The following is a 72,089-nucleotide window of genomic DNA, read 5'->3' as shown; positions in this document are numbered from 1 at the left end:
TTTTCAATAAATTAATCCAAATGGTAGTTAAAATTTAATATTTATAAGTTTTCTTGTTTGAATGACAATTATATGTCAAACAACCAATAAAACTAGGAATATGATTGCGACATTACTAGTGCATGCGATGAGACGAATGTGATTTTCCTCAGTTGATTATGATGGCATATGCTTCATGTAGCTATGTTTAAAGTATTTCTTACAATGTTGATACTATAATTGCCTTATACAAAAAAAAAAATTAAGATAATTAACCATACTTTTGATAGAATTTAGTAACGGAATCTAAGTTGTAAGTGCTATTTAGCAAGTTGTTAATGTTTATATCATAAGAATGAAAAGGGAAAAAAAAGGAAAGTTGTTATGAAAATTCGAATTGAATTTAACTATATATGTGATATAGTTTAATGAATTTTTATATTATTATTTTGACATATTAATAGGTTATTTTTTCAGTTACATATTTATTATAGATGTTTTTCTGTAATTTTCTAAAATTGCATTTATAATAGTGAGTGTTTACAAGTTACATGGGTCCACTGTCTCCATCAAACCCCTATATATATACTCAGATACTTCATAATCATAAAACCACAAAGAAGAATAAAATAATCAGAGAGATTTTGAGTTTCTTTATTTTTCAAGGTATGTTCAAATCTCAGTTTTATTTTCTAATTCTTTTTATTTGTTTGTTTCTGTTTTCTTATATGTTTTAACGTTTCTTAAGTAATCTATGTGTGGCACATACACTAAAAAGTGATCGTCAAATTCTAAGTTGTTCCATTTTCACTCAAACTTAGTTTTACTTCTGTTATTTATCTAGATGGATCCCTATCTTTATCTTTGTCCATAGAGATACCTATGTATATGGAGAGAGATTTATCTATGAATCAGCCTAAATTAAACTATCATCTATCCAGATAAATATGTCCCTATAAGCGACTTATAAAATATTAAAAAAATTAACTGGTGGTTTTTTTCACTTTGATGTAATTTAAAGTAATAATAAAACCCACAATCCTATCCTAATATTATAAATTTATTTGTATCCATTGACGAAGGCTTAAGGTGTTTGAATTTGGTTTTGACAATTCAAAATTCAAGATCTTCTATTTCAATGTTATCTGAGAACTGCACTATTTGTTATTATGAATTATTCATATTTTTCCCTAGCGTACATGAAAAAATGGCATCCCTATATAAAAATTAAAGTTTTTTACATTAATTAAGATGGTCAGAATTTTATAACAGTAAAAGTAAAATGCAAGGAGATGAAAAAAAAGAAGTAAAATGCAAGGAAAAGTCATAAACGTTTTTTGTTAGTTCACTTAAATTTTAAAATAATTGTAATATTCAACTCAAAGTCACATGTTTAACTTTGATTTAGTATGTTAAACATAGGTATACATAAACTTCATTATTTAGAGACATCATATATAGGTAACATATAAATCAAAGTTAAACATAGGACTTTGAGTTGGAAATTGCAATTATTTTAAAAGAACTAACATTTAAAAAAAATAGTTATGACTTTGTTTTGCATTCAACAACGAACCTTTAGTACTGTTATGAAATTTTAACCATCTTAATTAATTAAAAAATATGCGGACACTATTTTTTACTCTAGCCGAAAAATGTGAATAATTGTAATTACCATCTAAATGTTACACGTTTAACTTTGATTTAATATGTTACCCATGATTTCTAAATAATGACGTTTTTGTATTAAATAATGTTGTTTATGTAAACATCCTAAAATAGGAGGGGAAAAGGATTTCTAAACTTAAAAGGAGGAAGAAACACTAAATATTAGAGAAATAATTAAATTTTTATTCATAAACATTAGAAAATAATAAAATAACTATTCCTAGATATTAAAATAATAATTAAATAATTATTTTGTCTAGCTAGAAATTAAATTCTAATAAAGGATAAAAGCACGAAGTTCATTAGTGAAACATTGTTCACCATTTTTTCCTTTAAAATTAAATTTCATACTAGATAAAATAATTATTTAATATTTTAGGAATAATTATTTAATTATTTTCTTAATATTTAGGAATAAATATTTAATTATTTGCCTAATATTTAGGATTTTTTAATTATTTTAGGTTTAAGAGTCCTTTTCCCCCCTAATATTTTGACATTTTTACTTAAACAAAATTATTTAATAGGGAAACTTCATTATTTATACATCTTGCACAGGTAACATATAGATTAAAGTTAAATGTATGACTTTGAGTTGGAGATAATGATTACTTTAAAAAAAATTAACATTTTTAAAAAATGGTTATGACTTTGTTTTGCATTCAACAACGAAATTTTATTAATGTAGTGGAATTTTAACCATCTTAATTAATTAAAAGAACCTCATTTCTGTATATACGGATACTATTTTCCATGTAATCTACCGGAAAAATATGGAAAATTCTAATATCCAACTCAAAGCCACACGTTTAACTTTGATTTAGTATGTTTTCTATGCATGATTTCTAAATAATGAACTTTCTGTATTAAATAATGTTGTTTATGTAAACATGCTAAAATAAGAGGGGGAAAAAGACTTCTAAACCTAAAAGGAAGAAGAAACACTAGATATTAGGGAATAATTAAATGTTTATTATTAAATATTAAAAATAATTAAATAATTATTTCTGAATATTAGAAAAAATAATAAAATAATTATTTTGTCTAGATAGAAATTAAATTTTAATAAAGGGTAAAAGTATGAAGCCCATTAGCGAAATATCGTTCGCCACTTTTACCCTTTAAAATTTAATTTTACACAAGATAAAATAGTCATTTAATTATTTATTTTAGTATTTTAGGAATAATTATTTAATAATTTTTAATATTTAGAAACAAACATTTAATTATTTACCCAATATTTAAGAGTTCTTATTCTTTTAGGTTTATGAGTCTTTTTCACCCTAATATACTTGGCATTTTTACATAAAAACATTATTTAAGAGGAAAACTTCATTATTTAGACATCATGCATACGTAACATATTAATCAAAGTTAAACGTATGACTTTGAGTTGAATATTACAATTATTTTACAAAAGCTAACACTTTAAAAAAATAGTTATGACTTTGTTTTACATTCAACAAATAAATTTTATTACTGTTATGGAATTTTAACCATCTTAATTTATTAAAAAAATTTATTTTCTTATATATGGACGCTATTTTACCATGTACTCTAGACGAAAAATATGAATAATCTGTAATAACAAGTAATGTAATACTGAACTAACATTCAAATAGAACATATTGAGCTTTCTAGCAAATTCAAACACCTTAAGCCTTCATACGTGGACTAAAATAAATTTATAAAATTAAGATAAATTCTGGGCTTTGTCATTTATTTTAAATTATATTAAAGTGAAGAAAATCACCAAATTATTTTTTTAAATATTTTATAATAAAAGAAGTAGCACTAGCCACTAAGTTTGAGTAGAAATAGAAGAGCTTGAACTTTGAGGTTCACTTTTTCGGTGATCCGCTTGCTTAAAAATTATTATTATATAGTACAAATTATGATATGCGTTAAAATTTAGAGTCTAAAAAGACAGAATTTCTACAAAATTGAATTTTATTTATATAAATCGAGTAAGTTAATTTTCACAAGAATTTATGATTTTAGAAATAATTATTTCATCCAAAACAACAATAATCTAGGTGATATTATAAGTCTTCCACTTCAAAATACCAAGAGACTCTTAAATTAATCCTTATTTTCTTTCTTCAGAGTGCAATCAATTGCTAGAAGAAGAGACAAAATTGTAAAGCAAATTGCATAAGAAATCAAATTCATGAGCTTACAATTATTTTTGGATTGCTAAAATATGAGATTTTTAGGTTGCTTATATTAAGAATATTAACAATTATTGCCAGCTTGAGAGGTTTTATTTTTTAATAAACTGTTAATAAAATACTCTTTAAAAGTATTATAGTAAAGTTTTGTAATTTTTTGGGTGTTGATAAATCTATCTAACCGATAGTTATTTCATGTCATCGCCCAAACAAATATTAAATAAACAATATATGGCTGACCGATATTATCCATCACTATCGAGCTAATGGAAGTAAAAGTATTTATACTTTGATAGGCCAAGATCTTTTTTATTGATTTAAATAAATAAAATCAAAACGTTTATCATTATTACGAGTTTGATTCTTTTAAAATTTTACTTAATAATTTATACATTTTAAAAAAATATATTTATATAATTGTTATAAAATTTGTATTTATTGATACGAGATAACCCTAGGACTAGTAACTAAATAATAGTGTCAAAATTGTATGCCCTGCCAGCTAAATAAAATAAGAGAACACGTGGTGGGCTTTGGCCCATTTAACAGAAAAATATAAGTATATATTTTAAAAAAGAATTGGATAAAATCAAAGTCTAAATCTCCCAAATTAGAATCGTCATTGACGAAGCTCCGTATAAAACCCTTGAGCGCTCTTTCTTCTTCCAAAAAATTAACACTGAAATTCTCAAAGGAAAATACGAAAACAGCCCACCAAAAAACATTAAATGGAGGCGTTTTCTTCAATGGAGGTTTGCTCTCTGTTCATTAGATATAATTTGATTTGTTTTCAGTTGATAAATGTGTGTGTGTGTGTATAATGAAATACTGAGTAAGATTACGGAATTGTTGTTATATGGTGAAACCCTAACTATGAAGGATTGAGTAAGAATTGAGATAGCCGCCTGTGGTTGGGGTACCAAAAGAAATTGATGGCATAAATCAATTGGGTAATTCCTAGTAGAGGCTAAAAAATGATAGGTGATTTCTTCTCATCTGCCTAAGCCCTTGTGGGTGGAGCTACCTGGTACTTGTGCTGGTAGGAGGTAGCAGATACATGATGGAGTAGTCGAGGTGCAGAGAGCTGACCCTCGACACTATTGTCATGAAAAAAAGATCAATTGGGTATTAGGAAAAGAGTAATTGGTAATCAAATCGAATCACCCACGCCATGGGTGATCCTATTTTGGACGAAGAGAGGTGGATTAATTGCGGGAAATTGGTTACAATATGATAGTTATGTTGTAAATGCAAAATAATTGATACGTGGATTGGCTTTGTGACGCGATAGATAGTTAAAGAAGTCAAGCTGTTGGTTTACAAGCATCACGTTAGGATAAAGGAAGCTTGTCGTAGTGGTGGCTATTCATTAGCTTGTTCTTTTAGCTATGGCATGCTTTGAAATAATTGTTTTCTTGCATTAAAGTGGTTTGTTGCATTGGTACAAGATGTAATATCAATTATATGTTGACGAAGGAATTATTTTGGTAATATAAGTTTTGTTATGATGTATAAAGGTTTGAATATTCACATGAGATATGATTTACAGTCGTTTTGTGTTATCATGATATGCCATAATGTTTTTTGAAAAGAGTAACGTATATTGGTTAATATACATGTATGCATGATGTAAGTACATTGAGATACTTTTAATGGATAGTAAACCTTTCCATAATACCTTTATGTGATGGCGGGAATAGTTAGGCTCGGTGCACCTTGTATAGTGTTGATATAATGTTGTGCCTTTGCTAGTAGGAAGAGAAGAACTAGCAGTAAGTGTGGTTTGCGCTAAAACTTCACTAGATGGCTATAGTGACGACCATAGTGACAGTTTATTATTGGTTCTGCCTTTGAAAACTTCCTGTAATTTGAGATGGAAAACTATTTTGATTAAACTGCACGTTATTGGTTTATATTGCTCAATTATTATGAAATGTTTGCTCTTACTTCACGTTTGATTGAAGTGTACATGTTTTCATAATGTAGATGCAAGTATATACTTGTCCTAAATAAAATGGCTATATTTGCTTTATTCACTCACCGGTCACTATGACTGACCCCCTCCCCTTATCTTTTACAGATTCACTAGCTAAGGTGGGGACTACTCCTCCAGACGTATGACTGTTAGTAGAGAGTTGATTCAAAGTAAGCCCCGCATTTGCTACGCGTGGGTAGTAACTTATACTATTTTTTAAGACTAGTTTGTATGTTTTTTTGGATATAATTCTAGAGTTTGCTTCACTAGTCGGTGTTAGGATTGTAGAACTAGTTTTGTAAGTCTAGTGTTGTGCTATTTTTGGATGTTTGGGCGTTTTAGTGTCCTTGGTTTGTGATTTGGTGACACTTGCGAATGTTATTTGTGCTGGGATTATTGGTTGGCTAATTCGGAGATTATTGGAATGCTACAGAGGAGATTCTTTCGGATTTTCATTATGAAAATGGTCTTGCTAGGTGAGCCAAGTTTCACTTGGCGTCGATCATGGCCCTAAATTGGGTTGTGACAAATATAGTTCAAGAAAAAACCCGTAAATGTGTTTGTACCATTGTTGTAAACATGCGTCCTCCCTGATTGGGGAAACATGATTATTTTTATTATATTTTGTTTCCTTTTCGTCCATATGATATCGGATTCTTGGAGTCTGCAGTTTCCTTTATGTTTGTTTGTTCTCTTTTATTTATGTTTCCTTCTAGAAGCTTATGAAGGGTTAGGGTATGATCACTTAATAAAACATTCATTACAATTCCATATGAAAATAAAGAAAGAATTTCTGATCATAAATGATGTTGATGCATGTCTGATCTAATGTACTTTTTGTGCTTTGTTATTCTCTCTTCATGAAGCCATGGCTTCCCAGGAAAAGTATCAGAAAAAAGAGGCAGTTGAAAAACCTCCAGAAATTGATGTAGTCGAAAAATCTAATAATCAGGTTGGAGAAAGTTCTGGTGCCCTGCCGCATCTTGTACGGATTCACGTAACTGACCGTGACGCCACAGACTCATCTAGTGACGAGGAGGAGAAGGCTGGAGGAGCGAAGACAGAGCAACATGGAAAGACGTGTGTAAAGGAAATCATCATTGAGAATGGAAAGACTGAGGTCATTCCGAAGAAGAAATCCAAAGAGAAGAAAGATATAACGGTGCTGCAAGGAGATGTGAAGAAGTACCGAGGGGTTAGACAGCGAAAGTGGGGCAAGTGGGCAGCAGAGATTCGTGATGCGAGGAGGAAAACTCGGCTTTGGTTGGGAACTTTTGACACTGCTGAAGAAGCTGCTTTGGCTTATGACAAGGCGGCCATTGAAATAAGAGGTGCTAATACTTTTACAAACATCCTCAAGCCACCACCAAGGGAGATGCTTCAAACAGATGATGCTAGGGTTTGATAAATGCTTCACAATTTTTTCTGTACCTTTTCTGAATTGGTAAACTTGGCTAGTTCCCAACTAATTGGAATGTTCTGTTTCTTTAGCGTGTGATATCATAACATGTTTGCCAATTATAAGACCTTTTTTCTTTATCAATCTAGCCTCCTTTAATTTTGTGAACATGGGTTTGGTAATGCTTTTTAAATTCACAACATGTTTTGGATGTTGAAGAAACTGCAGTTTGCATTGTTAGCTGGCTTTATAATTTTTCTATTTTGGAAGTTTCTCTTTTGTACATTTTATTAGGATATTTTTATTTGTCAATGTCTTTCAATGTTTATTTCTTTTTATGTCTTCTGAATTGATTTTAGCCTAACTTAAACTTCATTTATTCAAGCATCTCTATGATGAGTAATACTAGTGTGTCAAAGGAAATAACTAATTACCATAGTTGTTACATGTCGATAATAAAAGCCATGCATGAAAACATGTGACAAGTAACGTGTATATGTAAGTTAAGCCATTCAAGTTTAGTTGTTTCTGCTTATGTTACTACATTTTGATATTTGACATGATTTCATCTGTCTTGACGCACATTTGTGAATCAAGCAACGTTGTTATAAGATCCTTCAGGATGCTCCCAAGTTTATGTAATGTAAGTACTACATGAACTGAGAAAAGAAAATACTAGGTACAATTACGTGCTTTTACTCTTCTAAATAAACTAGCACTCTTAAAAGTTAAAACAGTCATGATTTTTGTTTCTGTACTCCATAGAGTTTAGTTGATCTTCCACTTTTATAGTCCTATCTTACTGGCTAGGACATGTGACAATCCATATATATTAAGTTCGTTTAATTTTTCTTTTTCCATATGGTTTTTGCATATTTTCAAATGGTTATGCATCTGGATTAAGGGAGATGTTTTAGTTATGTTTTATAGGAGTTTTTTTGTGAAAAGGTAGTAGAATGAATGATGCTCTTCCTGGGAAGTGGTGGCTTAATTCGTTTTTGTTTGTTTGTTCTCTTTTATTTATATTTCCTTCTAGAAGCTTATGAAGCGTTAGGGTACGATCACCTCATATTAATAAGATGCTCATTAAACAATTCCATAAAAAAATTAACAAAGAAGGTGTGATCATAAATGAAGTTTGATGCATGTCTGATCTGATGTACATTTCATGCTTTGTTTTTTCATGAAGCCATGGCTTCCCAGGAAGAGCATCAGAAAAATGAGGCAGTCGAGAAGCCCTCAGAAATTGATGTAGTTGAAAAACCCTCAGAAGTTGATGTAGTTGAAAAACCCTCAAAAATTGATCTAGTTGAAAAATCCATCAATCAGGTCGGAGAAAGTTCTGTGGTCCTGCCGCGTGTTGTGCGGATTCACTTACCGGACTCATCTAGTGACGATGAGGAGAAGGTTGAAGGAGATAAGTCCAAGCGACATGTAAGGACGTGTGTAAAGGAAATAATCATCGAGAATGGAAAGACCACGGTCATCTCAAAGAAGAAGTCCAGAGAGAAGAAAGATATAAAGCTGCTGCAAGAAAATGCGAAGAAACGGATTCACGTACCAGAGTCCGACGCCACAGACTCATCTAGTGACAATGAGGAGAAGGTTGAAGGAGAGAAGTCCAAGCGACATGAACGGATGTGTTTAAACGAAACCATCATCGAGAATGGAAAGACCCACGTCATCTCAAAGAAGAAGTCCAATGAGAAAAAAGATGTAAAGCTGCTGCAAGAAAATGCGAAGAAACGGATTTGCGTACCGGACTGCGACGCCACAGACTCATCCAGTGGGGATGAGGAGAATGTTGAAGGAGAAAAGTCCAAGCGACATGAACTGACGGGTGCCAAGGAAATCGTCATTGAGAATGGAAAGACCCAGGTCATTTCAAAGAAGAAATCCAAAGAGAAGAAACATAAAAAGCTGCTGCAAGAAAATGTGAAGAAACGGACTCACGTGCTGGACCATGACACAACAGACTCATCTAGTGACGATGAGGTGAAGGCTGAAGGAAAGAAGTCACAGCAGCAGGAAAAGACGTGTGCAAAGGAAATCACCTTTGAAAATGGAAAGACCGAGGTCATTTCAAAGAAGAAATCCAAAGAGAAGAAAGATATAATGCTGCTGCAAGGAAATGTAAATAAATACCGAGGGGTTAGACAGCGGAAATGGGGCAAGTGGGCGGCAGAGATTCGAGACACAAGAAAGAGAACTCGAACTTGGTTGGGAACTTTTGACACTGCTTATGAAGCTGCTTTGGCTTATGACAAGGCGGCCATTGAAATAAGAGGTGCTAATGCTTTGACAAACATCATCAAGCCGCCACCACGAAAGGAGATCAACATCATCTTCAAGATACCATCTTTACCCGCGGATGATGCTAGGGTTTGATAATGCTTCCCAACTTTACTGTACCTTTTTTCGATTGGTAAACTTGGAAGTTCCCAACTAATTGGTATGTTCTTTTTCTTAAAGCATGTGATGTGACCATGACATGTTTTCCGGAACATTATGAACAAAGAAGCTTCTGTATTTATCAATCTCTTCTTCTACTCCTTCCTTCAAGTTTGTGGAACAGGGGATTGATAATGCTTTTTATATTTGCTGCATGTTTTTTATGTATAGGTAACTGTTGCTTGCATTGTTAACTGGTTTATACTTCATTTTGGTTGTCTCTCTTTTCTATAGTTCAGTCGGATAAGTGTGTCAAAGGAAATAACTAATTACCATAGTTGTGACATGTCAATAATAAAAGCCATGCATGAAAGCATGTAAAGATTGACGTGTATATTTTAGTGCCTTGGACGTGAATTCAAGTTTAGTTGTATCTGCTTATGTTACTATATATGACATTTTTGACGTGATTTCATCTGTATTACGCACTCTTGTGAATCAAACAAGGTTATTGTGATCCTTCAGGATACTCCCAAGTTCATGAAATGTAACATGAACTGAGAAAAAGATACTAGGCACAATTGTTTGCTTTTACTCTTCTAAATAGACTATCACTCTTTAAACAGTCATTATTTTGGTTCTTGTACATAATAGAGTTTAGTTGTTCTTCCACTTCTATAGCCCTATCTTACTGAAAAGGACATGCGACAATCTATATGTATTAAGTTAGTTTAGTTTTCCCATTTCCATATAGTTTTTGCATATTTCCAGATTGTTATGTATCTGGATGAAAGGAAGATCTTTTACTTATGTTTTATAAGATTTTTAATGGAATGTAGCAGAATGAGTGGTGCTTTTTGCACTCAGTTGGTGTCTCACCCACTGAGAATTTTTGATCCAATTCTTTGTGCTTGAGAAAACCAACGTTGTGATCTGGACTAGGTCTTTGGTGGAGAAATGGGGTGTCCTTTTCTTTTTCTCTCTCCCTATGTTATACATTATCCACCGAGGGTCTATCGGAAACTGATTCTCTACCTTCGGGAGGTAGGGGTAAGATCTGCGTACAAATAATGAGAATATATTGGGTATGTTATTGTTATACAATATCCAATTCATTAGATAAATCGCTCTGTGGCAATGTGGCACCTTTATTGTTTTAAGTGATCTTTTGGTTTATACGCTAGTAGAAAATATAGATAACTGTTATCACTTTTATTTTTCTTTCATTGTTTAAATAATATTAAAATGAGATGAGCTTAATTTAAGCGTCACGAATAATGAGAATTCATATAATTTGCCCAATTTTTTTGGTTTTGAGGTGTATTTGTTGTAGTATTCCCAGTTAAGATTTACAGCAACAGTAGCTAAAAAAAAAAATACTCTACTTAAGCGAAATAGGCCTTAGTTTATAAGAAAAAAAAGTTAAGACTGTATATTTCTAGTTTAGTGGAATTTTACTACAGTACTGAAGCAAGTTATACATTCCACAAGGAGCTTCTTTCTCCCTTGCAATACTCTGAGGAACATAACAGTAAAACACGATTAAACTAAAGGCAAAGATCACTTTTAGTTTGCGGCAGAAACTATTTACATTTAGTAATTGCAAATTTTATATGTATATATATATACACACACCTGTAATGTTACTCAAATCAATATATTTCTTCATCAAAATGAATTACTTGCAAGTTCTGGCCAATTTTGCACAGTTCTCAGTTCTCACAGAATCTGAGTGCCTTGCAAATCTTACATAAAAATGAATTTAAGGGATATATGCAGATTTTATTTTTTTAACTGTTGGAAGAAAAACATAAAACTAAAAGAAAATCAATAAATATTTCTTACCTAAAAAAACAGTAACTGACAAGATCAGTGTTTCAACCCTATAAGATTTGCAAAAAAGAGCAGTTTCTGTGGGGTGCCACATGCAGATCATGCAAGTTTTAGCATTACAAATGTAGCCACACAGAGACAATAATCAACCAGCTGCCACCTTCATATATACTCTGATATATCATAACTGAAACCACACAGAAAGAAGAATCAGAAATCAGAAATCAGAGAGAGAGAGAGAGAGAGAGAGAGAGAGAGAGAGAGAGAGAGAGAGAGTGTTTCTTGATTTTTCAAGCTAGGTATGTTCTATAAATTCTCTCAGATTTTGTGCTGTTTAGTTGAGTTTTTGATGTGTGATTTTAATTCTGTGTGCTTCTACACGCAGAAAAACACACATTTAAACTTATATGTCTAAATTTCAGTGATGGATTTATGACTTTTTTTTATGTATGTACTGAATTTTTCTGTTTGAAACTCTAGAGGAAGATGGACATCCTTTCCTTTCTTTCTTAATGAAATTAATATAGATGTTTCTGACTGCCGAATTGTTAACCTGCAAACAACTCGATTTTGTTGATTTACTGTCTATTTTTCCTCTAGGGTTTTAACTTTTAAGTGAATCTAAAAGTTTTAAGTGAGTGTTTTGCGTCAATGGATGCAAAACTTGACATAAATAATACTATATGTTTTTAAAGAATTTAAAGTATATATAGTTCGAGTTGAAGATAATAGATGCTTATGGTAAAGGTGAATCCGGGCGCTTTGAAGATAGAAATTTATTAGTTATTATTATTTTTTTCATTTTCTTTTCGATAGGGTACGAGTTTCTTAAAGTAATTGGCGGTTGCCTTTTTGTTTGTTTGTGCTTTTTTTATTTACATTCCTTCGAGAAGCTTATGAATAGTTAGGGTACGTTCACCTCATATTGATATACATTGGTTAAACAATTACATAGAAAAAATAAAGAAAGAATTTTTGATCATAAATTGAAGTTAATGCTTTATCTTTCTTTCATTTCATAAAGCCATGGCCTCCAAAGAAGAGCATCAAGAAAATGAGGCAATCGAAAAACCCTCAAAACCCGATGAAATCGAAAAATCAACCAATCAAGTCAGGGAAAGTTCCGCTATCCTTCCGCCTCTTGTACGGATTCACGACTCCCCTAATGACAAGGAAGAGAAGGATGAAGGAGAGAAGTCGGAGCAACATGAAAAGACGCGTGAAAAGACAATCATCATCGAGAATGAAAAGACTGAGGTCATTTCAAAGGAAAAGACGAAAGGAAATGCGAAAAAGTACCGGGGAGTTAGACAACGAAAATGGGGCAAGTGGGTGGCAGAGGTACGCGATACAAGGAAAAAAAATCGGATTTGGTTGGGAACTTTTGACACCGCTGAAGAAGCCGCTTTGGCTTATGACAAAGCGGTCATTGAAATGAGAGGTGTTGATGCTTTTACCAACATCCTCAAGCCACCGCCAAGGGAACCACCACCAAAGGAAATCAACTTCATTAATCCACCACCATCTTCATCCAAAGATGATGCTAGGGTCTGAGAAATTGATGCTTTACTGTTTTAATGTACTTTATATGAACTAGTTGTAAATCTGGTTAACTCCCAACTTTCTTTTTTCTTAAAGTATGTAATGTGACAAGTTTCCTGGACAATAGTGGAAAATAAACTTCTATCTTTATCAATCAATCTTTTTTTTTTTTTTGGTTAATAAAGATATTTATTTAACTAAGCTAAGTAGCATTACAAGTTTACAACTATCTCACAAGGACGTCCCGTAGAGATCAGAATTCAGATCCATGTGTAAAAGGGTAGTTCGGTGTACTAAACTCCCATTATATCCAGGGTTCGCGAAAGCCGGACCAAAAAGGTCTATCGTACGCAACCTTACCCTGCATTTCTGCAAGAGGTTGTTTTCACAGTTCGAACCCATGACCTCCTGGTCACATGACAACAACTTTACCAGTTACACCAAGGACCCCCATCATCGAATTCATGTGTAGTAGGAGATAAAACACTATTCCCTCTGTCTCAAATTATTTGTCATATTTTTTTTTACACGTCCCTTAAGAAAATATTAGTTAAAAGGAGTTTTGGACTATTTTACCCTTATTTATGTCTTAAGATATAACATCTCTTCATTGAATATTTACTCTATGTATATGCTATCTCCATCTTCAAGAACAATTACTATTAAGGGTAAAATGAAAAAAAATAATTAAATTTGTTTTGAACTTCTAAAATAACAAATAATTTGAGATAACTATTTCCAGAAATCACGACAGTCGACAGATAATTTAAGACGGATGAAGTACAAAACTAGCCAAGTTATTACCCGAGCTTTCTGTAATAGTCTTATTTTCTTGCGAAAAAGGAATTAAATTAAAGCGGATTTCGTTAAGAATTTAATGCAAAGTAACTGAATTACTTGGAAATATCAATATATAAGTATATTGATACTACAGCTATATATTTTATTTCCTTCTCACTAATTATCCATTGTCCTTGCCTTATTTGTCCTTTAATTAAGGGTCTTAATTAGGAAACACTAGACTTCTGAATTACCATTAGTACCAAACCTCGGAGTAAAAGTTTGGTACTAATGCTTTTAATTTGCTGCATGTTTTTGATGTAGAGGAAACTGTAGCTAGCTTGGATTGTTAAAATGGCTTGATTTAGATTTGGCCTCGAACAATTCATTCGAGGATATGAATATGCCTTTTAAATTTTATTTTAGATTTGCTTTTTTTTTAGTCCGCTACTCGCATTAGAGCCGACTAAAGCGCTCCATATTGGGGAGTAAAACGCTCCCTAACAAATGTGACTCCATATTCAAGGCTCGAATCTGAGACATCTCCTCTGATTAAGGATGAAGGCAGAGGCGGAGCCACAATGTCGGCTATGAGTTCGGTCGAAACCAGTAGTTTTGGTTCAAATCATGTATTTATCTTAAATTTTTTATTAAATATGTACAATTTATTAATTTAGAATCCAGTAACTTAAAATGATTAGAATTTCGAACCCATACACTTGAAATCCTGACTCCGCCTCTAGATGAAAGAGTACTTACCACTCTACCTGATGTTTGGCTATAATTTTATATTTTTAGTGCATTACTTACCTTACGTTTTAGGTGCTTTAATGCTAAATTATATTATATTTATGCTTAATTGAATTTATTTTATATGTAGGTACGTTGAAAACGAATTTGGGAGCAAAATAGAGATTTTATGTGTATTTTATACACTACAAGAATGGAGTTATGATATTTGATTATTGAATATATAAGAAATAAAGTTTAACATTACAAAGGAAATCAAAACAAAGAAAGGAGAACAACCGAAAAGAACCAAAAGCAAGAAACGAGAATGAGAAAAGAGTTTGAAAAGTTAGGCAGTAAAAATTGAATTGAAGCTAAGTAGTTGGGCAACGTGAGAATATTTGCTCGCTATAGAGCATGCGACACAAGGATTAAAGCTCGCTATGGAGCTGGCGACGCGCAGGCTAAAGCGAGGAGGAGCTCGCGTCAGAGGTTGCATCGCAGTGTGTAGCGAGGTGAAGCTCGCATTTTGTCTCGCGAGGCGAGGCCCGTGGCAAGCGTGTTCCGAATTTTTAAAGCCTACTTTGTCTCCTATTTGGTTTTGGACTTGGTTATTTCGTCTAGGTCTCTCCCCTACACATATAAATAGTCATTAAACACTATTTTTCAGGGAGGAGTTTTGCGACCGGAGGCAAGAACATCAGGCTTGGAGGAGGCTTCTAACTAGTTTTTCTTTTCTTCTTTTCTTTTAATCTCATAGTTTATTAGTTCTAGAGTTTTGTGTGATGCATGAACGTTGTAGTTTGAAACTTGAATGGTTCTTATTAATTTATCATATTGGTTTATTTATTCAATCTTGCGCTTAATTATTTGATTGCTTGATCACCAATTAAATACTATCTACGAATCTAGGATTGAACTCGGGAGAGGGAATTCTAGATTGCATATAAGATTGAGTAGAGCAAGATCTTAACTCTGAGGTGGAGCGGATTTGCGATTAGGATATGAATATACCTAATCGCCTTGCTTGGTTACTATACAGGAATTATAAATGCGTTCTTGTTAATTCTAATTCCATAGGAATATAGGCGTTAGATTAGCTTGAATATGCGAGTTATACTTCGGGAGCGGGCTACGGGCAATATTAACCCTGTCAACCAATTAACCAGATAAATTAATTAGACGATTTAAGTGAAAAACTCAACGGGATTGTTAGCCAACCCATAGCTCTAGAATATTCACTCACATTGAATTCGTCTTTAAGCTTGTCGTTGTTTTCTTTAATCTCTTAATTTGTTACTCTAGATTAATTTTAGTTAAATATTCATACGTTAAGATTCATTTGAATAAATTAATTATTTGGTTTAGTTTAGTTGATAGGTAATCATAAGTACCTGTGAGTATAATATCTGGACTTACAATCCTATATTATTTGTACGACCACGTATAATTGCGTGTGCGTTTGGGAGCAATTATTTGTCCAATTTAAATATGTCAATGCCTTCGATATATAGGTCCTTTTTACTCTTCTTGCAAATCTTACAGGGTTGAAACACTGATCTTTGTCAGTTACTGTTTTTTAAGGTAAGAAACATTTATTGATCTTCCTTTACTTTTATGCTTTTCTTCCAATAGTAAAAAATCTAATAAGAAGAGCAGTGGATATTATTTGCAACTTCTATAACGCTACAAAGTCTATACACAAAATCTGCACAATTCAAAAGTCAAAAAGATAGTTCACCCCCAATTTGAATTACATACATTGCAACACACCGGTATATGGTGTTGGAGACATAATTAAATAAATAAAAATATATTATTTCTAAAAGCTTAAGCTTTTAGATTTTGGTCATACACTTCAATATAGTAGTAGAACAGACAGAGATCTCAGGTTCGAGTCCCACCGCCACCCAATATCAAAAAGAGTTTTCACGTGTTTGGCTCATAAAAACAAAATCAAGTCTGCACGTGAGGGGTTGATGTTTGGCATATTTCGATATGTGTTGATGTTACTTTACCCATATTTTAACCGCTTTTTGATGTTATTTGATCTTTAAAATGCCCAACATGGTTTAATTATTGGTTTTATGACTAATTGAGTTGTGTGTGGTGAATTAGGGTGTTTGGAGTGCAAAAATATGAAGAAAATGTGCTCTAGGTAGAGGAAGAGAGATTGGATGCGTCCAATCTAGAAAAAAAAATCAGATTTCGTGCACCCTTAACAGTGAAGTCGGCCCATAGCATCCGCACCTAGGCAAAGCTGAGATGGAGGAACAAGGGTTGGATGCGTCGCATCCACCCTCGCATGCAAAGCTGAGAAATAGAGGACGAGATGGATGCGACGCATCCACCCTAGCATGCGAAGCTGAGAAGTGGAGGACGAGGTGGATGCGACGCATCCACCCCGACATCAATCCCTGTAACCAAGTCGGATTAGGAATATGAGAACTTTGGCCCACGACTTTTGTACGCAATATATAAGCTAAAAATGCCTCTTTTATGGTATCTAACATATTGGGAAGAGGGAAAAAGCCACGACAAAGTTGTGGAGGCCGGAATTCATCAAGTTTCATCTTTCTCCCACCAAACTTAGTAATCTTTATGTTTCTTTGTATGATTTGTTGTTTGACTACCATGTCTATATGGAGCTAACTTCACGTTCTAGGGTTGTGGTTCTTTCATGACTATTGTTATTCAGATATTGATTTTGACTTCTTGATTTATCATATTAGGAGTCGTGTTGGAGAAATAATTAAATAAATAAAAATGTGTTCTCTCTAACAACTTAAACTTTTAGGTGAAATGGTCTCACTCTTTAAACATATTGGAGCAAGAAAACATCTTAAGGAGGCTAATAATATGAAAAAGCCAATTTAGATTGGAAGATTTATATGACCAGACAATTGCAGAGAAAAGAAAAGAATAACAACAAAATGGAAAGACAACAAATTAAAGCAATTAATAGTGGTGATAAATTTAATCCTCTACGCTGAAATCTAAAAGAAATTGCTAACGTTTCATTATCAAAATCAAGGCACAAAATCTCAGTAGCCTGAGCTATCTAGCAATGATACATTAGTAAACATATTGATGTCTTTAAATAAAAAAGAAAAGAATATTACATGTATTAATTCTAGTGCGAAGAAGAGCAAAGCTAATTCCCTTTAGAGTAAATTGGCGCATAAAAAGAAAATTGCAACCATGTTTGTTTTCCTACTTTTTTTTGTTTTGTAACGAAGGATCGATAGAACGGGGTTTTCCAAGAAATTCAAACAAAGCAATAAAAATTGCAAATAATTTTTACTTGAATTTATGTCTTAAGATATAATATCTCTTCATTGAATATTTACTCTATGTATATGCTATCTCCTTCTTCAAGAACAATTACTATTAAGGGTAAAATAAAAAATAATAATTAATTTTATTTTGAACTTCTAAAATGACAAATAATTTGAGATAACTATTTTAAAAATCACGACAGTCGATAGATAATTTAAGACGGGCGAAGTACAAAACTAGCCAAGTTAATACAAACTAACTGAAATATCTTATTTTCTTGCGAAAAAGGAATTAAATTACAGCGGATTTCGTTAAGAATTTAATACAAACTAACTGAAATATCAGTAATATATTGATACTCCAGCGATATATTTTATTTCCTTCTCACTAATTATCCATTGTCCTTGCCGTATTTGTCCTTCAATTAAGGGTCTTAATTAGGAAACACTAGACTTCTGAATTACCTTTAGTACCAAACCTCGGAGTAAAAGTTTGGTACTAATGCTTTTAGTTTGCTGTATGTTTTTGATGTACAGGAAGTTTGTAGCCAGCTTGAATTGTTAAAATGGCTTGATTTAGATTTGGCTTCGAACAATTCATTCGAGGATTTGAATATGCATTTTTTATTTTAGATTTGCTTTTTTTTTTAGTTCGCTACTCACATTAGAGCCGACTAAAGCGCTCCATATTTGGGAGTAAAGCGCTCCCTAACAAAAGTAATTCCATATCTTGGGCTCGAATCTGAGACCTCTCCTCTGATTAAGGATGAAGGCAGAGGCGGAGCCACAATGTCGGCTACAGGTTCAGTCGAAACCAGTAGCTTTGGTTCAAATAATGTATTTATCTTAAATTTTTTATTAAATATGTACAGTTTATTAATTTAGAATCCAGTAACTTAAAATGATTATAATTCCAAACTCATAAGCTTGAAATCCTGACTACCTCTAGATGAAAGAGTACTTACTACTCTACCACAATACTTATTTGTCCAATTTGAATATGTCAATGTCTTCGATATATAGGTCCTTTTTACTCTTGTTGCAAATCTTACAGGGTTGAAACACTGATCTTTGTCGGTTACTGTTTTTAAGGTAAGAAACATTTATTGATCTGCTTTTCTTCCAATAGTAAAAAATCTAAAATAAGAGCAGTGGATATTATTTGCAACTTCTATAATGCTACAAAGTCTATACACAAAATCTACACATTATATGCACATAATCTGCACATTTCAAAAGTTAAAATGATAGTTCACCTCAATTTGAGTTACATACATTGCAACACACCATACAATCTATGGTGTTGGAGACATAATTAAATAAATAAAAATATATTATTTCTAAAAGCTTAAGCTTTTAGATTTTGGTCACACACTTCAATATGATAGCAGAACAGACAGAGATCTCAGGTTCGAGTCCCATCGCCACCCAATATCAAAAAGAATTTTCACGTGTTTGACTCATAAAAAAGAATCAAGTCCGCACGTGAGTGATCATGTTGAAAAACTAATTAAGTAAATAAAAGTATTTTCTCTCTGACAACTTAAATTTTTAGATTAGATGATCACGCCCTTCAACGTATTGGAACAAGAAAACATCTTAAGGGAGGCTAATAATATGAAGAAGCCAATTGAGGTTTATATGACCAGACAATTACAGAGAGAAGGAAAAGAATAAGAAGAAAATGGAAAGACAAAAAATTAAAGCAATTAATAGTGGTGATATAATTATTTTATTCATCTGAGCTGAAATCTAAAAGAAATTGCTAACGTTTCAATATCAAAATCAAGGCACAAAATCTCAGTAGCCTGAGCTATCTAGCAATGGTAGATTAGTAAACGTATTGATGTCTTTAAATAAAAAAGAAAAGAATATTACATATATTAATTCTAGTGCGAAGAAGAGCAAATCTAATTCGCTTTAGAGTAAATTGGCGCATAAAAAGAAAATTGCAACCATTTTTGTTTGTAACGAAGGATCGATAGAATGTAGTTTTTCACGAAATTCAAACAAAGCATTAAAAATTGCAATCATTTTCTGTTATGAAAATTTGGTTAGGTTTTCTCACAATGTTTGTTTTTCCTATCATTCTCCCATTTTTCACTATGTTTGTTTTTCCTATCATTCTCCCATATTTGACTAGTCCATTTTCTTGTAGTAAAATATTTGAATTTCTATAAATTGAGGATCCTTTCTTCTCATTCAGTAGCATTCACAATGTAGCAATAAGAGGTTTGAGACTTTTCGGGACAAGTGTTAGTGTGCAACTTGTGAGGTTGTTCTCTCGATATTTTGTACTCTCTTTTATATAGTGGATTGCTCATCTCCGCCGTGGACGTAGATCAATTGACCGAACCACGTTAAATGTTTGTGTCTCTTTTGGTATATTTCTCTTATGTTGTTTGATTTATCGTCGTTCAAGTGTTGCTTTACTAGCTTCCGCATGACACCTGATTATTTCGGTCCGAACAAATTTATCATAAACTAACTAGCTTTATGCTATAAATAAAAGAAAAGGAATGGATATCACATACTGGGTCCCTAATTATTTTCGTCAAACCTAATAAAGATCTAACAAACAGGGCAAAATATAACGGAATGATTATTAAGCCTAGTTAGTTTGGAAATGAGGGTAACAAATTAACGTTTTGAGCAAAAATCACATTTAGCCACCCGATGAAAATTAATAACAATCGGTAGGCATAAAAAAATCCATACAATTCATAGCCCAAAACCAATTATAACGACCAACAACTGAAACCTAGCGGGAGACTATGGCTCCTCAATGCAAACTGTAACAGTCGCTAGCTCAACCTCTGACAGCTGCCTAATCTTCTTTTTCCATATAATTAGTAATTAGAGAATTTCAAACCCCGCAAAATACCCCAAAATTCTTCAAACCTAGCATCGAAATCCACCCTTTTAGTCCCAAAAATCCATCATCCAACCATCTTCTCTGCAACCACCAAGCTACTTCCTATTACTACAAATTATAATTCCTTTTTTATCTTTTACAAAAAAATTGAAATTTTTATTGATTTAATCTTTAAAATTATATGATATTGCATGAGCAAATTAAAAATACCCATGATAGAAGAAGAAGAAGAAGGAGGAGGAGGAGGTGACAAACACGTTGTATGTGTAGTATACACATTATACACTAGTATAAAGTATATATATACATTTTATACATCATAAAATAATATTATACACTTTTTACACATCGTAGAGCAATATATACACTTTGAATACACGAAAATTCTGGGGATACACTAATAATACATTAGAAATACACTAAAAACACATGATACATTGTATACATAAATTTTATACATTGTATTTACTGTATATATAATTTTCATATACTATATAACAATCTATATACAATTTTTATAAGCATATTATACAAAATGCAATATATATATATATACATATAACAGTATATATAACTTTATACATTGTGTATATAAAACTTTTATATGAAATTACGCTTGTATCTTACTGTTTTAAAATCTCAACCCATTAGTTACAAAAGATCTTTAGTTACAAAATTTCATTATGACCTAAAAAAGAAGAAGAAAAAGAAGATGATAAAGAAAAAGTAGTCACATGCACAAAAATAAGAAGAAGAAGCAAACATTTGTATAGAAAAAAAATAAAAATCTACTGAAAAAGAACTCTTTGTCTGAGTTAAGTGCTGCTGAAGTTGCTGACCATCGCCTTTGGTGATGAAAAACGGCTATAGATGCGGAAGATAGAGGTCGACAAAACAATGGTGGAGTGGCTGAGTGAAGAAGATGGAGGAAAAGAGAATATGAAATGAGAAAAATATCTATATATTTTTTGATAAATTGAAGGAAAAAGAAAGAGAACAGGAATGAAAGTGGTATTGGGAAGGAATTGGATAGGAGAAAAGAAAGAAAAAGAGAGTGAGAATAAAGATGGTTTTGGCAAGAAAGTGCATTAGGAACGGTGGCTACAACTTATTAATAAATTTGACCTAAAAGCTATTACGAGTCCGTGGAATAAAACTTGGGCTAATAATTTATTTTGGATGCCACACAATGTCATTTTTTCTTTAAATTTTGTACAACAACGATGTAAGAATTTTTACATTATTTAAAGCTCATGATCTTCTTCCACTATAAAAGCAATCAACAAACCCAAAAAGCTCAACACTCTTATATCAAGATAATTCCACAATTTATATACATACTAAAAATATTTTAAACCTATATTCATTCTTACATTGTATGCAAAACAAAAATCAAGGGTCACCTTGTGGGACTTGGAAGACACATGGTGAAGCAAAATATTGTCAATATTGTAAGTTAGCTTGTCCTAACTCCTAACACTCTATTTCTCACATCATCTTGACTACTTTTTAGTCTTGTTTTTTATGCAAGTGTTTATGTAGCTACTCGACTTCTCCACCCTTTGTTTTCTTTTAAAATTTTTGTGTCCTTTCTTTGTCACCATTTTTTTTGCGGTGTTTTGTTTTGCGGTCAGTATTAGAGCCAGAATTTTTATTAAGGGGTATTACATTTTAAAGAAGTTAATATACAAATAAGTCAATACGCAATATGTATACATATAAAAAAAATATTTTTTTGGTGAACGACACCCCTTGGAGCTATGTAGCTTTGCCACTGCTTGCGGTGTGACCCGATTAAATTCGAATTCGTAGAGGAAAATTCTACATTGAAAGTAAAGCACTCCCTAACAAAGACGATTTTATGTTCAAGGCTCAAATTCAAGACATTTGATTAAGAATGAAAAAAAAAGGAGTACTATTAGATATATGGACCAGCTTTCAAATTGGTCACCTTCTTCTCTCTTTGCTCATGTTTTTACGTTTTTTCTTCTTTAACTTTCTTTTTTATTATTTCTTCTTTGTTGTAAACAATGTAAATAGGATCAGAATTGCCTGTTTCATCTGTATCTTATAAGCAGATAAAGAATCCCAAGAAACTAATTAAGGGTCATTAAAAGGTAATCAATTAATGCTAGCATTTAACAATTGATAGAAAAAAAATCCTTTCCTCTCTTTCTTAATGAAATAGATATAGATGTTTCTGACTGCTGAATCCTCATCCTACAAACAACTCAATTCTGTTGATTCATCGTCCATTTGTGAGTTCGTGTTTTGTGACAATTGATACAAACCTTAACATAAATAGTACTATATGTTATATAAGAATTCACAAGTATATATAGTTCGAGTTGATGAAAATAGATGCTTATGGTAAAGGTGTATCCGCCCACTTTGAAGATAGAAATTTTTATTCGTTATTATTTTTTCATTTTCCATAGGGTACGAGTTTCTTGGAGTTGGCGGTTGCCTTTTTGTTTGTTTGTGCCTTTTTTATTTACATACCTTCGAGAAGCATATGAAGAGTTAGGGTACGATCATCTCATATTGATAAAACATTGATTAAACAATTATATAGAAAAAATAAAGAAAGAATTTCTGATCATAAATTGAAGTTAATGCTTTATCTTTCTTTCATTTCATAAAACCATGGCCTCCAAAGAAGAGCATCAAGAAAATGAGGCAATCGAAAAACCCTCAAAAAACGATGAAATCGAAAAATCAACCAATCAAGTCGGGGAAAGTTCCGCTATCCTTCCGCCTCTTGTACGGATTCGCGACTCCCCTAATGACAAGGAAGAGAAGGATGAAAGAGAGAAGTCAGAGTGACATAAAAAGACGCGTGAAAATGCAATCATCACCGAGAATGAAAGGACTGAGGTCATTTCAAAGGAAAAGACGAAAGAAAAGAAGCTGCTGCAAGGAAATGCAAAGAAGTACCATGGAGTTAGACAACGAAAATGGGGCAAGTGGATGGCAGAGGTACGCGATACAAGAAAAAAAATCGGATTTGGTTAGGAACTTTTGACACTGCTGAAAAAGCCGTTTTGGCTTATCACAAAGCGGTCATTGAAATGAAAGGTGTTGATGCTTTGACCAACATCCTCAGGCCACCACCAAAGGAAATCAACTTCGTCAATCCACAACCATCTTCATCAAAAGATGATGCTAGGGTTTGAGAAATATAATACTAGGGTTTGAGAAATTTATGCTTTACTGTTTTAATGTAGTACTTTGTATGAACTAGTAAATGTGGCTAACTCCCAACTTTCTTTTATCTTAAAGTATGTGTTTCCTGGACAATAATGGAAAAATAAACTTCTATCTTTACCAATCTCTCTCTCTCTCTTGGTTAATAAAGATGTTTATTTAACTAAAGCTAAGTAGCATTACAACAGTCTCACAAGGTCGTCTCATAGGGATCGGATCCATGAGTAGTAGGTGATAAAGCATTGCAAAACAGCAAATATCACTTTTAGTTTGCGCCCGAAATTATATATATATATATATATATATATATATATATATATATATATATATATATATATATATATATATATATATTAAATATCAAAAACATTTACAAAACTTACATTTATCATTAGAAAATGAGTAATAAACTTTTAAACTGCATTTTTGTAACGACCCGATCGGTCGTTTTGAGCTCTAGCGTGTGTTCGGCGGTTTGAGGCCTTGAGTAGTTTCATTTCAGGTATTATGACTTGTACGTGTGGTCGGAATTGAATTTCGGGAAGTTCAGAATTTATTTGGAAAGAAACTTCTAATTCCGAAAGATTTAAGTTGGAAGAATTGACTAAGGTTTGATTTTTGAGTAAACAACCTCAGAATCGTAATTTGAAGGGTCCAATAGGTTCGTATGATAAATTTCGGACTTAGGCGTATGTTCGGGTTGAGTATCGGATCACCTGGGAGCATTTCGGTGCTTATTATGGAAGGTTGGTATTTTAAAAGTTTAAGAAATTCTTAAGTTTAACTTGAAGTAGATTTTAATATTATCGATGTCCGTTTGGGATTTCGAGCCTTGGAATAGGTTCATATTGTGATTTATGACTTGCGCGCAAGTTTGGCGTCATTCCGGAATGTTTTGATAAGAATCGAACACATTCTTCGAAGTTTAAAGGTTGGAAAGTTGAAAGAAAGGTTTTGGCAGTCAATTTGTAATTTTGATGTTGTTTGATGTGGTTTAAGGTTTCGACTAAGTTCGTACTATACTTTGGGATGTATTGGTATGTTTGGGGGTGCGAATCGGATTGAGAACGGATCGAGTTTGGACTTGGGAGGAAGGCTGAAGCAGCTGCCATCTGGTGTAACTGCACCTGCGAGGTTTTGGCCGCAGGTGCAGAGCCGCAGAAATGACATTGTGGCCGCAGAAGCGACTTTTGGACTAAGCTAGGATGGCTACATATGCGAGTGTATTTCCGCATCTGCGAGCCCGCAGATGCGAAGGGTGCTCCGCAAAAGAGGAAAATGAAATGGGCAACTGGGGTCGCAAAAGCGGAAGATCTCCGCACGTGCGGGGGCGCAAGGGCGCGTGTGGACCGCAGACGCGGTCGCACAAAAGTGAAAAATGGTCCGCAGAAGCGGATTTCGCCTGGCTTGGAGAGAACCACACCTGCGATGAATTTTTCGCAGGTGCGGCTGGTGTTACGCAGGTACGGAAGGTCGGCTGGGCAGATTATTTTAAAATCGGGGTTTTGCTCATTTTCCTCATTTTCTCACATGGTTTGGGCGATTGTTGGGGAGTTTTAAGAAGAGATTTTCATCATCTATGTCAAGGTAAGTAATTACCACATATTGTGAGTTAAATACATGGTTTATATGTGGATCTAAGCATGAGAAATTGTAGAAATTATGGGATTTTTGGTAGAAAATCTAAAATTTGGTATTTTTGGAGTTGGACCATGAAATTGGATGTGGAATTGAGAATAAATTATATATTTGAGTTCGTAAGATTATGGGTAATATTTATCTTCAAAAATTTTCGGATCGAGTTTTCACAGAGGATTTTAAATCTGTTGTGTGGTTAAGGATCGTGTTTTCACAGAGGATTACGGATGGGACTTGGAAGGTTCTATGTTATCATCGGCTATTTAGTGCAGTATTGGAGGAAAGGAATAAATAGCTTCGGATGCGCGGAAGGTCTTATAGAATAGGTGTACCAGTTGGAGATGCTATTGTGCGCATAAAGAGGGTATGAAATGGTTCATGAGTGTTGAGATGATGTGGTCTCATGATGCGGGTCATTCGGGATGAGTGCGGATTGATTTCGTTATGTTGTGAATGGAGCTATTATTATTTCTAAGACAGGTCAACATTAAATTGAAAGGAGTTGGTCGGTTAGTAATGGTTGAATCGGCATGATTGTGGCAATGATCAGTCCCTTCGGTGTGTGAAGTTATACATGTGGTTTGGGGACGAACGTGCGGCTTGACAACCACCATAACTTGATTGATTTAGGAGGTATTTGATTCCAATGGCCTTGTTATGTAAATAGATTCCGGAAGAGTCATGGCAGTTTAGGTCATGACTTGAGGTTTGTATTTTTTGCGGTTTGGGCATTTTGTTGCGTGTTGCATCGGTTCTTCCAAAATGAGTTAAGTTAAAGGTTTCTAGCCAATGAAGTGTCTATTCTACTGGTAATTCAGGGGTTATGATGAATTCTTATATTGTCTCATAGCGACGTGATGGGTGCAGTGAGCGACATGGGAATTAGAAGTTGAGGATTAAGGTTGCGGTTCAGTGTTGATAAGAATATCACGAGCTCGGATGAGCAGGGAAGAATTCAGATGTTTAGAGTGAGATGGCGTTATCTTAGTGTTGCTTGAGAATGGTGTTATGTGGAAGAGGCATTATGTATTGATTGGCGGATTGTGATTTGCCTTGCAGAATTTGTATGGTTGGTGGTATGGATGTGCGGACTCTGCTACCTGAGCGGGAGGTCGTGAGAGTGTACCCCACGAGAAGATTTGTATAAGTGTGTCATGTTAGTCACTTGATTGTTAAAGATTAAGACTAGGTATGAAGGTTATGGTAATATCGCAAATACGAGAGCTTAGGCCTGAGAGGCGCCGTATTCCTTTGGTTGTGGTTCGTGTGAGTTTATTTCAGATTTGACGGTTGTTCTTATGTGTCATGAATAGGGCCATTTGGATCTTTGGAAAGTTATTGGCTCAGTATGGTATGATCAGAATCGGTGTGAGGTCCGTTGGTGGGACTAATGTGAGTGCGTGCCCTGCGTCAGGTCAGATGTGTTCGTTCGTCATAGCATTGCTTACGGAGGAGTCATTGGGCATTGGATGTTATTCTCGTCATCAGCTATTCCATGTAAATCTCTATTGTGCCATTTGGGTTGTGAGGCGGCTTGATTATTCGCACACGTATTGAGGTCCCGTGTAGCTTGTGGTGTTATGTGAGCAGGATGACTCTCGAGATGCAGGTCATTTATTGCACCTTAGTTGTGCTTGGGGTTCATAACGTATGGCGCTATCCGTATCCCCAGGATTTGGTATTATGCACTTGGCGGGCTTGTGGTCGACATTCGGGCATTTCGTAAGTATAAGCATTGCGACTTGATATGTGTGATTTCTTCATGGTTGTTATGTGTGGATCGGGTTGCACGCCGCAACAGTGTCATGTCAGATCGGGTTGCACACCGCAACAATGAGATTTTGAGCATAACTCCTTACACTTATTTTGTGTGTCTTGTTATCCACCCCTGAGGTGGGTTCACAACATCTATTCGGCCATTTTATTCGTTACGCATGCTGGGTAGTCCTTCTCCAGAGTTCGTTCTTCATTATGTATCATATTCGAGTTGTAGCTTGTTGGCATGTTATGGGCGGCATATAAGATTTTTGCCAGTGTCTGAGATGATTTATTGCCTGAGAAGCTTGTACTGGGTGAGACGAGATTATTGGACCTGAAATTAGTGCAACCAGATTTATATAAGGTACATTAAAGAGAATATTGTTATTCAGTTCAGAATGAGGTAATGGTTCTTGTCAGGCGGAGAGACTCCGTAAATTATTGATTCGGTAGGTGGTTATGAGTTTCTACACGTCCTTTTTGTCGTGGTAGTATCGTGAGATTTGGAACAGGATTTACATGTGTCATGAGATGTATTGCACGCATCGAATTCATAAAATTCCAGCTATTGTAGTCGAAGGATGTTATTATGGGCAACCGACATACGTGGTGCATGGTGCGATTTCAGCATAGATGCATGATCATGTTTTGGTACAGTGTGTGGTGATTTGTACGGTGTTCGCGTGTTAGGATCAGGCCTTGTAAAGAAATTCGGAAGTTGGAACTTGGTTCTCAAGCTTGTTATCTAAGGTTATGGGGAGGATTTTTAGTCAGGCTCGAGCTAATGTGTTCAACTGGAATGTGGTGGCACAGTTAGATGCACGAGGTGTTAAACAATGATTTTGAATAAATCCAGAGCAGTCCCTAGCATGATCGAGGAAAACGTATGTTTAAGTGGGGGAGAATGTAATGACCCGACAGGTCGTTTTGAGCTCTAGCGCGTCGTTCGGCGGTTTGAGTCCTTGAGTAGTTTCACTTAAGGTATTATTACTTCTACGTATGGTCGGAAATGAATTTTGGGAAGTTCAGAGTTTATTTGGAAAGAAAATTCTAATTTTGGAAGCTTTAAGTTGAAAGAATTAACTAAGGTTTGACTTTTGAGTAAATGACCTCAGAATCATAATTTGAAGGGTCCAATAGGTATGTATGATATTTTCGGACTTGGGCGTATGTTCGGGTTGAGTATCTGACCATCTGGGAGCATTTCAGCGCTTATTATGGAAGGTTGGTATTTTAAAAGTTTAAGAAATTCTTAAATTTGACTTGAAGTAAATGTTAATGTTATCGATGTCCGTTTGGGATTCCAAGTCTTGGAATAGGTTCGTATTGTGATTTATGACTTGCGTGCAAAGTTTGGCGTCATTCCGGAATATTTTGACAAGAATCAGACGCGTTCGTCGAAGTTTGAAGGTTAGAAAGTTAAAAGAAAGGTTTTGGCCATCGATTTGTAATTCTGATGTTGTTTGACGTGGTTTAAGGCTTCGACTAAGTTCGTACTGTACTTTGGGATGTATTGGTATGTTTGGACGGGGTCCTGGGGGCATCGGGTGAGAATCGGATTGAAAACGGATCGAGTTTGGACTTGGGAGGAAGGCTGAAGCAGCTGGCATCTGGTGTAACCGCACCTGCGAGGTTTTGGTCGCAGGTGCGGAGCCGCATAAGCGGAACTGTGGCTGCAAAAGTGACTTTTGGACTAAGCTGGGATGGCCGCAGATGCGAGTGTATTTCCGCATCTGCGAGCCAGCAGATGCGAAGGGTGTTCCGCAGAAGCGGAAAACGAGATGGGTAGCTCGGGTCGCAGAAGCAGAAGATCTCCGCACGTGCGAAGGAGAAGGGGCGCGTGGTGGACCGCAGAAGTGGTCGTGCAGAAGCAAAAAATGGTCCGTATAAGCGGATTTTGCCTGTTTTGGAGGGAACGACACATGCGATAAATTTTTCGCAGGTGCGGAAGGTTGGCTGTGCAAATTGTTTTAAAATCAGGGTTTTACTCATTTCCCTCATTTTCTCACATGGTTTGGGCGGTTGTTGGGGAGCTTTAAGAAGAGATTTTCATCATCTATGTCAAGGTAAGTAATTACCACATATTGTGAGTTAAATACATGATTTATATGTGGATTTAAGCATGAGAAATTGTAAAAATTATGGGATTTTTGGTAAAAAATCTAGAATTTGGTATTTTTTGATTTGGACCATAAAATTGGACGTAGAATTGAGAATAAATTATATATTTGAGTTCGTAAGGTTATGAGTAATGTTTATCTTCAAAATATTTCGGAACCCGCCCGAGCACGTTGGCCCGAGGGTTGTCTTCATCGACTTTTCGAGCGGAGTTGAGAATTATTTAAATTGATTAATTATGGGTATTAGAATATATTTTGATTGAGCTGCACATTGTTTGAATAGTTTTGGATCGACGAGCTTTGGTTTGAGGTGTTAGAGTGGCTTTGGAGTCGGTTATGGAACTTCGGAGCGAGGTAAGTCTATTGTCTAACTTTGTAAGGGGGAAACTACCCCTAGGTGATATTTATTGTTATGTGCTACTAGTTGTGGGTACTACGTACGCACGAGGTGACGAGAGCTCGTACGTAGCTAAAGCATGTTTATGTCTGGGTAGACTTAGGATCTCATCATGAAATGTTTGAATTACTTGAACTCATTCTGCTGGCTTAATTCATTGAAGTTATAATTGAAATTGATTTAGAAGCAAATATATGTATACTAGGCTAAGCCTTAAAACTTTGAGTTGTGGGCGAGTTATTTAAAAAATGGTAAAAATTATATTAAATTAATGCTCATGTGTTGTATTGTAAATGCATGTCTCGTAATTCGAAAACTTCCTTCCTTTTCTTGTGGAGCGGACCGAACGCCTCGGCAGTATATAGATGCATCTATGGATCGTGCCGCACGTCTCTCGGCATTATATATGTTATTCTGGACCGTACCGAACGACCTCGGCGGTATCATGCGTTATATCGCCAGTAGCCCGAATATTTACGAGCTAGCTTTCCACTGATGTCCGACAATTTATAGTATTTCTTATTTATTTGGTATTGACACTTGGCATGTTCTGAGATATTAAGGAAGAATACAAGATTGAGAAAATTTATGCTTTAAAGGGAACAATTTGGATTAATTATGAGATTATAGATTTACTTCACTATAGCTGTACACTTCATAATAAGTGTCGATGTCGACCTCTAGTAAGTGTCGATGTCGACCTCTCTTCACTACTTCTCCGGGGTTAGGTTAGATACTTACTGGGTACGCGCTGATTTACGTACTCACATTGTATTTCTGTATTAAATGTGCAGGATCTGACATGTTTATTTGATGATCACCTTGGCGCGTAGGCGCACCTGTTGTGGAGACTTCATGTGAGCTGTATTCCAGGCTACGCATCGCAGTCCACCGAGTCTCGATTGTACTATTTATTTTATCCCGTCTTATTATATTCGGGACAAATGTTATATTATAACTATATTCCTTAGAAAATGCTCATGCACTTGTGACACCGGATTTTGGGGGTTTACTACGGGTTGTTCGTTGTAGCAATTGTGTAAATATTTTTATTTACTCTGTAAATTCTATTTTATACTATTCAATTAATGAAAATCATGATTTCAAAATTTTAAAATGAGTAATTAAATTGGTAAATCACCGTTGGCTTGCCTGACGGCGGTGTTAGGCGCCATCACGACCAGAAGCGGATTTTGGATCGTGACAATTTTTATTTCTTTTATGTTTTTCTCAAACTTTTATCATTGCAATAAGTATATTGAAACATCAAAAATTATTTTAATATAAAGTTATCAATTTCTTGAATCAAGTTTTATTACCTAAGATCAATAGTGTCACAGGAGAGATTAAATGGTTTATGTGAAAAATTATTACAAAATTTATTCTCAAAAAGCTAGAAAAATCTACTTCAAATATAAATATATAAATTTTATTTTTTAAGATAACCACTAAAGTTATCGAGCCTTCCAGACTTACCGCTCCACCACCATCCTTATTAGTCGGATTTGAATATGTCAATGTCTTTAGATGTCTAGGTCCTTTTTTTTAACTCTTCTTGCAAATCTTACAGGGTTGAAACACTAATCTTGTCAGTTACTGTTTTTTTAAGGTAAGAAACATTTATTGATAAACTTTTACTTTTATGCTTTTCTTCCAACAGTAAAAATTTCTAAAAAGAAGAGCAGTAGATATTACTCTTATTGTATTCAAAGAGAAAGATGCTCTTTTATTAGATACAAACAAAGTAAATTATCTGACTCCTATAATGCTTACAAAGTCTATACACAAAATCTGCACATTCTGTGCACATATTCTGCACAATTTGAAAGTTAAAATGATAGTCCACCATAATATGCTTGTCTTTGAATGATAGATCGAGACATTATTGGCAAATGTGAAGCTTGACTATCGCGATATAAGGGAACCATGTTTGTGTGACAATATTTTAAAGCCTTTGTTGACTAATGTCTTACCCAAAACCATGTGGTATCCCTTCTAGAAGCCATTAGCTACGTTGCTTCCTTCACAAAATGGAGCAATGCACTTACAACTATAATAACTAGCCACCATTGGTTACTCATTTTCATTTCTCAATCATTAGAAACAAAAAGTCTTTCCACTTTAAGCTTTAATTTCTTCTCTTTCTCGCCTAGCTTCTCCTTATCTTTTCATTTATAAATTTTCTTTGTAATATAATTTTATCGATTCCTCTATCCTCTAAACATATAGATATTCTTAATTAATTCTGTCACATTGGTGAAATAGTTTCTTAAAACAGTGTCTAGTATAACTTAAGCTTATCCGTGTATCTGCTGATAAATAATATTATTGCAGTATTGTTATTATTTTTCTGTGTTATTTTACTACAATTTAAGAAACTATGGCAAACAACACTAATATTGAACTTAGACCCGAGCTCGATAGTGACTTCGAGCTCGATATCCTGGCTTCAGATCTCATCTTGATATTATGAAGACGACCTTCGGTCCATTGCGTTCAAATCTTGACTAATCATACGAAGGTAGAAACCGATTTTGACCGTATACACAAGCATTGGCAAGAATGTATTTTCTCACTGCTTGATGTCTATGGTGTTGCACATGCACTTCTGTATCCACAACCTAGTACAAATGTTGATAATAAAACAGTGAAATCATGGCAACACACCAACAATGTATGTCGTCATACTATATTATAAACTATTTCTAACAAACTGTTTGATGTGTATTGTAGTTATAAGGAAGCAACTGCTTTCTGGGAAGTCCTAAGTAGAAATTTCATTGTTGAAAATGCTACAAAATAAAAATTTGTAGTAGAAATTTTTTATCTGTGGCATATGACAGATGACAGATGATAAAGAGATGAATGTGCAAATCAACGAATATACGTAAAAAATTGCTAGAAGACTTGAAGGCCAGGGGATGTCATTACCAAAAAAGTTTATCGCTGGAGTGCCAATTGAGAAGCTGCCCGACTCATGGAGTGACTACAAGAACAACTTAAAACACAAACAGAAAAGTTTCACCATTGAGAAAATTGTGACCCATATCCTAATTGAAGATTCAAACAGAAAAGAATCTGCCAAAGCTAGGATGACAACTCTCAAAGCAAACTTAGTACAAAGTAGCAACAGAAATCGCAAAAGGTATGATAATAAGTCTCAAGGTTACAAGCTCAAAAATCCTAACCTTAAGAGAAAAAAGGCTTTTGTTTTGTTTTTGGAACACCAGGTCATCATGCCTCATAGTGCAAGTACAAAGCAGAAAATGGCAAAGGAAAAACTAATACTCCTAAGGCTAACTTAGCTGAAGGAGGTGATATTAAAGTAAATATTGTAATACATGCAAAAGAATGTGTGGTAGATTCTGGGGCTATTGGGTACATTTGTACAAATCGAGAAGCATTTTCTTCTTATCTTATTAGGTTCGAGTTCAGCCGAACCCAGCCACTTTTACTTAGATATTATATTTATATTAGAAAATTTAGTAAATATAAATAAATACTTAATTGTGAACCAAGTAACAAAGACGAGCTACGAATTTCATGACAAATTCAGAACTTATAAATTTTAAATTCGGGCTCTGTCTATATAGTCACAATGATGTCCCAAGGGATATGAGTAATTGAGATAAAGCATTACAAAACATTGGGGGGCCCAAAACTATAACAAAGTTATTACACAAGCTTTCTGTACTAGTCTTCTTTTCTTGCGAAAAGGGAATTAAATTAAAACGAATTTAATACAAACTAACTGAATTACTTGGAAATATCAATAGATAAATATATTAATGAGTACTCCAGCGGTATATTTTATTTCCTTCATACTAATTATCTTATTTGTCCTTTAATTAAGGGTCTAAATTAGGAAATTCTAGACTTCTGGATTACCATTAGTACCAAACCCCGGAGTAGGAGTTTGCAACTGATGCTATTGAATTTTGACAAGATTAATGTGAACTAGTGTGAATATTTGAAGCCTCCTTTTAGGAAGAAATTGGTATATGCATTTTTCATGCATTTACATTGCATGTTCACACTTAATATGATGTCATGCATGATATTATTAATGCCATTTCTCTTCTATAAATAGCAAGGGTTTTGTTCATTTGAAAACATCTCTCACTTGCCTTCTTATCTCCTAAGGCATTTGAATCTTCTTTCTCTCTTGTAGTATTTTACTTGTATTTTTGGAGTGAAATAAATTTGAGTTGATTGTGTCCGAGGACTAGGCAAAAAATTAAATTTTGCCGAACCTCGTTAATTTCTGGTGTTCATTTTATTATTGTCTCATTTACTATTTATTAGCTACCTTTAGATATAGTAATTGTGATTTAATCACTCTCTATATATTCGGCTTCCGCAACAATTGGTATCAGAGCCAAGGTTCTATCTTAGTATGATCTATGATTGCAGCATAGTCTGAACTTCCACATCAGAAAAGAATTACTTTGGTGTTCTGTACTATCAGCAAATAAATAGTATCTATAGCAAAATGGGAGATAATAAAAATGAAGAGTCCACATCGGGTGTCAGTAATACGTCGTTGGCATCTTCGCTTATGACAAGAATTATGTCAAATGCGAAATTTGCAGTTGAAATTTTTGACGAGTCAGGATATTTCGGGATGTGGTAAGCTGAGGTTCTTGATGTCCTTTTTCAACAAGGGCTAGATATTGCCATAGAAGAAAATAAACCAGACAATATCGGAGAAGGAGATTGGAAGATTATCAACCGCGTTGCTTGTGGTACCATTCGAACTTATCTCGCAAGAGAACAGAAGTATCCATACACAAAAGAAACTTCCGCAAGTAAATTGTGGAATGCGTTGGAGGATAAATTCTTGAAGAAAAACAGTCAAAATAAACTTTACATGAAAAAAAAGACTGTTACACTTCACATATGTTCCTGGTACTACAATGAATGATCATATCACCAGCTTTAATAAGTTGGCGACAGATTTGCAGAATATGGACGTGACTTTTAGTGATGGAGATATGGCCTTAATGTTATTAAGTTCACTTCCCGATGAGTACGAGCACCTCGAAACTACTCTACTTCATGGGAATGATGAAGTGTCTCTCAAAGAAATTTGTTCTGCCTTGTACAACTATGAACAAAGAAAGAGAGAAAAACAAAAGAGTGGAGAAGGAGAAGCACTGGTCGTGAGAGGCCGTTCTCAAAATCATATGAGAACGAAGAAAGGAAGATCCAAGTCAAGATCCAGACCCAGCAAAGATGAATGTGTCTTTTGCCGAGAAAAGGGGCATTGGAAGAAACACTGTCCAAAGTTGAAAAACAAGGCCAAACCTAACAATGGAAAGGCTGTCATGGATTCAAATGTAGCTGATTGTGACGACTCTGATTTCTTGCTAGTTACAACTGAGCCATTCAAACCATCTGACATATGGCTGATGGATTCAGCTTGTAGCTATCATATGTGTCCCAACAAGGACTGGTTCGTTGATTTTCAAGAAGGAGAATGTGGAGTTATTCACACAGCAAATAACAATCCTCTTACCGCATATTGTATTGGTTCAATCCGATTAAGGAACCATGATGAATTAATCAGAACATTAACAGATGTTCGATACGTATCGGAATTGAAGAAAAATCTCATTTCTGTAGGAGCCCTAGAGTCAAAGGGGCTCAAAGTCGTTGCAGAAAGTGGGGTAACGAGAATATGCTCTGGTGCACTAGTGGTAATGAAGGGAATCCGGCAAAATAATAACATGTACCACTATCGCGGTAGTACAGTTATTAGGACAACAACAGTGACATCCAGTAATGACAAGGAGGCAGAAGCAACCAAGCTATGGCACATGCGCTTGGGACATGCTGGAGGAAAATCCTTAAAGATTTTATAAGATCAAGGATTGTTAAAAAGAGTAAAGACTTGCAATTTGGAGTTTTGTGAGCATTGTGTCAAGGGGAAACAAACAAGGGTTAAATTTGGAACAACAATCCATAATACTAAAAGTATTTTGGATTATGTTCACTCTGATATTTGGGGTGCTTCCAAAACACCTTCATTAGGTGGGAAACACTATTTTGTAACCTTTATTGATGACTTTTTCCGGAGAGTGTGGGTATATACTATGAAAACCAAAGATGAGGTGCTGGGAATTTTTTTCAAATGGAAGGCGATGATAGAGACTCAAATAGGCAGAAAGATAAAGTGTCTTCGCACAGATAATGGTGGAGAATAAAAAATGATCCTTACAATAAGATTTGTGAAGATGATGGCATTTTGAGACATTTCACCGTCAGAAATACACCACAACAGAATGGAGTAGCAGAACGCATGAACCGGACTTTGCTGGAGAAGGTTCGGTGTATGTTGTCCAATGCTGGCTTGGGCAAAGAATTTTGGGCTGAGGCAATAACATATGCATGCCACCTCATTAATCGTCTACCATCTTCCGCTATTGGAGGCAAGACACCATTTGAAAAATGGTATGGAAAACCTGCTGAAGATTATAATTTTTTACATGTGTTTGGCTCAATTGCATATTATCATGTGAAAGAGTCAAAATTGGATCCGATGGCAAAGAAAGCTATATTTATGGGGATTACTTCTGGAGTCGAAGGATACCGATTATGGTGTCCAGAGACAAGAAAAGTTATATTCAGCAGAGATGTTATCTTTGATGAATCTGCCATAATAGATAAGGTGACATTTGAAGATGTCAAACAAACTGATGGTGCTTCAAAGCAGGTGGAGTTTGAGAGAAAATTAATTTTCCCAACACAGGGAGAAAATGAGGAAACAATAGAAGATTTTTCCCTGGAAGAAGAGTCAGTGGAAGGGAAGATTCCAACTCAGGAACCCCAACAACAACTTGAATCAATAGCAACCAGCAAGCCAAAAAGAACAATAAAGAAACCTGTTCGTCTCATAGAGACGGTGGCTTGTGCAGCCTCAATTGTAGCCGATGGTGTTCCTACCACTTATAAAGACGCAGTCCAAAGTTCAGAAGAAGATAAGTGGAGGATTGCCATGAATGAAGAAATGCAGTCCCTTCATCAGAATTGCACATGAAAATTGGCCAATCTCCCGAAGGGCAAGAAAGCAATTGGGTGTAAATGGGTATTTGCAAAGAAAGAAGGATTTCCTAACCAAGAAGATCTTCGCTACAAAGCAAGATTGGTGGCCAAAGGGTACGCTCAAAAGGAGGGAATTGATTACAATGAGATGTTTTCTCCAGTCGTGAAACACTCCTCTATTAGAGTTTTGTTGGCTTTGGTAGCACAGTTAAATTTGGAACTAGTTCAGTTAGATGTAAAAACTGCATTTTTACATGGAGACTTAGAAGAGAAAATCTATATGACTCAGCCAGAAGGATTCAAAGTTGCGGAAAAGGAATATATGGTGTGCAAACTTGAAAAATCATTGTACGGATTGAAACAATCTTCTAGACAATGGTACAAACGATTTGATAAGTTTATGTTGCGGCAGAAGTACAAAAGAAGCAAATATGATCATTGTGTGTATTTGCGCAAGCTTGAAGATGGATCCTTCATATATCTTCTCCTATATGTTGATGATATGTTGATAGCTTCCAAAAGTCAAGAGGAAATTGAGAAGTTGAAGATTCAACTAAGAAAGGAGTTTGAGATGAAGGATTTAGGTGAGGCGAAGAAAATTCTTGGCATGGAGATAAAAAGAGATAGACATTCAAAGAAACTCTATCTATCTCAGAAAGAATACTTGAAGAAAGTAATAGATCGATTTGGCATGAATGAGAACACGAAGTTGGTTAGCACTCCTCTTGCTCCTCACTTTAAGCTTAGTGCTGCTATGTCGCCGAAGAATGAAGCTGAAGAAGAGTATATGTCAAGAGTGCCATATGCGAATGCCGTTGGTAGCTTGATGTATGCAATGGTTTGCACAAGACCTGATATTTCACATGCTATCGGAGTTGTAAGCAGGTATATGCATGATCCAGGAAATGAGCATTGACAAGATGTGAAATGGATTCTACGGTATATTTGTAATACTGTAGATGTTGGATTGATTTTTGAGCAGGAAAATAGTCAGTATCTGGTTGGATATTGTGACTCGGATTATGCGGGTGATTTGGACAAGCGTAGATCAACTACTGGTTATGTTTTCACTATTGCAAATGCACCAGTTAGTTGGAAGTTTACTTTGCAGTCAACGGTTGCTTTGTCTACTACTGAGGCAGAGTACATGGAAATTACGGAGGCTGTAAAGGAGGCAATTTGGCTTCAAGGGTTGCTTAGAGATCTTGGTATTGGTCAAGAAAATATCACACTATTTTGTGATAGTCAGAGTGCTATCCAATTAGCAAAAAACTAAATTTATCATGCAAGGACGAAGCACATTAATGTTCGATATCACTTTGTACGAGATATTATAGAAGAAGGTGGAGTCATGGTGCAGAAAGTTCGGACTACAGACAACCCTGCCGATATGCTAACAAAAGTAGTGACTGCGATCAAGTTTCAACATTGTTTGAACTTGATCAACATTGTTGAACTTTGAAGATTGGAGTTGAAGACACAATCAAAATTTATCAGTAAGAGAAAATTGCAAAAGTGAAATCTTGCCAAGGTGGAGATTTATTAAATTTTGACAAGATTAATGTGAACTAGTGTGAACATTTAAAGCCTCCTTTTAGGAAGAAATTGGTAGATGCATTTTTCATGCATTTACATTGCATGTTCACACTTAATATGATGTCATGCATGATATTATTAAGGTCATTTCTCTTCTATAAATAACAAGGGTTTTGTTCATTTGAAAACATCTCTCACTTGCCTTCTTAGCTCCTAAGGCATTTGAATCTTCTTTCTCTCTTGTAGTATTTCACTTGTATTTTTGGAGTGAAATAAATTTGAGTTGATTGTGTCCGAGGACTAGGCAAAAAATTAAATTTTGCCGAACCTCGTTAATTTCTGGTGTTCATTTTATTATTGTCTCATTTACTATTTATTAGCTACCTTTAGATATAGTAGTTGTGATTTAATCACTATCTATATATTCGGCTTCCGCATCAGATGCTTTTAACTTTGCTGCATATTTTTGATGTATAGCTTGAATTCTTAAAATGGCTTGATTTAGATTTAGCTTCGAAAGTTGTGTTTTTCTCATGAATTTATTGGAGGATTTGAAATTTTCATTTCATTTTTTTAATTTTTTATTTTCCACCCGATGTACGGTACTCGCATTAGAGCCGACTAAGTCTGCATTTAGTCCAAAAAGTCCCACATTGGGAGTAAAGTACTCCCTAACAAAGGCGACTCCATATCCGAAGCTCGAATATAAGACTTCTCCTATGATTACGGATAAAAGAATATTTATCGCTCCGTCACAATTCTTATTTTTCGGATTTGAAGATGTCAATGTCTTTAGATGTATAGGTCCCTTTTTTTACTCTTCTTGCAAATCTTACAGGGTTGAAACACTGATCTTGTCAGTTACTGTTTTTTAAGGAAAGAAACATTTATTGATCTTCTTTTATTTTATGCTTTTCTTCCAATAGTAAAAAAAACTAAAAAGAAGATATTATTTGACTCCTATAATGCTACAAAATCTATACACAAAATCTGCACATTCTGTGCACATAATCTGCACAATTCAAAAAGTCAAAATGATAGTTCACCTCAATTAGATTTACATACATTGCAACATATTTGTGTTGAACACATAATTAAGTAAATAAAAGTATGTTATTTCTAACAGCTTAAACTTTTAGATTAGATGGTCACACACTTCAATATGGTAGCAGAACAGGCAGAGGTCTCAGATTCCGAGTTCCACCGCCACCCAATATCAAAAAAAAAATTCACCTGTTTGGCTCATGAAAAAGAATCAAGCCCGCACGTGAGGGGTCGTGTTGCAGAAATAATTAAATAAATAAAAGTATGTTCTCTCTAACAACTTAAGTTTTTAGACGAGACGGTCTCACCCTTTTAACATATTGGAACAAGAAAACATCTTAAGGGAGGCTAATCAGGGGGGGAAGCTACGTTGGGTTAAGGGTGGTCAACTTAACTGACCACTCTTCGTCGAAAAATTACATTATGTATATAGGTAAAATATTAGGTTTTAGAGGTATATAATATATATTGAACACCCTTTGCTAGGAACTCTTTTTCTCTTATTTCAAGTTTGAACGCCATTGAGAAAATTTCTAGTTTCGTCACCAAGGCTAATAATATGAAAAATGCCAATTGAGATAAGAAGATTCATGTGACTAGACAATTACAGAGAAAAGGAAAGAATAACAACAAAATGGAAAGACAACAAATTAAAGCAATTGATAGTGGTGATATAATTATTCCTCTGAGCTGAAATCTAAAAGGCATTGCTAACCTTTCATTATCAAAATCAAGGCACAAAATTTCAGTAGCCTGAGATATCTAGCAATGGTACGGTGCATTAATAAAACTTGAAAAGAAACAAAAAAATTGGCGTATCGACGTCTTTATATTAAAAAGGAATGAATATAACATATGTTAATTCTAGTGCGAAGAGGAGCAAAGCTAATTCCCAACTAGAGTAAATTGGCGCATAAAAAGAAAATTGCAACCATTTTTGTTTGCCTACTTTTTTGTTTTGTAACGAAGGATCGATAGAATGGAGTATTTCACGAAATTCAAATAAAGCAATAAAAATTGCTAGGGAACATTTTTTTTATTATGAAAATTTTATCATAAACTAACTAGCTTTATGTTGTGCATCAATAAAAAAGAAGGAATGGATATCACATATTGGTCCCCTAAAGATTTTTGTCAAACCTAATAAAGACCGTAACAAACAGGGCAAAATAGAGTTGAGTATTTAGCCTAGTAAGTTTGGAATTGAGGCTCGACAAAAGGATTTAAGTTCGGAGCAAAAATCACATTTATCCATCCGGTGAAAACTAATAATAACGGTATCCACAAAATAAAGTAAAAATGACATCATGTAGCTATTTTTAAGCATTTTGTTTAAAATATATTCGCATTTTGCAATGTATTTCAAAATTAACTAATTTCGCTCAAACTTCAGGACATGACGTCCTAAAGTTTAAACCTCAAAATTAAAACTTCGTGACACCGTATCCTAAAGTTCAAAAATTGTGTCCTGTAGTTGGAATATGTCCTGAACTTTGAATTAACAGTTCAGAAATTCAGGACACTTAGTCCTGAATTTGAAATTAGCAGCTCAAAAATTCAGGATACTAAGTCTTAAATTTCCAAATTTAGGATACTTAGTCGTGAAGTCTTAGAGTTTAAACCTCAAAATTCAAACTTCAGGACATCGTGTCCTAAAGTTCGAAAATTGTGTCCAGAAGTTCGAATCTTATGTCCTGAATTTTAAATAAGTAATTCAGAAATTCAGGGCACTAATAGCATGTTTGGTCACGCTGGATAAATCATCTTATTTTGAGAAGTGCTTTTTTCAAAAGTGCTTTTGAAGAGAAGCAATTTGTGTTTGGCTAATCACTCTAAAAAGCACTTTTGAGCAATAATTTGTGTTTGGCCAAACTTTTGAGAAAGTGCTTTTAAGTATCAAATTACGAATAAGGACATGAATAGATTTACTTAATAGTTAATATTATAAGTAAATAAATAATCAAAAAAAATTGTTATTACATGCAATAATTAAATCTTTTCATTTTATTTAAGTAAAATATGAAAATAAAATTTAAAAGTACTTAATTCTTTTAATATAAGTTAAATATATTAAAAATAATTCAACAAATATAAAATCATTCACTCCTAAAGTCACTATATATTAGAAAGTTATCCTAAAAATAACAATAAATATTTATACATTAATATCCTAAGTATTAGGTTTAACGGTTATTTTGGTATATACTATATTTTGTTAAGGGTATTCTTGGTAAGAAAAAAAATCAAAACTCCTTCTGCTTTTACTTCTGGGAAGAAGCTACTTTTTTCTGCTTCTCAGAAACTGCTTCTGCTTCTTCCCAAAAGCACTTTTTTTACCAAAAAAAAAACTTGGCCAAACACCTCAAGTTAGGGGAAAAAAAGTGTTTTTTAAAGAAAAAAAAATAATTTTGGCCTCTTTAGAAGCTTGGCCAAACAGGCTATAAGAGTCTTGAAGTTTCAAATTCAGGATACTTAGTTCAGAGGTTTGGGTGAACTGACTAATCTTTAAATACATTGTAAATTTTGAATATATTTTAAATAGCGAGTTTAAAAGTGATTATTGCTGCACGTCACTTCAAAATAAACCATACAATTAATAACCCAAAACCAATCGTAACTGACAACAATTGTTAGCGCATAAAACCTAGCAGGAGACTGCTGACTCCTGAACACAAACTACAACAGCCGATAGCCCAAACTCTTACAGCCGCCTAACCTTCTTTTCCACTTATAATTAATAGTCAAAAAATTTAAAACCCTACAAAACCCCCAAAAATTCTTGAAACCCAGTGAAATACCCCATTGAAACTCACCCTCTTAGTATCCAAAAATCCATCATCCAACCATCTTCTCCGCAACCATCAAGCTCCTTCCTATTACACTATAAATAATAATTTCCTTTTTATCTTTTACAAACAACTTGAAATTTTCATTGATCCAATCTAAAAAAAAAAGTATGATATTGTGTAAGCAAAAATACTCATGATATAAGAAGAAGAACAAGAACAAGGTGATGTATACATTATACCCGCAGTATACACATTACATTAGTGTAAACTGTATATACACTTTTTATACATCATAGAACAATATATATATACTTTTTATACAATAATTTTAGGATAGCATATATACTTCAGACACACAAAAACACTAGGGTTACACTAATGAAACATTAGAGATAAAAAATGCAAAATACATAGTATATATAAAATTTATACATTCTATAATAGTGTATATGTATATTTTTTATACACTCTATGACAGTCTATATAAAATTTTTATAAGTACATTATTATACAGAATGTAATGCATATACATATAATAATGTATATACAACTTTTATATATTGTGTGTATAAATTTTTTATACGACATTACTTGTATCTTTTATCTTTAAAAGCTCAACCCACCACTGTATATGGAAAAATACGACATGACACGTGGCCACTTAAAGGAAGGACACGTGAAACACAAGATGGGGTGGCCATCGAACATAGGTGTTTCGCCTGTCACCGGAAGGAATAACAATCATAAATGGGGTATTAAATACTTTGCGCCCAGTAACATTTAATACAAAATATTTTGCAGCATTAAGGATGATGATCTGTTACAAGAAATTTAGCATTTATGTCCAACGTTACATATTCATCAATGACCTTCATAATTGACATTAAAGATGATATTGACACAGATAGACAGAGTTCGAGGGGCCGGTTTTTGCCCTACGAGCGGACAAAATGTCGTGGCAGGAACTTCCGGACAACAGACAGGTTCAACGTTGATAGAAGGACTGATCGTGGTCGGAACAACAGATCGTTGCAGGGTAGAGAAATCTCGGGGTCGCGAGATTCATCTTACCCAAAGTTATTAGAATATAACTTCAATGTCAGTGTCGTAGAGTTGGTGTCGGCCATGAAGAATATCAAAAAGGCACGATTCCCAAGACCTATAAAATCTGATCCCAGCCAGAGGGATCCCAATTTATGGTGTGAATACCATGGCACTAACGCCCACTGGATTGGGGACTGCCGACACCTCCAGGAAGAAGTGGCAACGCTGTTAAAGAATAGTCACCTCAGAGAATTCTTGAGTGGTCGAGCTAAAAATAATTATGGTCGGAACAGGGGCGACGCAGAAACCTCGAAAGCAGGAGAAGAACCTCCACGCCAAACGATCAACATAATCTTCGGAGGGAATGAAATTAACGGGGTCACTTTTTCGGCAGCAAAGAAAGTGTCGATAACTCATAGTAAGAGGCTTAGGGAAGACGATATCATATTCACGGACAAAGATGCAGATAGATTACTACTGCCGCACAATGACGCACTGGTAATTTCTTTAATTGTGTTAGATTTTAAAATTAAACGTATTTTAGTGGATCCAGGAATTTCAACGAATATCATACAATGGAGAGTACTAGAGCAAGCTAAACTCACCGGAAGAATTATCCCGGCAATGAAGCTCCTCGCCGGATTCAACCTCGTAAGAGTGACAACCCGGGGAGAAATTTTGTTGCGTACGAATGCTAAGGGAGTAATGAAGACAACAGTCTTCGAAGTGGTAGATGGAGACATGGGGTATAACATCATCTTCGGAAGACCATGGCTGCACGAGATGAAACCCGTGCCTTAAACATATTACCAATTCTTAAAATTTCCGACACCCGAGCGGATCAAACAGATAAGGGGTGTTCAATTGGCAGCAAGGGAGATGAATGAATGCAATTTCGGTCTCCAATAGAAAAGGAAAGGAACGTGTGGCATAACAATTACTGGAACCGGCACCTGCCCCAAACCTAGAGAAAGATAACCCGGGGACAGAAGAGTCGGAACAGTACCAGATTCCAAGATATTTTCAAGTACCGGAAGAGACGGACACGACGAAGTCCACGACAAAAGAACTGGAGCAGGTTGCATTGTTCGAAGAATTCCTAGAAAGGAAATGCCATTTGAAAACAGGACTGCACCCTGAGCACGTGTCTGCTTTTATTAAATTCCTTAAAATTAATGCCAATTGTTTTGCATGGTCACACGAAGATATGACAAGAATTCCAACGTAGATAGCCGTACATAAGTTAAGCTTGGATCTCAACATACCTCTAGTAAGGCAAAAGAAGTGCCATATTGCTGAAGCAAGGAATAAATTTGTCAAAGAAGAGGTAACTCATTTACTTAAGATTGGTTCAATCCGAGAGGTAAGATATCCGGACTGGCTAGCCAATGTAGTAGTAGTACCTAAGAAAAAAATAATAAATTTCACATGTGCGTAGATTATAAGGATCTTAATAAGGCGTGTCCAAAAGACTCATTCCCATTGCCAAATATCGATCAGGTGATTGATACTACGGCCGGGCACGAGTTAATGAGTTTTCTCGATACTTATTCTGGGTACAATCAAATCAAGATGAACCCAGAAGATCAGGAAAAAACTTTGTTTATAAACGAATTCTGGTATATATTATTTCAATGTGATGCCCTTCGGGCTAAAAAACGTCGGAGCCGCTTATCAACGGCTCGTGAATAAGATGTTCGAAAAACAAATAGGAAAGAATATGGAAGTATATATAGATGATATGCTCGTTAAGTCTTTGAATGCATATGACCGCTTGAAGTATTTGCAAGAAACATTCGACATCCTGAGGGAGCATAATATGAAACTTAACCCCGAGAAGTGTGCGTTCGGGGTCAGTTCGGGTAAGTTCCTAGGATTCCTAGTATCACAAGGGGAATTGAGGTAAATTCGGACAAAATCAAGGCCATAGAGGACATCCCGGATCAATTGTCTAACGTAAAATAAGTCCAAAGGCTCACAGGGAGATTGACAGCTTTGAGCAGGTTCATTTCCCGTTCATCAGAAAAATGTCATCGTTCACACTACTCAAAAAGAAAAACAATTTCGAGTGGACACCGAAGTGTCAACAAGCCTTGAAGGAGTTGAAGAAATATTTGTCAAGCCCTCTAATGCTCTCAAAACCAAAAGAATGTGAAACGTTTCTAGTCTACCTCGCGGTTTCAGAAATTGCGGTGAGTGCAGTTTTAGTCTGAGAGGATGAAGGTATGCAATCTCCCATTTATTACGTTAAGCCAAATTTTAACGGGAGAAAAAACTCGCCATCTACATCTGGGAAAGCTGGACTTAGCTCTCGTAGTTGCGGCTCGGAAGCTGAGGCCCTATTTTCAATGCCACCCGATAGCTATGGTAACTACTTTCCCTTTGAGGAGTATCCTCCATAAACCAGAGCTCTCGGGTAGATTGGCCAAATAGGCCGTCGAAATGAGAGAATTCTATATAAAATATAAATCGAGGACTGCAATTAAGTTGCAAGTCTTGGCTGACTTCATGGCCGATTTCAGTCCGGGATTATTGCCTCTAGCAGCCAAATAAGCAATAATGGTGTCAGAATCGACATCGGGAGTTTGGACCTTATTTTCGGATGGAGCTTCAAACATAAAAGGGTCCGGGCTCGGAATAGTCTTAATCACGCCTTTAGGGGAAACCTTAAGGCAAACTATCAAAACGATTCCTTTAACTAACAATGAAGCAGAGTACGAAGCTTTGATTGCAGGGCTCGAATTGGCCTGTGGGCTTGACTCCAAAGTCAGCGAAATCAAATGTGATTTGCAGTTGGTGGTAAATCAGGTCTACGAAATTTTCGGCACCAAAGAGGAACTTATGCAACAATACGTGGTAAAGGTTCAACCTTTATTGGCACGATTCCATGAGTGGTAAATAACTCATATCCCGAGGGAAGATAACACGGAAGCAGATGCATTGGAAAATTTAGGCTCGTCAATAGAAATACAAGGATAAGAATCACAGACGGTAGTAAAACTGATAAACTCAGCCTTGGACATAGATTACTGTAAGGTAAATTCGACTAGTTTGGTCTGGGACTGGAGAAATGAGATAATTGATTATCTCGAGCATGGAAAATTGCTCGAAGATCCCAAAGCATTAAGAGCGTTGCGTGCCAAGGCTGCACGTTATAGCTTCAAGAAAGGCCAATTGTACAGAAAATCCTTTCAAGGCCCTTTGGCCCGGTGCTTAGGAGCATCAGAAGCTAACTATGTCATGAGAGAAGTCCATGAAGGGATATGCGACAACCACTCGGGTGCAGATTCTTTGGTGCTGAAATTAGTTCGGGCAGGATATTACTGACCCCGTATGGAACACGATACCAAAAACTTCGTACGAAAATATGATAAGTGCCAACGCTACGCACCACTAGTACATCAACCGGCAGAACCCCTACATTTGGTTTCGTCCCCATGGCCATTCATGAAATGGGGGATAAACATCGTCGGACCACTACTACCGGCTCTCGGAAAGGTAAGATTTCTTTTAATTTTGACTGACTATTTTTCTAAATGGGTGAAAGGAGGTGCTTATCAGAAGATCGGAGAACGCAAAGTGGTCGACTTCCTGTGAAAAATTATAATTAGCAGGATTGGAATACCAAAAGAGATTGCATGCGACAATGGGCCGCAGTTTATCGGTGCAAAAGTTACAAAGTTCCTTGATGATTTGAAGATAAAGAGAATTACCTCTTCGCCTTATCATCCGAGAGCAAATGGTCAAGCGGAGTCAACAAACAAACAATTATACAAAATCTAAAGAAAAGGTTGGAAGCAACAAAAGGTAACTGGCCCCAAGAATTACCTGGAGTTCTATGGGCCTACCAAACAACGACCAAGTCAAGCACATGAGAAACCCCTTTTTCCCTTGTATACGGTGAAGAAGCTTTGATACCGGTGGAAGTGGGGGAACCAACCTTAAGGTATTTCCAGGCGAACGAAGAATCGAACAACGAAGTAATGCTAATCAACTTGGAGCTGCTCGAGGAACGCAGGTACTTGGCGCATGTCAGAATGGCGACCAAAGGTAGAGAATGAAGCGATATTATAATCGAAGAGCCAACCTCCGATATTTCAAAGTAGGAGACTTGGTCTTGAGGAAGGTAACTCAAAACACACGGGAAATCAACACGGGTAAGTTAGGCCCAACATGGGAAGGCCCTTACCGGGTTTCAGCTATCACTGAGAAAGGATCATACGAGTCGGAGAACCAAAACGGGGACAAGTTTCCTAACAACTAGAACGTGGCTCACCTCAAAAGATATTACTGCTGACGAACAACAGTCAAACGGAAAGTATGTGCTGCATTCTTTTTTCCTTCGTTCAGTTTTTGTCCCAATTGAGTTTTTCTGGCAAGATTTTTAATGAGGCAGTGATGGAAAGCATACTACAAAGATAACAGAGATAAGACCTTTGATAACAAGGCAAACAGACAAGCTTCCACTCAGGGATGATTAGATAATCTTTTCTTAAATAGCAAATTCCCACCAGGGAGTTAAGTTTGCTACCGAACGGAGGTTAGCCGATCGTTCACGAGCACAAACCACTAGATGAATGTTAGGTATTCTGTAACGACCCGACTTGTCGTTTTGAGAATTGACATTCCCTTCAGCAGCTTAAGGCCCCAAACAACTTTGTAATGTACATTATGACTTGCGCGCGCGGTTGAGTTTGGTTTTCGGACTTAGGCGTATGCTCGGAATTAGAGTTGGAAGTCCGTAGAACAATTCGATATATTTTGGAAAAATTAGAAAGTTGATGTGTGCTAATTATAATATTTTATGTGCAGACGAGGACTATTAATATGATGGATATCAATTGGATATGATAATAAGTGTACGAGGCATATTATAAGTAATGTGGGGTCTAAGGAGAGGCCTAAACCTAAGTCAAGTTGGAAATTTCATGATAGACTAAAATTTCAAATGACAAGACCAAATTTTGGACGAGCATATCTAGATATATATAAGTATTTATGTAATGGAAAACCTATTAAATGAAAGATCTTTGAGTCTAGTTTCTAACGCTTCAAACCGTTCGTCATTTGGACACTCATGCAAGAAGTTATGACCAAATTACCAAAGGCTAACAAAATTTAACACTACCGCACCGCCCCACGCGCTTCCCCATGCACTGTGCTTGTGGGAAATTCCAGAACGCTTTGAAGTTTCATTTCCAAAAACTTTTTGCACAGACGCCCCGCGCCCCGCAGCGCACCATGCGCCGCGGCTATACAAAAATGGGGGTTTTATGACCCGAACCCTATTTCATTTAACTTGATTGGGGTTCATTCTTGGGAAATTTCTAGTGTTTTAGAGAGAAGGGAGAGCGATTCTAAAGAGAGGAAAGGGGAGAACTAAATATTTCACTACTCTTCCTTGAATCAAACCTTGAAATCGCATCAAAGGTTTGCTAGAACTTCAAAGAGGTAAGAATTTCTTTCTCCAATCCTTCAATTTCGAAATCTAACTAGAAATGGGTAATTAGTAAGATGATTCTTGGATGTGAGAGTATTAGTTATACATGCTTGTACCAATAAGGTTGTGGGAAGATTGTTAAGTTCATATGGGTAAACATTGGGATGAAAAATAGTAGAAATCTTCAAAGACTTTAATTAAAAATTTGAAGGGCAATCCGATGTCGAAATTCGATAATTTTTGTATGGTTGAACTCGTATCGGAACGGGTGTTCGAATTTCATAATTTTTTTCGAGATTCGAAACGTGGGTCCCATTGTCAATTTTTAAAATAAATTTCGGATGTTAATACAGAATATTAGTAATTTCATATGGAATTAATTCCTACGATTCGTATTGAGTATATTGAATTGTTTGTGACTTGATTTGAAGCGTTCAGGCACGAATTCACGAGGAAAAGGTTTATTGGAATCTTGTATTTGGTTGCGAAGCGAGGTAAGTATCTTGCCTAACCTTGAGTGGGGGAATTACCCATTAGGCATTGAGTCTTATGTGGAAATTGTGTAATTGAAAACTATGTACGCGGGATGACGAGTACGTACTTGGTTTATATATTCAAATTATATCGGTTGAAATTCGTAGATGCCCTTATGTATTAAATTGGAAAATTATTGGAACTTAGTAAATCCTTGATTTGTCATGCCTCATTCATTATTTGTCAAATTTGTATTTTATATGATAATTTGGTGTTATTGTCACTTTGATTTTTATGTGAATCCCGTATTTTCGTTGAGTTGATATTTCCTGGAGAAAATTTCATTATGGATTAAAAGGAGGCATTAATCTATTTGCCAAAAAATTGGATTAAAGAAGGCGTTGTTCCTTGATGAATTACTTTCTAGTTCATGTTGTTGCAATTGGTATTGACTTATAAAGGCCGTAAATGATATTTGAGGCAAAGTGTTAAATTGTGAAATATTATTTTGTTGAGTTGTTCGCTCCCGGATATTTTTATTAAGATTTTTATGCACATTATGGCCGATCCATGGGCTCCTTATTGTGGAAAATGATATATTGTTGATTTCTGTGGCAAGTTAAAATATTTGAGCACTTGAGGTGCAAATTGCGATATGTTTTGATATTTGAGTACCCGATGTGCAATTTGTGATATGCTGTAATATTTGAGCATTTGAGGTGCAATTTATGAGATGTTATTATATTGGCACATGATATTTGTCACGGCCCAAACCGATGGGTCGCGACGGGCACCCGGTACCTTACTCAACCGAGTACCAATGTAACGTATCTTTCGTATCATACTATCATAGGTAATTGAGCCGGAGAGGCTGTCGTGAGATAAGTAGAATAAAACATGAGGAAATACTCAATATACAGTGACTCAACTTGATATACTGATTTATACATATGAGTACTGGCCTATAAGGCCATACCAGTATCCGTATACATGACATCTGTCTACAAGCCTCTAAGAGTACATAAATATCATAAAGGTCGGGTCAGAGCCCCGCCATACCAAACAATACATATTCAAATCATACTGACCAAATAGACAACTCCGGAGCAAGTGGAGTGCACAAACACCTTCTGCTGAGCTGATAGCCTACTAGGAGAACTCTCAACCTGTCTATCGGGATCTGCCGGCATGAAACGCAGCGTCCCCAGGCAAAAGGAACGTCAGTACAAATAAAGTACCGAGTATGTAAGGCATGACAGTAGTATATAAAAGACATGAAAGAAACATGGAGTAAAGAACTCAACCTGAAATTCTGAATAGCTTTGTGAATCATGAAAATTTATAATGTCATGCACGTGCGTATAAATGGCATACCATGCATAGGTATATGCGTTCATAACATCATTAAGCCTCTGAGGGCATCCCATAATATTATCTCGGCCACTGTGGGTAAAATCATCAACGTATACCAGCTGATCAGGTAGTGGTGCGTATATAACGCCATAACCTTTTCCCATATCACACACACACACACACACACATACACACACACACACACACACATATATATATATATATATAATATACGCATATATAACGCCTTCTGGTCATGGGTCAATGTACATGTATAAATGCATGAAATGCATAAGAAATACGTTAATAAGATTTTTCGAATACCATAAAATCAACATGCCTTTCGGACAAACTTTATCAAATACGTATTTTTTTGAGACCCATGAATAGAGGATATAATAGTAATTCATATGGAGAATCAGGAATATAGACACCCCTAGTATTTCTATGAATAGAGTCATTTATGAAAGTTGCGTATTTTGCTCGTTTCGTTTGTATCATTTGGATCATGCCAAAAGGAAAGAAGGGATAGCCTTAACATACCTTAACTCCGTTGAGTCCTTAATACCTTCCAAGAAATTCTTCAAACAACTCAATTCAATCTACCACATCATAAGGAGATTCAAAATCTGTGCTGAGTAAAGGCTAAGTCCTCAACTTAAACTAGTAGTTCGTTTACGTAAATTTGGATAGCATCTCCCCTATGACTAGACCCTCCTCCAATACCATATACCAACAATAACAAAATGTAAGCATTATTTTCCAACCTTATCTCCATCACAATATACCATAAAACAGCCCACACACCCTAGTCACTTCATAGATAAAACGACAACCAAAGTAGTGTCAAACAACTTAAAATAATATAACGACGAACGACCAGCCAACCATTCCGTCATTATATGGTGTTTCTCCACACTATTTGTCCTCCAAAACTCCATTAAACAGTATAAAAATATACAGCCCAAAGGCAACATGAAACAACCCACAAAACAGTCCACTACAAGTCAAATAACTCGAACTCACGGCTTCCGATCACCGTCCCGTGAGTTCTAACTCTTAGGAAATGAATTTATCAACATTCCTTGATATTTAAACACTTAAATACAGAAAGTACACATTTTCTTAACTATGAAGTACCTTTCAAAACTCAAACTACAAAGAAAAAGAGAGGCGATATAGCGATACTTACCTCGTATGGATCGTTTTAATGTTATCGCTTCCTTATTCCGTGCCCGGGATGATAATATTGTTTGAAGCTCTTGTATAGAGCTTAAGAGTAAAGTTAGGGGTGTTATTTGGGCGATCTCTCTGGAAAAATGGAGAAAGAGACGAGATGGGATGTAAATATCCCATTTTTTTAAAAGTCAAAAGGGTGTTACTTGGTACCCTATGATTCGCCCTTCTTCCAATGCTTATAACCTTTTATCCGGGTGTCGTATGAATGAACGGTTAAGTGAGTTGGAAACTACATTCCAAGACCTTCAATTTTGTATATAATATATTTTAAAAGACCTCATATAGCACACAAAATATATTTCTCAAAAAGCTCTATTACATGGCAAATCCTTAGTCAGTGTTTCCGCAACTTTAATCCGATTTTTCTCAAACTTCATATTTTCTATCCAAATATCATATATAGCCATATTATGACTTTAAAATCATTTAAACCATGATTAACAATTCTCATATTCATTACGTCACCTTGGGACGCACAGGGTGTAACAATCTTTCCCCCTTAGAAACATTTGTCCTCGAATGTTAAACTCCCAGAAATATATAGAAATTTTGGCAGAGTCTCCTCTGTAACGGTACTACTACCAACGTTTCACACAGAAAACCCAACAACACAAAGCCACACAGGGCCACAATCATCAATAACACCAATGGCCTCACACGACCAATAACAATATCTAACATAAGAATCAAGTACCATATACATACTTAAAGGCTGTGATGTCTCAGTCTGATCCTTCTCCGGAAGTGGAAACAAGTGAGAATACCTAGTCTTCATTTCTTCTTCAGCTTCCCAAGTCATATCCTCCACATTATTGTTAATCCAAAGTACTTTAATCGAAGTTACATCTTTAGTTCTTAATCTCCAAACTTGTCTATCTAGTATAGCAATGGGAGCTTCCTCATATGATAGCTGCTCTGTAACATGAACATAGTTAACTGGAATGACTTTAGAGGGATCTCCAATACACCTACGGAGCATAGACACATGAAATACTGGATGTACAGACTCCAATTTGGAAGGCAAGTTTAACTCATATGCTACTTGGCCTACTCTGCGTATAGTCTTATAAGGTCCAATGTACCGAGGGCTAAGCTTTCCTTTCTTACCGAATCTCATAACGCCTTTCATCAGTGACACCTTTAGGAATACCCAGTCATCTACCTGAAACTCCAAGTCTCGTCGTCAATTATCTGCGTAGGACTTCTAATGACTCTATGCTGATAATAGCCTTTCCCTTATAAGCCTAATCTTCTCAACTGCCGTTGTAGCATCTCTGGTCCTACTATGTTAGTTTCCCCAATCTCGAACCATCTTATAGAAGACCTACACTTTTGTCCGTAAAGAGCTCCGTATGAAGCCATCTGAATGGGGGAATGATAACTATTATTATATGCAAACTCAATAGGTGGAAGATGATCATCCCAGCTACCTTGAAGTCCATCACACAAGCCCGTAGCATATCCTCTAATGTCTGAATAGTACATTCAACCTGACCGTCTATCTGGGGATGAAATGTTGTACTAAGACTTACCCGAGTCCCCAATCCTTTTTTGAAGGACCTCTAGAAATTACCTGTAAACTGAGCACCTCTATCTGAGATAATTAGATATAGGGACACCATGAAGTTGTACTATCTCCCTAATGTAAAGCCTTGCATAATCCTCTGCTGAGTAGGTAGTCCTGATAGACAGAAAATAGGCTGCTTTTGTAAGTCTATCGACAATAACCCATATAGCATCGAACTTACATTGGGTACGAGGTAAGCCTATGATGAAATCCATATTAATCACTTCCTATTTCCAAGTCGGAATCTTTATAGCCTATAATAATCCACAGGGTTTCTGATGCTCAATCTTAACCTGCTGACAATTAGGGCACTGAGCAACAAATTCTGCTATATCCTTCTTCATTTCGTCCCACCAGTATATTCCCCTGATATCATGATACATCTTTGTCGCTCCTGGATAAATAGAATAATGAGAATAGTGAGCTTCTCCCATAACCTGCTGGCGCAACCCTGCCACATTAGAACACATAATCGACCTCGATATCTGAGGACTCCATCTCCTGCAATCTCAAATGATGTATTCTCCTTTTGAGGGGATGTATCTCTATAATGAGCTAGCACAGGATCCTCATACTGGCGTTCCTTCACTTCAGTTACTAAAGAGGATGTTGCCGTGTCCTAAATAGTAACTCTGGTATCACTTGAGTCCAGTAATCGAACTCCAAGACTAGCTAGCTGATGAATCTCATGGGCTATCCCACACTTCTCTAGTTGTAAATATGACAGGCTACCCTTAGATCTATGGCTGAGGGCGTTGGTTACTACATTCGCCTTCCCCAGATAGTATAAAATATCAACGTCATAGTCTTTCAGTAGCTCCAACCATCTCCTTTGGCGTAAATTCAATTCCTTTTGATTGAAGCTATATTGAAGGTGCTTATGATTCGTATATATTTCAACATGAATGCCATACAAATAGTGCCTCCGCATCTTTAGTGCATGAATCACCGCGGCTAACTCTAAATCGTGGGTCGGATAATTCTTCTCGTGCTTTCTTAGTTGTCTTTAAACATAAGAAATTACTTTTCATGGTCGTTCTGCCACTTGTTGCATGAATACATGGCTTATCTCATTGCCCACAAATACTGAAATTTCCTATAAATCATATGATCTCAAATATCATCTTTTGATTTTTTTTCCCGTTCATTAGCCACGATAGGTGCCACTTTCTTATGGAGTGCATACAATGTTGTAGTGAGACTGTTGTTACAAGATCATTTCTTCTTTATGTCACTATGCTTAAGTTGAAGCCTTCTTTCTTATGTCCTCAGCTAGTCTTTCTTTGTAGACTTAGGGGGGACCCTTTGACTTCTGTAAGGCCGCGATCTTATTACATCGTATACTCGAATGAATTTTTGACGTTCTTACTCACCTATAATTATCCTTAATTACTTACCTCCGTGCCCTTATGGTCGTAAGGTTGATTCTGAACTGAAATTTTAGGACTGTCTTCTCAGTGGCACCATTCTTTTTTTTCGTAACACTTATACGGTACCTTTAACAACCCCAACTCCTATCTGAATATTTCTCAACGATTATGATGTCATCATATTTGCGAGACTGAATTCCCTATGCTGGGTTTCGCTATGTTTATCTTGCACAACCTGCTGATTTGTCAGTATCCTCTTGTTTAGCCATGGCTAGGTTCTTCCTGAATCAACTACTAACTACACGTTAGTCCATTCTCATATCTATATTCTGCGTAATCTCTCTTGGGTTATATCCTTTTGTCTTAAATTACCCCGCACACTGGCTCCTTATGTATCCAGTGTTCATTTGCACTTATTTATCAATAACATCTAGTGATAGAACCCTTTCTGCCTCTCCCCGTCATCATGCTTACATAGTGTTCAGGAGTTGTATCATATCCGTAGGATCTGAATAAATGCAATCTCATTTAGTTTTTCTTTCTACCACATTCTTCCTTTACTATTCCATAGTTACCTTAACCACATAACTCCGACTTAATACCATATCATACCATCCTCCCCTTTTTAGGGGAGTACTAACATTTATTGCTATGAAGATTTACCTATAAATTTTTACCTCTTCATATTTAGCATCTTTTCACATCTTCACGGACTCTTACTTGCCTTACATTAACCCTTCTTTACCAGGGATAATTTAATTTTCTTACACACAAAGGTGACACCTAGTGTAACTTGCACACTTAGTCCCTTAAGCTTAACTCTGCTCACAGCGCTTGTTTTAGGGAAACGTCTTCCTGAATGATTTTTAAAAGTTATTCTTCTATTGTCCATTCAATTATCGCCTGGAACGCGATATTCTCACAATGTCAACTATTATCAAATCCTTCGGTCCCGAATTCATGTTCAGTTTGTCTTATTCACTTGCCTATACTAATTTCTATTACTCTGGGGGTCTAACTTTTCCTTCTGGTAATCATGTATGAGTCACCAACTCATTTCTCGAAATGGGGACATGACTTTATGGCTTATACTCTTTTATTGTCTCAAGGCTTGTAACTTCTTGTCTTTTCCTTCACTTGACTATAGAATCTGTAGTCTTGTCATGTTTTGATTTACCGTTATTATCCATTTATCACATCTTACTCATAATGCTTCATTTACTTTCTTTTTATTCTCCTGCTAATATTTCTATCTATCACCTTATTATGAAAACTTCTTCAAAACATTCTTTAACTTTTAGACCCCCTTGATTCAACTCACTGGCTCTTCGGGTCGCCTAACACTCTCTCTTTACTAGGGACGAGAGCCATACAAAGGTAAATATTAATCCCTTCTAGGATTCCAATACCAATCTTCTGAAATTTCTGAACATTCTAGTATTTATATCTGATTGTACTATTCTAGAGTGCACCATCTAGGTACCTCACAAGGAGAACCATTACCACGTTTGCAATATCCCTCGGAAATATGAGCTAATGATAACAATCCATCCACAATTTTGGGTTACTTTAACCCCAGCTGGATGCTGATATCCCATCCTTCTCTTAAATTATATATGTTAGCTCCCACATGGCATAACTGAAATGGGTGTTGTCAAGTGAATATATCTTTGTTATTGTTGAAAGTAACTCAGAATGCTTATATTTCTCTGCCTGAATTGTAAATACAGATAATCTTTACTAACTACGTACCTTGTATCCTTCTTCATCTAGCTTCTTTTACTTGTTGAAACTTGTATCTACCTTCTGATTCTCTAGTTACTTTTTACCATAGGGGTAGATAGATATTCATGCCTTAGGGCTCCTTATCAAGAGGCTCACACGTCGTAGTACACACATATCTACTAAAGGCCTTACATCTACTCATGATAAGCATGATGCAAGATCGAGTTCCTCTGACTCAACTCTTCCACAGACACATTCAATCTCATACCAACTGTCTTTCTGGATGTAGATGTCGTTGTATAATAAATAAAATAGAACTTAGGAGTTTGAATTTCTTACAACTGAGCTCTACCACACGATCTAGAGTAAGAAGAAAGAGTGACAATCCTAAATGCCCCGTAGCCTCCTGCTTATAAGTAAGGTGCACAACACACCCATAAACAAGACTCTACTAGACACGGCTTGTAGACTCCCTAGGACAGAACTGCTCTGATACCACTTTTGTCACGATCCAAACCGATGGGCCGCGACGGGTACCCGGTACCTTACTCAATCGAGTACCAACGTAACGTATCTTTCGCATCATACTATCATAGGTAATTGATCCGGAGAGGCTGTCGTGAGATAAGTAGAATAAAACATGAGGAAATACTCAATATAGGGTGACCCAACTTGATATACTGACTTATATATATGACGTACTGGCCTATAAGGCCATATCAGTATCCGTATACATGACATATTTCTACAAACCTCTAAGATTACATAAATATCATAAAGGTCGGGACAAAGCCCCGCCATACCAAACAATACATATTCAAATCATACTGACCAAATAAATAACTTCGGAGCAAATGGAGTGCACAAACACCTTCTGCTGAGCTGATAGCCTACTAGGAGAACTCTCAACCTGTCTATCGGGATCTGCGGGCATGAAACGCAGCATCCCCAGGCAAAAGGGACGTCAGTACAAATAAAGTACCGAGTATGTAAGGTATGACAGTAGTATATAAAAGACATGAAAGAAACATGGAGTAAAAAACTCAATCTGAAATTCTGAATAGCTCTGTGAATCATGAAAATTTATAATGTCATGAACGTGCATATAAATGTCATACCATGCATAGGTATATGCGTTCATAACATCATCAAGCCTCTGAGGGCATCCCATAATATCATCTTGGCCACTGTGGGCAAAATCATCAACGTATACCAACTGATCAGGTGGTGGTGCGTATATAACGCCATAACCTTTTCCCATATCCCATATACATATAATATACGCGTATATAATGCCTTCTGGTCATGGGTCAATGTACATGTATAAATGCATGAAATACATAAGAAATACGTTAATAAGATGTCTCGAATATCATAAAATCAATATGCCTTTCTGACAAACTTTATCAAATACGTATTTTTCTGAGACCCATGAACAGAGGATATAATAATAATTCACATGTAGAATCAAGAATATAGACACCCCTAGTATTTCTATGAATAGAGTCATTTATGAAAGTTGCGTATTTTGCTCGTTTCGTTTGTATCATTTGGATCATGCCAAAAGGAAAGAAGGGATAACCTTAACATACTTTAACTCCGTTGAGTCCTTAATACCTTCCAGGAAATTCTTCAAACAACTCAATTCAATCTACCACATCATAAGGAGATTCAAAATCAGTTCTGAGTAAAGGCTTACTCCTCAACTTAAACTAGTAGCTCGTTTATGTAAATTTGGGCAGCATCTCCCCTGTAACTAGGCCCTCCTCCAATACCATATACCAACAACAACAAGAACACAACAATAAAAAAATGTAAGCATTATTTTCCAACCTTATCTCCATCACAATATACCACAAAACAGCCCACACACCCTAGTCACTTCATACATAAAACGACAACCAAAGTAGTGTCAAACAACTTAAACAATATAACGACGAATGGCCAGCCCACCATTCCGTCATTATGTGGTGTTTCTCCACACCATTTGTCCTCAAAAACTCCATTAAATAGTATAAAAATATACAGCCCAAAGGCAACACGAAACAGCCCACAAAACAGTCCACTGCAAGTCAAATAACTCGAACTCACGGATTTCGATCACCGTCCCGTGAGTTCTAACGATTAGGAAATGAATTTATCAACATTCCTTGATATTTAAACACTTAAATACAGAAAGTAAATGTTTTATTAACTATGAAGTACCTTCCAAAACTCAAACTACAGAGAAAAAGAGAGGCGATTTAGCGATACGTACGTCGTAGGGTATTCCGTGCCCAGGATGATAATATTATTTGAAGCTCTTGTAAAGAGCTTAAGAGTAAAGTTAGGGGTATTATTTGGGCGTGCTCTCTGGAAAAATGGAGAAAGAGACGATATGGGATGTAAATATCCCATTTTTTTAAAAGTCAAAAAGGTGTTACTTGGCATCCTATGATTGACCATTCTTCCAACGCTTATAACTTTTTATCCAGGTGTCGTATGAATGAACGGTTAAGTGCGTTGGAAACTAAATTCCAAGACCTTCAATTTTGTATATAATATGTTTCAAAAAGACCTCATATAGCATACGAAATATATTTCTCAAAAAGCTCGGTTACATGGTAAATCCTTAGTAGGTGTTTCCGCAACTTTAATCTGATTTTTCCAAAACTTCATATTTTCTATCCAAACATCATATATAGCCATATTATGACTTTAAAATTATTTAAGTCATGATTGACAAGTCTCATATTCATTACGTCACCTTGGGATGCACAGGGTGTAACAATATTATTGCGAGGATTGTTAGGGTGTTTGCACGAGGTTTCTTCCATGCTATTGTTACTATTGATATATGAACATGTGGCATGACAAGGAGAGCTATATATGTGGGTTTGTGTATGTGGCAATACAAGGTGATAATATTATTGTGCGTGCGCGGCGAGACAATGCGGGCATTTACTTTATTATTGCGCACGTGGCGAGACAAGGTGGGCTATGTCGGGGATTGATTTGTGATGACTTGTGATGGCCTGGGGGAATTGTTGTTGTTGATATTTATGATTTGGAACTACGAGGCGGTACCTCGGGAGTGCCCTTTGTTGATATTTTTCTATGGCTGCACTTGCCTTTGGTTATTTTATTTTTCCGTAATATATAAATTCTTGTGTTCTTCTGTGATGTATTATTTAATTTTATTATGTGATTTGTATTCCTTGTTGTATTATGTTGGCTTTGGATCATTGTACATGAGATTTGAGTTGTTTCAAATAAAAGAAATTGCTATTATGCTTTAATTTAATAAATTTTACATCCAAATTAGTAGTCATCAGATGCTTCATTTTAATTGAAATGTCATTTTCTTCACCTAAACGAGTTCAAAAATAAACTCATTTCTTTGTTGATTTCTTACTTGGTTTAAAAATTATAAACTTACTTTATTAAAAATAAATTGATCATGAGGATCTTATATACATTGATATTTTGACACGTGAGTTGTCCGTGCGGTTATGAAAGAAATATAGGCATGAGGTGCCGGGAAAATATGATAATTTTATTATTGACACGTGAGTTGTCCGTGCGGCTATGAAAGAAATATGGGCATGAGGTGCCGGAGAAATATGATAATGGAAATATGAAAGTGGGCTGAGACCCGTAATTTTTATGATTGTGAAATGAGGTGTCACGTGGTGACTTTTATTCAAAAGAAGTATATTCGAAAGATATTTATCTTAAAGAATTATATGTGAAGGATTTATATTTTAAGGACTTGATTAATTGGTTGTACTTGTGTTCCTTATTCGTTTGAGCAATAATTATGATGTTCTTGTTGCCTTGTTGTTTATATCACTGGTTTAATTTGTTGTTATCATTGCTAGTTGTTTTCCAGTACTATTGTATACTGCTATATTACACATGTTATTTGACTAGTGAGTGTCTTGACTGCACCTCGTCACTACTCCACCGAGATTAGTCTTGATACTTACTAGGTACCGACCGTGGTGTACTCATACTACACTTTTGTAAATTTTTGTGGAGAGCCAGGTACTGGAGATATCAGATTCAGACAGAGATTAGAGTATGATCACAAGGACTCAAGGTAGGACTGCTTGGTCTTCGCAGTCCCTTGGAGTCTTTACATTTTATTGTACTGTTAATTTCTTATTCGAACAATATTGTATATTCGATCCTTGAAATCAATGCATGTACTCAGTTAGAGTTCGTGACTCAGTATTACTAGTCGTGGGAAGGTGTTATAATTATTTCCGTTGTTGGTTTCGATGATCTACTCCAAAACAAAAATAGCTTGAATTGTTATTATGATCGACTTACTTAGTCTTAGAGACTAAGTGTCATCACGACACTTGTGGTGGGATTTTTGGGTCGTGACATATTCTTTCGTTCGATAGCATGGGTTCCAAATGGGAAACAAGATATGTTGCCGAGTGAAGGATTACCTAGCAATTCATTGGTGGGATCTTTGAAGATACAAGACTTCCAGTATACCAATTCACATTCTTCGCATTCGAACACTGGGGGAAAATGATATGAGGTTACGGAAACACTTAATGCCACGTCAACCGGTGAACGAAAATCCGGAACAGAATATATCATCCGGACTGGGGACTGTGCAACCAGCCCAGTAGATAACAAGTTGTACAAGATAACCACAAGTCATGTCAATTTCTTTATAGCCACAAGTCATGTCAATCTCCTTTCTAAATAGCAAAATACTTATGTACTTTTGCAAATAGAAGGAATTAAATGAAATCAAATAATTTTGTTTTTATCTTGTTTCTTGTCTGAACGATGAGTTAATTTTACCATTTGAAAGTTAAACAAGTATTTCAAATGATTGTGCTGTAATGAACAGGAGACGTCCTCTTCAAGAGCGCCGTAAACATAAGAGGGCCCTCTCTTATAAAAATCTTCATGTTAAAGGGTTGGTTCCGAAAGAATCAATGCCCGGAATCCATAGTATCATCGGGGAAAAATACACCCAAAGCCGCATACGAAAAAGACACAAAAAAAACTAGACTTGCACAAATACTTATCAAAGCCCTCATGTAAAAGGGATAATTCTCGGAACCAAAATGCTTCGAAGAAAAAGTATCTGAGATTACACATAATAAAGCGCGAACAGAACAACATGTGCAAAATACTTGAGCAAGTACGAAATTTAAAGACTTGCATGAATATTCAAACGAAAGTAAGACTCAAACGATACTTGAGAAAAAAAATATGTTTTTATTTATAAGGACGCATCAAAATAATAGAGGCACAAAATAGAAAAAGAAATAAAAAGCTAAACTGCAGCGTCTCCGGAATTAGGAGGAAGAGAAGTATCCACAACCCCGGGAGAAGTAGATGGTTCCACTGATGGCTCAACATTTTACCTAGCTTGGTCTTTGGCATCATCACCTTCCGATCCCTCTACAGTTTTCGAAAACTCAGAACCGGAATCAGAAGAACCTGGAGCGTCATACTGCGCCAGGAGTCCATTCTTTGCAGCCAACTCAAGCTTTCTAGCCTTATCAATTTTGACATCAATGTTAATGATACCGGTCTTGTCCTCTTCCAGGGTTTTTATCCTCATATTATAGATGGAATAAGAGTTTTCAACAATGAGGGAAGTCACTCGGTGCTTGATTTCTTCTTTGAGTTGAATAACTTAGGCGAAAAGGTTTTCCTGAGAGGACCTAGCATATTTGAGACTGATGTTGAGCTCACGGACAATTGAAATAAAGAGTCTATTATGCTCAATGGTTTTCCTGTATTTCTCTTCCAACTGAGCATGTTTCGCCACCACATCATCAAGCTCTTCACTTTTGGATTTTAAGGCTGCTTCCAAATTAATCACTCTTTCAGTGGAAGCAGCTTCACGATCGTTTGCAGCAAGAATGATGTTCAGGACTTCTACACATTTAGCCTTGGCTTTATCAAATCTAACCCTTAGCGACCCAATTTCTTGGCTAAGGGTTATCACTTCTTGCACGATTTGCTGCAAACAAGCCTCCAAAACAATGGTCTCGATAGCCTTGGTTTCAAGTTTCGAGAGACGGAGAATAGTCTGGTCCCGTTTCGACAAAAACTGATCTCGTTTAGAAGTAAGTTCTTCCTTCTCACAAATCAGCCTTTGAAGGCCCTCCGAAGCAAGAAAGTTGGCCTACAAAACAAGAAGAGGTAAAACTTAGAGTATATATGTTCATAAGTAGAAGAAATAACAGAAGAAGAAAGAAACGTGCCACTACGGCATTATGCATAACATTGCTCAACAAACACTCCCCAGAGAGTGTCTGAATCTTCTCCCAGTCATTTTCTGAAGTCAAAGGCTTCAGATAGTTAGCAAGCTCCACCGGCCTCGAAAGTAAGTTGCACCCGGTGGAGACCGAAAGGGTAATACTCATCCTCCTCTGTGGATCTTCAGAGGGGGAGGCATAGTTTTGCCCCAAATTCCTATAAACTGGGGACTGTGGAGGAGGGGCACCTTCTTCATGGTCAGGTGCGGCCGATGAAGATAATGTAGCAATCGTTGCTGTAAGAGTGGATGAAGATGGAAATGATGTAGCAGTTGTCGGTGATAGTGAAGGTGGAGATGAAGCTGATGGAACTGAAGAATGAGAAGCAGCTATATCGAATGTAGTGCTGTTCGTTTGGTGCTCGCCAACTGAAGTTGGCAAGGACCCAGCACTCTGTCTTGCAGTACCGAGCACAACAATTGGGGCCCGAGAATGGGAGTTGGCATTATCTACCAAATCAAATCCTCCCCAAAGTGTTGAGACGTCATCTTCAGTTGTTGCAATTGTCTCAACAGGTCGAGCATCTTGTTGAGATGATGAGAATCGTATCCTTCTATGTAAAGAAGCTCCATCATCACTAGCGTTTTCATCATCGTCGATCATCACAGTGTCTATGACCGGCCCGGAAGGAGAACCAGTCACTATCGCCACTAGAGATGACTCGGGTGCATAAACCTTTACCCTTTTATTCTTTTCCCCAGCCGTAGAGGTACGTCTTCTTTTTGGTTGCTTGTTCTCTAGACGGGGACTCCGTGAAGAAACGTTTGCGCCCGAAGCAGGCCTGGAGATGCATGTTCGAGTAAGTGCCTCCTGAAGCAGCCCCGCTGCATCTGCATGGTCAGCCAAAACACCCTCGGGGACATAAATTGAGCCCGCAGGTAGACCTAATTTCGTGAACAAGTCAGAAGGGTTCAACCAAGTTCTTCATATACATGATTTTTGGCCTTCCACCCATATTTAATGGACAACTCTTTCCACAAATGATTTTCGGGCATTGTGGTGTCCAAGATATTCTGAACCCACCGGTCCAAGCCTTCTACGAGTGGTGGGACCCATCGAGTCGCTGAAACAAACGAAGATTGGAGAATCAATACAAACATGATTGAATATTTAGTAAGAAAAGGTGTGTTAAAGAGAACTTATGAGAGCAGTTCCAATCAACCGGAAAGGATGAAGCCGTTGTTGGAATAATGTCACTGGTGGCAACTGCAATGAACTGCTCCATCCATCCACGGTCATTGTCGTCGTCCATTCTAGACAGTAAAGCATGGTGGCCAAGCTTGCAAAGGTTTATCATTCTCCCGCGGAAGATTTGGGATAATAGAGATTCATCATATGAGCTAGGGTTAGCTCCTCTCTAGTTTCTAGGAAAAGACACCGGAGGCAGGTGACTGTCCTCCATACCGAAGGACTTACCTGTGCCAAACACACCTGGTAGCGAAGGCAAAACTTCGCAATCACAGAATCAAGCTCTCCGCTCAAAGAAAACGCACCCAAAGTAAAGGGATACATGAAGAAATATGTAAAACCTTACTTGGGAAGGGTCACTTGCTTCGATAAATCAGGAGCAATAATATCTAACTCAGTGAAGCGGTAGTCTTCCTTCACAACAGGAATACTAGAAGGGCGAATAGAAGAAGGGTATCTACTAACAGCCCATGTGCGAGGGTTAGCCGCAGGAAATTTCTTTTCGAAATCCTTCGAAGTACTAAGACTTCTTGTGATGATAAAACCCACTGTTGGAGGAACAGAATCCTCGATTTTGTTCTTGCCCTTTGAAGAACTAGCACGTTTTGAAGAGGAAGCCATTGGAATTGAAGGAAAAAAAATTTCTGGTTCGAAAATGATCAGATAAAGGTTGGGAAATAAAGATACAAATTAGAAGTTTGAGAGATTATGAGGTACATAACTCATAAGAGAAGGATGGTTCATATAAGTAAAATATGACGCTTAAATTCAGGGCCATGATTACCTCGATAATCGGCAAAAGCTGTGCTGAATCGTGGGATGATGCGTGTTCGGGGCATTAAATACGGAGATACATGCGTCTTATCAACTGTGAGAGAACTTCAAAGGGAGTTATAGTAATTCCCGCCAAAAAGCTACTTTCTACCAACTTCCCGGTAACTCAAGATTGTGTCACCAGAAAGCAGGGGGACTATCTGTATAGGAAAAAATATGACATGATACGTGGTCGCTTAAAGGAAGGACACGTGGAACACAAGATGGAGGTGGCCACCGAACATAGGTGTTCCGCTTGTCACCGGAAGGAATGACGATCATAAATTGAGTATTAAATGCTTTGCGCCCGGTAACATTTAATATAAAATATTTTGCAGCATTAAGGATGATGATCCGTTATAAAGCATTTAGCATTTATGTCCAACGCTACATCTTCATCAATGGCCCTCATAATTGACATTAATGAAGGGCACGATCTTAGGACTTCCTCCCCTAGACATAGCTATAAATAAGGAGTTCAATTATCATTGCAGGGAGAATTTTCTGGCTAACTTACACTACATTCTATACAATATTTTTAATACAAGTTTACTTTCTTGCTTTTGACCTTATCATTGTTGTGCCTGGAAACCCTATTCCCCGACTCATCAACTTTATCGTTTCTATATTCTAAGGCTAAGTATTTTATATTTCATCAGTTATTTTATTACTTTTTCGATCAAATTAATTCACTTGTCTAGAAACCACGAACAAATTCAACTGTACCATTTTTTGGGTAAACAACCACCAATACCCACTTCAAAAGATTTTTAGTTATAAAACACCATAAGGACCCAAAAAAGAAGAAGAAAAAGAATATGATGAAGTAGTCACATGCGCACACACAAAAAAAAGTAAATATTTGTACAGAAAAAGTAAAAATTTAATAAAAAACACTTCTGAGTTCAGTGCTGATGAAGTTGCTGACCGTCGCCTTTAATGGTAGAGAACGAAAGTGCATACGGCAGATAGAGGTCGGCGAAGCAGTGGCAGAGTGAGCTGAGTGAAGAACATGGAGCAAAAGAGAAAGAGGATGGAAATGAAAGTGGTCATGGGAAGGAAAATCAGTGCATTTGATAGAATGAAAGAAGGAGAATGAGGATGAAAATAAAGATGATCTTGGGAAGGAAAGTGCATTGGAAAAAGTGGCTTCAACTTGTTAATAAATTGGACCTAGAAGCTATATATTGCAGGTCAATTGGAAAAACCTGGGCTAGTAATTTATTGAGTGAATTTTCATAAACCACTACAGTTACTAACTCACTTGTATTCAAACGCGCAACGAATACAGCTTGTGTAAACTGTATTCGTTTGCGCAACGAATACAATGCGTATCAACTTGTAACTAATGCGAAATACAAGGGCGCATACAAAGGATACAATTTTTATCAACTGTATATATGGGTATATACAAAGGATACAACTTGTATCGACTGTATTAAAGGTTTTCCAAAGAGGACTAAGAGACAGTCTAAGCGAATATAGCACGAAAAGGAAATTCATAAAGAGCATACCGCAAGTAGGAAGTGGAATTAATACAATGGATTCAAAAGCATCAAACCTCTCTTGTTCGAAAGAATTAAAACACATCCAAGATGGAGTACTTGGGATCAGCAGAATTATAAAACTACAGAACCAACTGGTTTCACACCAGGAGAACAAGATCCGAAGCAAGCTTTTCCAATCTGTCTAGCTTCGGTGTGTTCTTTGCTTAATTAAAGGGCATCCACGTGTATCGATTATATTTGTTCGCGCAATGAATACCACTAACGCGAAATACAGAAATACAAAAAAATAAAATGTTCTTATTGATATTCGAATTCAAAACCTTCACTAGCTAAGTAGACGCTCTAACCAATTGAGCTACAAGAGTTTGTTGATTTCTTGTTTCAGTTCGAAACAGTTAATCTCTTATTTCATGAATTTGTTAAAAAATTCAAATTATATATTATATAGAAGAGAGAAGATGGTCGACCAATGGCATCTTTGCAAATCAAGCTTCTTTTAAGGGCAAAACAGTAATTGTATCATAATTGTTAAATAGAAACTCTAGAAGAATCCGATTTTTCATTCTCATCTCTAACTAAAAAAAGAAAAGAACAGACGCACAAGCAGCAGCTCTTCTCTTCATCTTCTCATCCAGGTATGTTTTCCATTTTATTTTTGCTAAAATTTCTTTCTGTTGTTTTCGTTCTTTCTACTTTTCGGTCTATCTTTGTTGAATCTGTTTTGGTTTTTGCCCTTTTTTTTGCTCTTTTGCTTCATTGTTGTTTCCTTAACATTGTCTTTTTTTCTTTTCTAATTTTATTATGTTGTTCTCTCGGTATTCCTAACAACAACTTGTTGTTTCTCTCTCCCTCTGGAGTAATTCTCGAGGCTGGCATATATATTCTTTTTGATTTTTGTTTTGCTTTCAAGGAAGATTTTCCCCCCTCATAAATAGGAGCTTTGTATTGAACTATGATCAGATTTTAAATAAGTATTGCGAAAATGAAACAGAGATTACTTTTTGTTCTTTTCACATTGTGGTTTAATTTTTGTTTTATGTATAATATGCTATTAACTTGCACGTTAATTGTTTGGGCCGGCTCTACAAACAAATATGCTTCTGCTCTCTTAAATTTTGTTTATAAGAATTTGTCTTCACTAAAAACTTAATCTTGACAAAGAATTCCAATTAGAAGTTGCAGTATATTAGCATAATGAAAAATAACATAAAGTGACAGTACTCTGAAAATCCACCAAACCTAAAGGTACTGACTTAAAGCCAATGTAGAACCAATAGTTTAAGTTATGTGTTACCTTAAGAATTGGGGCTTTGTAAAACTTTAAGGACGATTCATCCTATGCAAAATAGTTGAATAGAAATTTCCTGTATATGCTTTCATAAAGAATCTTACTGGTTATGTGCACAAACTAAAGGACTAAAAGCCTGGGAACTTCAAATTTTGAGGATTCCGGGTCGAACTGCTCCAATAGGTCATCAATCTATATGCATTTTTCAAAATGGGGTATAAATGTTGTTGTATTAGAGTTACTCATTTGTCAATAATGAGTATTTTGCTATAACTATAATTTCAATTTTTTTTATCATATACTGGTTTTAGAAGCAACAAGCACGCATCCTTTTTTATTTATTCCCATATATATCTTCTTTCCCCTTCCCCCAAAACTTTAGTCGTTATCATACTTCGGATCTTTAATTACCAATATTGTTAAGGTTAAAATTTTCTTGAATTTAACAGTGGTCGACTTGAAGAGAACGAGTGCAAGCTAAGATAGTTCATGTGATCCGATGTTTTGGCAAAAATGCGAATATTTGATCGTTTGTATGACATAATTGGACACTTTTTACCACAAGGTGAGTAATTAGATTTTCATAAAGTGACTTTTTTTGGTCAAGATAAAGTAAAATATTCTTATTATTAATTATTTCTTTATTTATTATTTGGAATTGAGGAGTAGTTCTTATTGTTGTAATATTTAAGGCTAGATAAAAATATATCGATATTTAATCCTTGAATGAATAATTTTAAAAAATAATGGAATATTTCTTCCAGTTTCCTGCTGAGAAGCTAGAGGGTCTATAATAGCTTGACGGAAAAATAAAGTTTTGAACTTTACAAGGTTTATCAACGATGCGTATGTACCATGCTTATTCAGATCATGTTAACAATAGCAAGTAACATAAAAAAAATTCTTCCCTTCAAATACACATTCATATTTTGGTGTATGTGAAGAAATTACCAACCTCTTGAGTGGATCTCTTTGATAGAAAAAAGTACTTTTGCACAAGTCATGTATGTGTATATTATAATTGCTTGGTCTAGGACTATAATAAATATCCTTTGCTCATAAAGTCTTAATATGTACCATGCTAGAAGATGTCTTCTTAGTGATCTATATTGCCCCAGCAAATTAAAGTATTTATGGACTTGGAGAACCTATCAGGGATTTCATGAGCCATGAGCCTACCTCAGATGAAGAGGTCCTGTTCTAGCAAAGAACTAAAACTATAGAGTTAGTATCGGTATAGTAAAAGTGTTTCTTTTTTATCCATGGAATGATAACTAAGAAGGCGTAATTGACTAACCAAATAGGTTTCTTCTTTATTAATTTTTATATGGGCTTAGATACCAAGTCACTAAATTTATAAGCAGCAACCTGCTACTCTGCTTCAACACTTTCTTAATATCAACAAGTAAGCATGCTAAAACAATATTATCCTTAGTTTCCATTTGAATGAGAAGCTCACCATATTGCCACCAGTATTTATTATAATAATATATATGCATGGATCTTTTACAAATTAGTTCTTGAAGCTTCCAGAATAAGGCTCCCGCCCCATTAGATGTCCTATGCCAAATTTTGCAGCATGACTTATGGTGGTTGATTTGTAGTTCTTAGCTATCTATTTGGTTATTTTTGCCGTTATCGTTTGTTCATTTATGTGAAGTAACTACTAAACTAAATACCATATTCTTTTTGGAACATGTATCTCTTGAAACGTATGCTCCTCAAGTCCATCATTTTGTACCGTAAATTTCTAAAAAAAGTTATACGGTTAACTTTCTATTTGAAAGTCAGCAAAAGACAAATATGTAATACTAGAATGAATTGCGCGGGTGGTTAGATGTTTGATTGAAAGAGTTTAAACATTTAATGAAGTTAATAGAAGGCTTGACGATATTTAATATACTCGAGCATAGAAATTAAATTTTTTTGCAGAGCTTAATTACTTCCCTCGATTTATAGCAAGGCACAAGTTTTCAGCTCAAAAGAATACATGTCTCAAAAGATATTAAAGCTCCACTCTTTTCTCAAGTTTTTGCTACAGTTCGGTTTTGGTCTAATTGCAGTTTTGCTGCAATTTTTTTTCTTTTGCAGTTTTGTGTTAAGTATTTGCTGCAGTTTTGGTCTAGCTATGAAGTAATTTAACTGCAATATTTGTCCAGTTTTGATGATGTTTTTTATGGAATGGGTCTTGAAGATATGAATTAAGGTTTTTTAAAAGGTAGAAGAAGACCGTCCATCAAGGGAGAGCTTTTTTCATGTTGGATAGCCACGTCATTAATTATGTTATAGTTAAATATGTGTGGCATATGATGTGGAGGGTCGTTAGTAGTAAAGGTATATGTGGGCCAAAAATTAGACGGCAGGAGTATAATTGCTACTAAAATTTAACGAGGATAAAAGTGACATAATTCGAATAGTTCAAGGGTAAAAGTCACATGATTGGAGTGCAGTTTCATTTTAGGAACATCAACGTTGGTGGTATTATCCATTGATGTCGTAAAATAGAGTTCCAAGTAGCTCGATATGAAATCAGCGTATGCTATCTTTTTTCATTCATTCTCATTGCACTTCACCTAACAGTTTTTTTAAAAAATATAGTTTTGCTTGGAATTTGCTTTTAAATTTATATTTTATTCCGATGTTTTGCGTGAAAGTACAAGTAGTGGATTGATATACCGTCTTTGCATATTTGGTAGGGACTAATTCACTTGTCCACTTGTAGTTCTTGATAGTTTGGTTTGCTATACTTTTAGTTCAGTACATGAAATGCATAAGGATTATATGATTCATGTGTATTTATAAATGGGATGAATACATGCATTCACATATGTGCTATCTTTTAACATATATGAAGTATGTATTATGAACATGCTTCTGTGATGACTACTTTCGACTTCTTATATTTTTCTTTGTTTGCTGATTATAACTATCGAGCGAAACTTAGAGCAAAATTTACTTACCATAGTTGCCGAAGAGTTAAAGTTTCTCCTCCTTCACTTCGAATGGTAACGGATATGAACTATTCATCTTGGTACCTCTTTTTGCTCAATCCCTCAACATACCGTTCCCTATATATTTATGTAATATATCATTATGATGGTAAGGCTTAAATCACTTCAAGCACTTCCATGAAATAGCCGGTTTTGGATTGCGTATGTGTTTTAGTTTATTTATTTCATTGTCTTTATGTTGTAGTTATGCACATGCTTCAATTGGTTCTGACATGCCCGCAGAAAGAGTTACTTTGTACTTTACGTTGTCTTCATTTTTTTTTTGTTCAAACTATTTATTTAATTGTTTCTCCTGATTTAAGCAAATTAGTTTGATTCCAATGATAACCTTGATGTGTTATGTTCAATAATATGTTTTGTTATAATTTTAATTGTGTGCGTTCAGTTTCTTGGTTGTCATAGAAATTTCATTTATTCAGGGACTATATTATATCTCTAAGATACCCTTTCATTGATGGATGATTGGTGCATTTCTTCTTTGAAGCGACTGATAAAGAAGTTACTTACTTTTACAGGAGACTTCTGATGTTTTTATCATACTACAAATCCATAGATTTTCTTAACTTGTGACATACTTAACCTGCCCAACCAGTTGAAGTAAGTAAAGACACTTACTAAGACCAAGTAACAATCAAAGCTTATAATATGGACAAAGATGTATAAATGAATTGAATCGCCTATTTATTTTGACTTATCAATGGTAACTCAGTCATGCAAAGTCATGAACAAGTAGTGCCTTTGGTCTATTATTTTGTATAGTTTATCTTTGCGAATTTAATATCATTGAGGGAGTGAGATTTATTATTTTTGAATGCGCAGATTCTGAATATGTATGTTCTGAGTAGTAGGCGTCTTTAACATTTGTCGCTATTTAATAAGAATGGATTGTGCTTTTGTGTTAGTGAAATTATGACTGTTCAAACTTCTAAACCTATTTAGGGTTTAATCACATATGCAACTAAATGTTAGACACAAATTTCCTAAACTATATCAGTATTTTGAAATGTTGGGTCTGTGCTATGCACGGGCAAACTTCATCTAGTATAGCTATGAATGGTAGCTACAGATTTAAATATAGTATAAATATTTGATGTGTCGCGTAATATTTTTTAATTTATTTTGGTAGCCACACAATGTTAATTTCTCTTTAAATTTTGTACTCCGATGGCGTTAGAATTTTTACAGCAATTTTACTGATTCTAGCAAATTATCACTCTATTTTTAGGTTATCATATTAGACTTGATATAAAAAATTATATATAGTTTAGATAAACTTTATCATATAGTGTAAAAAATTAATTATATTGTCGGTGCATAAAATTTAAACTTCTAACAAAACAACAATAGCAACCAAAGGAAACCCCACAAAGTAAGTACCTGTTGCGGAGGGCAGGGCATATTTCAAGTAACGCCAATAGACCGAATGAAAAAAGCTATAGTTATTGGTATCGGAATGGTTTGAGTTATCTGGTTCGAGTCTCGATTTCTCCAAATTTATAAATGATTTAATCAATAACCCAATAAGCTTTTCTTCCAATAATAATATCCAACCAAACTACACTATCTAACCTAAGCCCTAACTACACATAACATCCAACCAAAATGCCAAAATAACCAACTAAACTTAATCAATAT

At 35.6% G+C, this 72,089-nt stretch overlaps 3 protein-coding genes, 1 long non-coding RNA gene and 1 pseudogene across 5 annotated transcripts; all 5 read left to right on the top strand.

Moving 5' to 3' along the window:
* Positions 1-4,403: 4,403 nt before the first annotated feature.
* On the top strand, positions 4,404-9,852 carry LOC104118122 (uncharacterized). 2 transcript variants are annotated; one of them, XM_009629304.4, is made up of 4 exons: positions 4,404-4,570; positions 5,899-5,963; positions 6,660-7,124; positions 8,382-9,852. In XM_009629304.4, the coding sequence occupies exons 2-4, from the start codon at positions 5,936-5,938 to the stop codon at positions 9,578-9,580; spliced, it is 1,692 nt and encodes a 563-aa protein (XP_009627599.1). In that variant the 5' UTR covers positions 4,404-4,570; positions 5,899-5,935; the 3' UTR covers positions 9,581-9,852. The 2 variants fall into 2 exon arrangements, with proteins under 2 accessions (XP_009627599.1, XP_009627600.1); XM_009629305.4 differs by lacking the exon at positions 5,899-5,963 and having other exon boundaries at positions 4,414-4,570.
* Positions 9,853-11,948: 2,096 nt separating this feature from the next.
* Positions 11,949-13,083, top strand: LOC138891441 (ethylene-responsive transcription factor ERF069-like). The gene has a single exon (XM_070192574.1). The coding sequence runs from the start codon at positions 12,443-12,445 to the stop codon at positions 12,968-12,970; it is 528 nt and encodes a 175-aa protein (XP_070048675.1). The 5' UTR covers positions 11,949-12,442; the 3' UTR covers positions 12,971-13,083.
* Positions 13,084-22,959: 9,876 nt separating this feature from the next.
* On the top strand, positions 22,960-23,895 carry LOC104118121 (ethylene-responsive transcription factor CRF4-like; annotated as a pseudogene).
* Positions 23,896-43,017: 19,122 nt separating this feature from the next.
* On the top strand, positions 43,018-43,998 carry LOC138891628 (uncharacterized). Its single transcript, XM_070175260.1, has one exon. It carries the CDS (start codon positions 43,018-43,020, stop codon positions 43,996-43,998), a length of 981 nt encoding a protein of 326 aa, XP_070031361.1.
* A 22,653-nt stretch (positions 43,999-66,651) lies between these two features.
* Positions 66,652-71,361, top strand: LOC104088478 (uncharacterized). Its single transcript, XR_684574.4, has 2 exons — positions 66,652-66,790; positions 67,893-71,361. It is a non-coding gene; the product is annotated as an uncharacterized lncRNA (long non-coding RNA).
* The last annotated feature ends 728 nt before the right edge of the window (positions 71,362-72,089 follow it).

Source organism: Nicotiana tomentosiformis, chromosome 1 (genome assembly GCF_000390325.3).
Source record: "Nicotiana tomentosiformis chromosome 1, ASM39032v3, whole genome shotgun sequence".
Classification (NCBI taxonomy): Eukaryota; Viridiplantae; Streptophyta; class Magnoliopsida; order Solanales; family Solanaceae; genus Nicotiana; species Nicotiana tomentosiformis.
The sequence above is the reverse complement of the archived record's forward strand: the minus strand, read 5'-3'. Positions and strand labels throughout refer to the sequence as shown.

Bases quoted from the DNA above. Each gene is read 5' to 3' on its own strand.
- LOC138891441 (XM_070192574.1), top strand. From the start codon at position 12,443: ATGGCCTCCAAAGAAGAGCATCAAGAAAATGAGGCAATCGAAAAACCC.
- LOC104118122 (XM_009629304.4), top strand. From the start codon at position 5,936: ATGACTGTTAGTAGAGAGTTGATTCAAA. The intron at 5,964-6,659 runs GTAAGCCCCGCA...CTCTTCATGAAG, and splicing joins TAGTAGAGAGTTGATTCAAA to CCATGGCTTCCCAGGAAAAG. The intron at 7,125-8,381 runs GTGCTAATACTT...TTTTTCATGAAG, and splicing joins GGCGGCCATTGAAATAAGAG to CCATGGCTTCCCAGGAAGAG.
- LOC138891628 (XM_070175260.1), top strand. From the start codon at position 43,018: ATGACCTTCATAATTGACATTAAAGATGATATTGACACAGATAGACAG.